This window comes from Centrocercus urophasianus, unplaced genomic scaffold (genome assembly GCF_019232065.1).
Source record: "Centrocercus urophasianus isolate 14NV4802_14NV808 unplaced genomic scaffold, USGS_Curo_1.0 seq_36, whole genome shotgun sequence".
Classification (NCBI taxonomy): Eukaryota; Metazoa; Chordata; class Aves; order Galliformes; family Phasianidae; genus Centrocercus; species Centrocercus urophasianus.
The window spans coordinates 4,821,932-4,884,048 of NW_024884933.1; the positions used below are offsets into that span (position 1 = coordinate 4,821,932).

Sequence of the window (62,117 nt, forward strand, 5' to 3'; positions counted from 1 at the left end):
CAGGGAAAGGTGCCATTTCCAGGCTTTGCTTTTAAGGAGATAATTCTCAGCCAGTCTTTCTGCATGCAAATTCAGATATTAAGCATGCAAAATAGGCAGAACATGGCTGCTGAGGAAAGCGTCCTACATATGACCTGAAGACACATCTTGCACAGCCTGTTTTCCCCCCAACAGTGTATATTTTGTTCCAAAATCCTGTTCAATCATCTTCAGAAAACATCTCTAGATTTCTGCTGCTGGAATTGCCATCGTGTGGGCAAGGCATGGCCCAAGACTCACATCACAGGCTCACATGCACGTCAGCGAGCTGCAAAACGTGGAGTTATATCCTAATAAAGGCTCGTTAACAGGGTTGAATCCATGCAGCTTGGCTGGCCTTGCATGCCTGTAAGGTGAGGTGCCTGGGGCAGAAGCCTGCAGCCTGCGACTCTTTCTGTGTAACAGCGGCATCCAGTGGGCAAAAAGAGATACCCTGCAACACGATTGGAAAATCATTCATGAGAAGTTTGGCTTTGGGCAGGTCTTTATAATGGCAGCAGCTGGGATGCTGTGGATTTTCCCTCAGATTTTTGGTCTTTTTGGTCTTTATAAGTTGTAAGCAGTGCCTGTTGTGCAGAGCCCTTTGGAGCTGCAGGGCTCTGGGTAGCATTCACGGGTGAGCAGGAAAAGGAATGGTGCTTTATGGTCATGCTGCCCTATTCCTGAGTGCACGCCGTTATCAACAAACTGATGAGTGTCAGTGTGAGAGAGCGTTTCTGCTCCAGGATCAGGAGATCCACGAGAGCACCTGCAGTGATCTTGCAGGAAAAGCCGTTCTGAGCACCTGCAGAGCCAATAGCACGCCAATGGTGGCGCCGAGTCCCCACATCACCCTTAAAGCGAGCTAACTCGCCCTAAAATCTAACACTCAATCGTTTAAACAAACGCAGCTTGGAGCAAATGCTGACACTCACCACAGAGCAAAGCGCGTTCCCGCCCCGCGCAGTTCACCTCAGGCGAGGCGTTGGCGCGCACCCCGAGGCTTGGCGGGCCCGGCCCATGCCGCGGGGCTCCGCGCGCGCTGCCTGACGGGATTTGTAGTCAGCGGCGCTTCCCTGTCGCGGAGCAGCGCTCTCGGAGAACTACATATCCCAGCGTGCCCCGCGGCTGTCAGCGCGGCGGGAGAGGCCTGGGCGGGGCGCGCTGGGGGCCCCGGGGGAGCGGGGTAGAAGAGAGCCACCGCTGCAGCACCCGCGGGGCCGGCCTGGCTCTTCGGCCTGGTAAGAGGGGCGCTGGGAGGGAGCTGCCAGACTCGCGGGGGAGTTCCCTCAGCCGCTCCGCCTCCGGGCTTCGGGTTACCTCAGCGAGGTGTGCGGCTACCTCGCGGCCTGGGCGGCGCCGCGGCCCTGAGGAGCGGCGGAGGGGCTGTGCGGGGCCCGGGGCTGCGGGCGCCTGGCTCGGGGAGCGGGCACGGAGCGCCGCGGGGCTTCCAGGCTGCCGGGGAGGCTTGCGGCCCTATGGGAACCGGCAGCGGGTGCCGCGGATGTGGGGCCGGGGTCGGTGCCCGTCCTGGGCTGCCCTCAGGGTGTGCTGCTGCCTCCTGAGCTCCCGTTTTCTTCTCTTCCCAGGCCGGCGGAGCGGTTCGGCGTCCAGCTCCTGCACCGAGAATGAATGCGGGAAGGGGGCACGAACGCGGCCGTCGATTAGGGACAGCGGCTGTCTGAAGGGCTCTCTGCATTTTGCTGTCTCTCCTCTCTGCCAGGTTTATGCCCGTTAATTTTTTTCCTTTTTCTTGCACTGGGTTGGGGGTAGGTCAGCTCTCAGTGGCTGCTTTTCTTTCTGCTGCGTTCAGCTACGGCTGAGCCTGTCGTGGGATGGCTCTGCCTGCTCCTGCTGATTTTCTGCTGCTTTTCCTCTGGGTGACCAGTGCTAGCTGCCCCACTAATGTCCCAGGCTGTGGACGTGGCTGTTCCCTACTCTGAAGCAGGTACTGCAGCCGTGTCCTCACTTGCTACAGAGAAAAATGACTGAAACGTTGCAACTGATTCCTGCTGGGCATTTTCTATCGCTGGGCCATATGCTGTGTTATGAATATAGCTCAGAACTGAAGCACATGTGGCTTTTTTTTTTTTACCCTTTGCATGTTTCTATGATATTTGTCATCTTTTCTGAACTGACAAAGACCAGTGACAGCAGAGGACAAACTTAAGGAGATGCTTCAGCTGTATTGTAAGCAGTGTGTGCATTTGGTCTGATTTTCTTGCTGACACTCAACTCTAGAATTTGCTTTCTTGAGTAAGAATTAAATGAGGGCCTCGTTTACTGTAAATAATGCACATCTGTGTCATATTGATTGCAGAAATCTAAAAAAAAAAAAGCTTCAATAGCAATGGCAGAGCTAGCGAGCTGCATGCCTTTATGGGATTTGCTTTGTGCTCTGAGTTACAGCTGTCTGCTTTTGTGTCTAGTGCAGCTAACTCCTGCTGGGCCAATGACATTTCCCTTCATGAAGTTCTTCCTGAAGGTGGCCAATTAATATGGCAGTAGATGGCATATCAGGTGACTCGCGTTGTAGTCCCATAGCTCCTGTTGTTGTGTATTTGGAGTGTAAAGGAACTGCTCTGCCTGTTTTATTGTTTTGATTCTTATCAAAATTATTGCTCCATTAGTACTGGAGAACTCTTCTGCTGCAGAAGGGGCTGGGTGTGTGTTTGTACTTCAGACAGGTAAATAACCAAGGCTGGAATGGGAAGAGGCATGTATCTGCTCAAAAGTGGGCAGATTCTGTTCCTTGGGAAACTTACGGAATTTAAATGTTTTTGTTCCCTCCGTAATGAGAGCTGTAGTTTTGTTTGAAATTTCCCGGAGTAGAGAGTGAGTCTCCTAGCCTTTAGACCAGCTGTACGTGGGAAGAAGCAGCAGTGGAGTTGTATCTGTGCTATCAGGACGGTAAATAGCTTGATCTTGGACCTTGATCCACATTCTTCCTTATTTTTTTCTTTATTTGTTTTAATATTTTTTTTGCTTGTGTGACTAATATGGGCCAGATTCTGGAGAACAGAATGAGGATATATGTTCTATTGGCTCTGTCACCAATTCCATCCATAACCGTGGCTCCAGTTTCCATTTGTAAAGCTATCCTGAGCTGAAAGATAACATCTGTGCTCTTAAAATGTGCAGAATTGTAAGGGAATTGGTGTATGTACTGACCCGCAAACCTTTATTGAGTACCAGGAAGGAAAGTAACAGCTTACTAGTCAATTCGTTCTGCTCCTACGCAGCTGATGTCTCTCTAGCCAAAGGCATGTCAGGATAGATTAGACTTAAACCTTTTGATCTGCTTCCAGTGCACAGAAAGGGCGAGTTGTAGGCTGGAAAATAGCAGGAGTGCAATGTTGACTGTTCTAAAAGCCTGAAGGGGAATCTGGAGGTTGGTAGGATGAGATATCAAGGCTCAGCAGAGGTTCAGATGGCTTTATGCTGCAGCTTGCTCTATGCAGGAAGGTTCTTTTCATTTTAAAATGTTGGAGGAAGTTTTGTTCTTAGGTGGTTTGTGATCCTGTTGAATCACCACTGAGGGCTCCTGAATCTAAAAAACCTACAAATAATTATATCACAGAATCATAACAATGTGTTTTCTCCAAGTCACTGCTCAGCCCACTATTCAGCTCCATCAACTTGAGCTCAGTGCTTCCTCCTCCTCTTGATTCTTACTCATGCAGTAATGGCAGTGTTCTGGTTGTTAATGACTTTTTAAGGAGAATAACTGCCATTCTGGACGGATGAGGCAGTTGTGTAAGAAGATGAGAGGACTCTGAATTTTTAAGTTATTGAATCCTTGCTTTCATGGTAAAATAGGATTTGGCAGCTGGTGTGAAGGACATACAAACCTAACTGCTCAGCACCACCAGCTCTGGGCCGGATACTCTTGCCTCTGAGAAATATATCAGACCAATGACTGAGTGAGAGCACAAACAAGATGGGAAGAAAGGAGCGATTTCTGGACTTTGGGATATGTTTTTGTGCGGTTCTGCATTTTGAGGTGGTTGAAAATAGGGCTGGGAAGGAGTTTCATGAGGTGACTGAGCCCATGCTTTGCTACAAGGCACGGTTACATCTGAGCCATTCCTAATAGACGAGTTGAGCTTGTTCTGTAAGTAGCGGAGATTTTTCAGTTTCCCTGGATGAGTTGTATTTGGTTTTATGAAATATGCTATTGAGGAAAAAGCGGATTTTGCTCAGCTACTGAGCTTTTCAAGGCTTTAGGCAGCAATCTGCAAGCTGTCAGGTCCAATTAAAGCAAGTGGCTGGAGCTGATATGTTTTTCTCCCTCCTGGAGAGAGCACAGTTCATCAAAAGCCAGAAGGAAATTTCATCAGGCTCATGAGCAATTATCTTATGGGATGTAATAAGAGATGCACTAGATGCCCAGTGTGAACTTTCACTTATAATCACTCCTAATTCTCCAATGAGCAGATGAGCACTGATCCTACCAATTTGAAGCCTGAAGTTTTTGTGCTCAGTGGAGAGAAATTGTTTTGTAGAATTTAGCTGATGGTGACACACAGCTCTGAATGTCAGGCACGCCTGACTTGACAGAAGGTCTTCCACCTCTCTGTGGTACACTGCAGCACCTACTGTGGGAAGCTAGTGACAGCTGTTGATTTTTGGTTGACCTGTGGTGTCTCCTGGAGATTCTTTTCTCATTTGTAGGGGCTAAAGTAAATATTGACCTACTTGCAACTCTTGTTTCCATCAGTGTAGTATGAATTGTATTCCATCAGTGTAGTATGTTAGTCAACGTTGAGCTGATTCATTAAAAATACTGCTGTATATCTGCTGCTGGTGATAGGTGGTGTGGCTCACACTGTCACTTTCTTTTTCACTCATTATTTCGCACTAAGGAAATTGGGTCCTTTTGGATTGAGGTGATGCAGATGAGTGCTTAGTTTTCAAGGCAAGGAGTCAAGCTTCTTAGAAGGATTTGCACAAAATTACTATTATTGAACAAAACATTAACAAAGCTGCTGCTGCTTTTAAGCCAGTATCCTTTATCAGGCTGGAAGAATAAATAATAAATTGGCATGATGACCACAGAGAGCATTGCTCTTAGAGCAGTGAAAGGAAAGGCAACGTTCTCATCTCACCATCACAGCTAGAATACAATCAGTATGAACTGAATGCAGAGTTCAGCTTAGACAAGAAGGATCACCAGGCTGGTGTCTGTAAAGGACAAGTGTGGATTGCAGAGGTGAAATGCAGTCAGTGGGACTGTCCTTAAGCACAGTGCCTAGCAAGTTATTTTTGGTGTTTCCTCGCCCTGTGTCCCAGTATTTCAGGATGCACGCTTGCTCTTCCACAAAACAATTACAGTGAAGTTGAAATGACAAGATGTTAATCCTTGAGCAAAGGCATATTAATGACCTGCTTTGTTCTGTTTATGTAATACAGTTAAATATACTTTGGGAGCAGGTGAGGCATGAGGTATGGAAATGGTTTGACCTCACTCGGGCTTTTTCATGGTTGATAGGTTTTAAAAAGCAGCTACCCTATTTTTAATTTTTCTTTCTGCTGAGAATAGCCTTTCAGTAAGGATGGCTTCATTTAGCTGATAGTGATACTTTACCCACGGAAGCATCATCTGCTCTTCTCTTCTGCTCTGTGCCAGCGATGCCATTTTGCAAAACTTGGATTAAGCAGCAATGCTGTCAGCGCAAGGAAGAATATCCTGATCTGTGGTGAGCTGTGAAATGAGGTGCTGTCGAGGCCTTGTGGCTTAGCAGTGCGGTATTAAACTGTGTGCTTCAGCCAGTTCTGCAAACCCTTTTGGTGGGCTAAGGAGGAATTTGATGAATTTAGTCTAGTTCCTGCTGGTTAAATTTGCTATGTAGCAGCTGAGATGGTGCCACGGTTCTAATCCGGAAGATCTGGTGGTGCTGGGGCAGCTCGCAGCTTGTGGCTCCTGAGCTGTGGTCAGGCACTGTGATATTTCTTGGCTCTCTCTGCCCTCTTTGTCTGAGCCACTGAAGATCAGGACTTGGAAACTGCCTTCTCAAAGTGGGGCTGCATTACACTTCAGTAACATACAGAGCAGTGTTGGGTGAGAGAGATGCAGCGTTCACTGCCTTCACCTCCAGCGTTGCCTCTGTTGCCTTAAGCTTTCTTTCATCTCCCAGGATATAAACAAAGCCAAATCCTTTACAAACTGTATTTCAATTGGAGTGTGCTCACTGTCTTGGCCATCTGTTCACTGCCCTTACCAGTAGGGCTTGAAAAGTAGAAGAACCACTCTGTTACAGTGCAGGAATAATATGCCCCGTGCTTTCTGTTGGTTCCTGGTAAGATGAGTGTGGTTTCAGCCTGTTCCATTGAAATTCTACTTAGGTACCAATTTATGCTAGAGCATGGTTGTTCTGACATCAGCCTATAGCAAAATTAAGCTGAATCAGATGGCTGACTTAAAGAGAAGCGTTGCTATCAGGATTGAACCCATCCCTGTTTTTCTTTAGTCTGCTATCACTGATGTTTTTTTCATGACTTGGAAGTGGTTGGCTTTGATCTACTGTACTTTTTCTGTGATCTGCAAAATGTGCTTCCTGCAAACAGGGCAGTTCAACTCCTGCTTGCCTAACTTTGCAGCTCCGCCCCATCCTTTAGTCTCAGTGGATAAACAAGACCTGATCTGACAGTGCTGCTCTTTGTGTGAGTGTGAGCTGTGGAATGAGATCTGGAAAACAATAAACAATGAAATGAGGCTGGCTGAGTGCTTTTCCACATCAAGAAGAGGGCCTGGTGCTGTGTTATAAGGCAGTGTTACAGCCCAGTGTTTGGAAATTAATAAGGCATTGTAACAGCCATTCTGAAAGCAAAACATCTTTCTAATGTATTACAATTTAGCATTAGCCATTATACCAGAGATACACTTGTGGGTTATTAGGGTTTATGTGACCCTGTCAGTAGTAGTATGGAAGCTGGTTGGAAACAAGAGACTGAGCTGAGATAGTAAATGTGGCTCTGAAGAAATGGGAGAGAATTAGAACATATATTTCCATATGGGGCTCAGTATGAACAGACTGTGTAAGAGCAGAACTTCACAGAAGGTAAAAAGAGAAGACCCAAAGAGAGTGACTTGCAAGTGGTAGAGCTGGGTATCGAACTGGTGTGAATTGAGGTTGTGTCAAATGAAATACCCTGGAAGAATCCAAAGTCTCTGACCAGAGATGGGAGCTGGAGAGCAGGGAGGTGAGGAGCCGGGGGCCAGGGCAGTCATTGCACAGTGCAGCACACCTGGGGCACTGCCACGGCTGCAGCAATGGCCTGTTGTTGAGTTGTCTCCTGAAGAATGGTCAGCACCATTTGGGTTACTTGCTTGTGCTGCAGTACAGTTACCTGGGATTGCTGCTGATGCAGGCAGTGTTGATGTGCTCTGTTCCAGGCTGTCTGTATTACATGTCTGTAAACATTTGATGAGGTTTGCCCAGTCTGCACTGAGATGACGAAGGATAAAGCAAGTGACTTTTGTCTTGTCATCACAAAAATAACTGCAAGCCACTGAGACCTGTCATGTGAACAGCATCTTTTCTTCCTGAGGGAGATGAGTTGAGGACCAAAAAGCAAAACACAAACTAAGCATTTGCTAATAAAACTCCCAGCTGGAATCTTGCTGGGACACTTTTGTTCCGCTGGTTAAGGCCTTATCAGCACTGACCCAAAAGGGTCATTGTCCTGTCAGTGCTCTGTAAATGTTTGCATATCTTTTCTCTGATTGCTGCCACTTGCAGCTATTGATTGTTATGGCTCTGTTACACCTGTAATCATTTCAACTCTTTCTGATGCTTTTCAGTGGAGCAGCCCATCAGCATGAACTCACTGTGCTGCTGAGGCTCCTTCTGCTTGCTCTGTTTCACAGAGAGTGAAAGGCCATGGAGACAGCTGAGACACAAGTTCACTTCCAGTTGCTGCAAGCCGATTTGATAAACTCAAGCCCATGGTTAGTGGTTTTTGTTGCTGCTGCTTCACTCTTCTATGAGAACAGAACTCATGGTGCTGTTACGGGCTTCAAAGCAGGATGTAAAACTCCTTGGATCCGCTTCTAATTAAAATAAGCTTCTTTACCCACCTCTTAGTTGTGCTGAGGATGCAGAAGCTTAAGTTTTCTTACACATTGCATGGTAAAAGGTTATGGGGAAGAGTGGGTCTGTGGCTATGTGGCACAGTGGCTCCATGAGCACAGTGCAAACACGAGGTACTGAGCAAACAGATAGCGAGCTTTGGGCGGTGCTGATGTGCCTGGTTTTGTCAGGCAGAGGACAGACTGTTTTCTCCTGGTTATGTTATTTTATGGTATTTGATGTCCCTGACTGGATGAAATTTCTGGATGAAACCTTGGCTCCTGCAGGAGCTGCCCAGGCCCCTGGGGTTCACCAAGGGGAGGATTTCACCCTCAACTGCTGAGCTCTGTGCCTTCTGTTCCCACATACCGTTGGAGCCCTCGTTTGGATGAAATAGGAAATGTTTGTCTTTTTTACCTTTTTTGTTTATCTCAGGTCTGAAGGAAGAAGAGATGGTACAAATCTCATGAGGCTTTAGCTTCATAAAAGCGATGAATACTGGTGCGCCTCAAACTCAGCAATATTGCATCCACCTCCACAAAGGGATTGGAGATGAAAGTGCTGCCCGAGGCATCTGTTTGTAATGATTAGAACTGAAGATGCCACGAAGTTCACAAGGACATCTGCTTTTGGTGCTGCTTGCGTGAGAGGTGTTGGGATGTCACAGCCATGTGCAGCAGAAAAAGCCTGAAGCTAGAGAGATGCTATGGCTGAACAGAAATCAGGCTCTCTGCATGTTAGAAACTCAATTTTTGCATCAAATTACTCCTCCATACATTTAAAAGGGGATGTTTGGCTGGAGGAAGAGTTTATTTTTAGGCCTCAGTGGTTTCGCTTGTTTTATTGGTAGGCGGTAGTGTTAACTGCATGTCACATGGCACAGAGCTGCAGCTGTGTCTGAGTACATGTCCCAGCAGCTCATCAGCTGCTTGTCAGCCCGGGCTGAGCTGTCTCTGTGCTGTGGCACTTGCTGAGATTGGCTGCACGTTTGGAAGTGGCAAAGTTTGGCTCTTGGCACTCTGTGCTTCTGTTGCTTGCGAGTTTTGATTTTGTCGTTTGCTTTTTTTCATATTTCAGGAAATTGGGGATGTTACACATGTCTTTGGGTCTTCCTCTCGAGCTAAAAGGTTGTTAGAGCAGATTGTTCCAGAAGTCTGAGCAGCAGCTCTGGCCTTCAATCTTGAAAGCTGTATTCTTCTGTTTTCTTCTAGTAAAGAGATCTGTGAAGCTATAAGCTGGGCTTTGACAATCCATTTGATTGACTTGAAAGTTGTGGATGTGCTGCATCCATGTGCTGTTCACCTCATTTACTGATTGTCATGGCAACAGTAGGAAAGGCTGTCCTGAGCTGCTACTGATCCCCGTCTGCATTGCACATCTGCTGCCCCCCCTCTTGTTCCTGCTATGGGTAGTGCTGGTAAATGGCAGCACAGGTGCTCATACCCCTCACACCCAGTGCTCTGCAATGAATCTTCGGGCTTTTTATGCAGATGACTCTGTGCCTGAATGGTCTGGGTAGTTTACACATCCTTCCCATGTGTGTTAAAGCTGCAAGGTGCCTGTTAAAATAAAATGCAGATTTTTCTATTCAGCAGGTCAGACCTATTCTGGAGCCTGGGTAATTTGTGGGGCTGGGGGGGAGAATTTCTTGCATTTATGTATTGAATTACTTTTGCAGGGTTGGTGTTAAGTTTACCCTAATACTATGAAGAAGCATGACTTCTGATTTGCTCACCAAATGCAGCTGTCATTTTAAAATCACCAGCTGAACTGCAGTTAATATAAATGGAAGGTAGTCAGATGTATCTCAGTAATGTCATTTCTTTACTCTGCGTTTCTTTTGATGGTGATTACAGCAGGGTGGGGTGGATACTTCAAGGTGGGATTGGAGTTCTTTGCATTTAGGAAGTGGAATCTAGAAAAATCTCCTGGCCTGCTAATTGAACTGCTAATGAGTTTGTGTACCGAGGGTAAGACCTGGAATAGCATCTGCTTGCCTTGGTACAGAAGTTGTTGCTGTGATGCATTGGATGATGTCACTTAATTTTATGTTGTCTTTGTAGGTGTGCTAAAAATGCAGCAGATGATGCTGGGTGTGTTGCTGTTGATGCTGTCCATCTCCAAGGCCCCTTCCATGAAGGAGTTCTGAGCGTTGTTGTGCAGAGCAATGGACTTGGACCCCTATGCCAGCATGCAGGTTGGGATGCGGGTAGTTCGTGGAGTGGACTGGAAGTGGGGCAGCCAGGACAGCGGTGAAGGGAACGTTGGGACTGTGGTTGAGATCGGTCGGACAGGCAGCCCCACCACCCCAGATAAGACTGTGGTCGTGCAGTGGGATCAAGGCAACAGAACCAACTATCGCACTGGGTTTCAAGGAGCTTACGACCTTCTTCTGTATGATAACGCACAAATAGGTAAGTGTGGCACAGAAACGAGCACAAACTCTAGTGCTGTAAAGCCATCTGTAGCAGGTGTGTCACTTGCCTCATGTGCTAGCTGGCATGTGAGCTTTTTGCCACTGTTTGTGGACTGATGTTGAGCAGCAGTGAGATACAGAGCTTTTTTCCCCCTTAAAATATGCTCCTATGGTTCTAACAGCCCTTGTCAGCCTGGTTCCTGTGAAGTTCATGTCGAGTTACATTCCTTTATTTCTGTGTGCTAGGCGTCCGCCATCCCAACATCATCTGTGACTGCTGCAAGAAGCATGGCATCCGAGGGATGCGCTGGAAGTGCAAGATGTGCTTCGACTATGACCTGTGCACACAGTGTTACATGAACAACAAGCACGATCTGTCGCATGCCTTTGAGCGCTATGAGACGGCGCACTCGCAGCCGTAAGTGATGCTTTAGGGGGAGGCCCAGTGGCTGGGTGGTGTGCTGTCTCAGGAGATAGTCTCTGAGCTTTAAGGCTTCTGTTTATCCACCAGATTAGGCCGTTTCCTGAGCTTGTGTTAATATCACAATCCAGGCAGATCCTATTGTGAAATGAGCGTCATGATTTCCACTGTGTGTTTAGTGGAAATATGAGTATATTTTTGACTCAGTATTATAGCTAACTCTAGGTGGTTGCACAGGGGTGTCTGTTTGCTTCTGCTGTTTGAGTTCTAGACTCAAGAAAATCTGTGAGGTGCTGCAACTTTGGGCTGAACAGTGTTTAGGGATGAACACCTCAGTGTACTGTTGTAATTTAAAAAAAATTTTTTTAGAGAGGGAAATTGCTGGGCAAGTTTGCTAGGTGATTTTTTTTTTTTCTCAGAACTCATCCTTTGCTGAAATTATTTCATTTTCTGAGTAACTTGGATGGCAAAAGATGTAAATAAAACTTGAAAAGAAAATTTGCTTTGTATCTGACCTTATCCAGGATGCTGTTTAAATTAGGTAGTGTGCTGCTTGCTGTCAGTGTGAGAAGAGAGTGTGGAAGGCTGCCAGTAAACTTGCCAGACCTAGTATTGTCCTGTGTGACTTGTCTGACTTTGCCAGTACACTGCAGCACCACTCTGGAATATTGGCTGTGAAACATCTAAGCACTGCTGGGCTCTCTGGTGGTGGTTTTTCACTAAAACATTGCTGTATGTTAGCAGGAACTATCAGGCAACTAATAAAAATAATTAAGAAAACAATCCCCAAAGCTACAGAACACATGGGGGCACAGTGTGAGCCTGTCAGATGCCAGAATGGGTTCTGGGAGACTTGGTGAAGGGGAGAGTAAAAAGCAGAGGTGGGTGTAACTGTGTTAGGTGACATCTTTCCTGACTTTCTAAGTGGCAGGTGTTGAGTGTAGCTGTGCTGGGGGGCAGAAATGAGAAATCCATGATGAGGAAGCTTCTGTTTATGGAAAGCTGCAGTTTCAAAGATGAGTGAAAGGTGCAGGTTGTTATTCTTGGCAGTCACTAAGCTTTTGGAGAAACTGTTTGGGCAGAAGTGCTCTTTGTTACACATATTTGACTGAGCTGGATGGTGGAACACTGCACTATAACTGCAATGCGTGTGGGCTTTGTGCAGGAGCTTTCATACAGGGAGCTCCTCCTAAACCAGTTTTACTCAGAAATTACTCTGTGTGGAAGCAGGAAGGAAGAACACCTTTGTTTTAATGCAGAAACAATTCTGTGATTTGTTGGTCAGGTGTTCATAGATTGCATTAGGAATTGAATGTTCTGGCTTAAAAAAATACGTATATACATGAAACGAACAGCAGTGCTGGTAGGGATGATCACACTTGAGCAATGCTGTGAGGTCTGAGCTGCAAAGACACATTGCCCTAGGCAGTGCAGCATCCTTTTCGAAGAACAAAAATTGCTTGCTTATGAATCACTGAGGCCTCAGTGTTGTGGAGAGACTATTGCTTAGATCATTCATCTCTCTTGGGTTTTTTTGCTCAATAAAGTAGAAGTGAGAACCTTTGGCAGCTCCCCAAGGGCTTAAAAAAAAAAAAGCTGCATATTTAAAAGCAAGGTAACTGCTGTATGGGTTTGGCTTTTCTTGTGGTGTTCTTGTCACCTGCAGTTGTTTGAATGACTCTGAAATACAGCACTGAGATCTCTTAGATCTCGTGGCCCTCACCTCCTTTTTCCAGCGGAGAATGGCAATCTTATGGTTACTGAAATGAGGACATGAACAACCTCAAGCACAGTGATAGGAAGGCAAGAACTTTGGCAGAACAGCTGCAGGGATGACAGTGTGATGGCCTGGTGCACTGAGCTGCTGCCACCTGCACTGTCACTGCCATCCCTACCACATGACACCTGTGCAGCTAAACATAGGCATGACCAACAAGTACCTGTTTGTAGCAGCTCACTAATCCCAGGATGTTAAGAGGCCTTAAGTCCAGACAGATACTGCAGAGCATTGCCAATTAGTTTTCTAAAGAGGTTTTGAAGACACTTTTACCTGAAAGCTGTTTTGGGTCTTAAATGACCTACTTTGAACTGCTGGTGGCAGGAATTGGTTTTGTAGATTTTGCCATTTGAATTTCTTTTCCTGACGTCTGCCAATTGCTGGCATTCTTTATTGATCTTATTTGATTTGCAACTTATGACTGTTAATTCTGAGAGTGGCTCTCTTTCTTAATTTAAATGGCTGGATAACTCAATTTCACTGCTTTTTTTTAAAATGATCTTTTATCCACTTGCTGAATTTTATATGCTTAATAATTGGAAGGTAAGTCAGGCTCTGTAAGCAAGATAGCAAAGCAAAACTCACCAGGTTTTGTCCTGTCTAGCTCACCACTTGGACTGCTAACTCAGACCCATTAAAAGAGCAAGTGTGTGCACTGAAGGCAGCTTTAGCAGCCCACTCTTCATTCCTTCTATGTTCATTTATAATGAAAGCCTGAGCTAATACTGGAGCTGAGTGACAGCTGTTGGGTATTTCATTACTAGACAGTCAAGGGGATGCATATTTGTTTACTGTGGCAGCCTCTTCAAGATGTGTTATTTATGCTGTGTCAGAGAGGACAAGAAACTTTGGTGTGTAACATTGAGCTGAATCTGACCATTGCTTGATCTGTTTGTTTCCTAATCTGTTTTTTAATGTTTAAGTATGATTTTATTTATATGAATTTATTTATAGTCTTATTAATGAATGAGTAGAATTTTAGCTTTAAAAAGAACATGATTTAGCAGATAAACAGGGGCCTCAGACTTGCAGCTAGTTTTGTGCAGACTGTGCCTTGAGGTGGCAATAGGATTGGAAATGGAAAATGGAAATTCTTGGTGAAGACAGTTCTTGAAATAGGTTTGTGTGATCCTGATCCCTCAGACAGCATCCTTGTCTTAGCCTGATTCATGCAGGAGCAGTCGGCACCCGTTTGCCATCTGTCAGAGCATCCTTTATCCTTTGCTGGAAGTGCTTCAGGAAAGCTCTGTTAGGGAGGATTAGAGAATCTGCAATTTCTTATGCTGGTGTCAGTTTTACCTGTTGGTTCTGCAGGATCTTTATGCTTTTTTTATACAGTCTAGAGGAAGTGTGGGTGTGCACCCTCGCTTTCTCTAAAGATATGGGATGGTCCAATTAACACAGTACTGATGGCCTGCTGCCTCACAAAATAACCATAAGCTGAGCCTGGTTGTAAGCAGCTACTACTTCTGCAGGGTCTTAAATTGCTACTGCAGATTGAAAGCAGCCTGTTTAAATTTCTGTAAGTGAGTTGTTTAGGTCTTAAACTTCTATCTGTAAAGCCTGGATGATGCCATTTTCCTAGCATAGCTCTCAGTGATGTGGGAGGCTGTGTAAACACCTCAGTGGAAATTGAGCACAGGCAGAGTATCAGCAGAGGGTGGTTCCCAGCGAGCTGAAGAGATGAATAGCTTCATTCTGTACAGAGCACGTTCCCAAGTGTCTTCTGGACTCCACAGTAATTTAATATCATTGGAATTTGTAGGACAGAAATGACTGCAGACTTTGAATGGCTGTAATAATTAAAATTGTTATTAAAGGCAATATTGCAGTCATTAAATTTTGTCCCTTGGGTATTTCTGCAATGTGCTAATAACTTTGGCTCTTGTCCAGCATTTGGAGGAAAACATGCTGAATTTAATTAAAACTTAAGATGTGTTGGCTCAGGGCATCTGGACCTTGTATCATTCTTCTGAGCTGCTGGTCAGCAGCGTGGTTCAAGACACGGTCAGCATTGTAGTGGGACCAGGGGAGGCAGCAGTTATGGTGAGTTGCCTCTAACATTTATGTGGAATTGGGAGTGGAGCTTCTTACGTGGAGATGGTGTTGCCCTGCTGTCATTTGTTTTAGAGAGCTTCAGGGTAGCTGGGTTAAAGCTGGGGATCTCTTAGCACAAAAGATAGGCCCTGCTCAGGCAAGCTGAGTAGAAGCAGAGAAAATGGAAGAGTTCTTGTCCCTGTTTCAGGACAGGGATGTAGAGGTATGGCATGATGTGGTCAAAGCTGGTGGCAGAACAGGAACTGCATTTAGCCCTTGTGCAATGGTATTTTCTCTCTTGCTTCCTACTGTCATCATTTCAAGGCAGTGAAAACAGCATGTTGTACCTCAGCTGTTTCAGTCGTAATACACAAATCCATGCTGGTTTTGAAACCAGTCTGTAGCAATTTATCCTTTCTTAAGGCGCAGACCTGACACAACCATTCAAAAAAATGGTCTTTATCTTCCCCATGTAGAGCTACAGTCTGGACAATGTAAAATAAATTACTGGAAGAACATGTGGATATAATCTCCCTCTTTTTAATTACACTAGGATGCAAAGGGTTGTAAAGCACAGGTAGGAGATATGTTAGCAAGTTAAGAAAGGTAAAAGACTTAGGCTTTTGATGGATAAGTAAACAACGAGTTCAAGCATAAGCTTTTTATCCTTCTGAGTCTCCACCTTCTCTCTGGAGGCATTAGATGGGAAATGAACACAGTATTCTGAGGCCAGCCCTATTCCTGGTAGGCTCCCCCCCTTGCCCTGCAGAGCAGCTGCTGTGGCTGGGAGTTGCTGGGAGCCTGTCAGGACGAGATGGAGAGTGAAGGGTATGGATTGCAGCACCTCTGCAGTCACCTAGAAAAGCAGATTGTATCCTAGGAGACCGAAACAAGCAGGTCTGTGAGAGCTTTAGTGACTTGGTATCGTACAAAAAGCTTTCTGCTAAGGAACAGAAACTAGAACAGCACGCAGAAAGACCAGCAGAGGAGTTGCTGTAACACTATGGGAATTGGAAGCTGCTTTAACAGGACGTCAGACCCCCTGTTTACTATCACGTAGGTAGTTCTGTTTTTTTCCTTAAGATCAGTGTGTATGCTTGAGATGCAGACTGCTGGGTAGATAAAGGTCTTTGTTATCCTGGAAACAAAACAGTCTAGCCATAACACTAATCTGCTCTGCTTTTCAGAAAGTGAATTGGGCTGTGCAGTCTGCAGCTTAAGTTATGAAATGTGCTGAAGTCCTTGCAACTGAGCTAAGAGACTGCTTGAGCCATTAAAGCTTTCATGCAGTGTACACTCTAGTAACACCCATAGACATTGCCCTAAAGTCACAGTGGGGTTTCAGGCTGCTGAACTCAGTTTATTACTCACTGGTTGTCTTTCTGCTATTGATGCAACAGTACCTAAGAGTTCTGACCTTCCTGGTGAGACCAACTTGTAGCATCAAAGTCTCCTTTATTTTTTTTTAATTGCTTTCTTTCACGCTTTACATGTTTTTCAGAACTCAAGCTTTGTTGTAAGCATGGAACAGATCTTGATGAAGTCTAAGTAGTGATAATAAACTTGCTTTGTCTTATTTTGTTTTTCAGAGTCCTAGTGAGTCCTCGACAGAATCTGACTCGCATCACGTTAAAAGGGACTTTCCAGGGGGCTAAAGTAGTCCGTGGCCCAGACTGGGAATGGGGTAACCAGGATGGTAAGCTGCTTTTGAGATGTCCTATAAAAAGACTGTTAGACTTTTTTCCCCTTCTCTTTGTTTGTGCCATATTGCTAATTGAAAAAGCGTGTGCTGAGCAGTAGCTCTTAGGGGAACTGTTCAGATGATGCAGGCCTCTGTTCTTTAGTAAATTAAATATTATTTATTGTATTTGTTTAGAAGTGCATCTGTGACATAGACTCTATGCATTCACGCAGGGTGTGGGAGGGAAGTTTTGCTGTTCCCATGTTATAGATGTGAATACTCATGGGAGCCATCCTGGAAGATCTTATATAGAACTGTAAATGTACACCATGTTGCAAAGAAATAAAGACCTATCCTCTCCTGAAAAAGCTTCCACTCAGTGGGAATTAGGGTTTGTCTGACTTTGTGTATGGTGTTCCCTTTTCCCTTGGAAGGCTCTGGAATATTCTTATTTGGACACTACAGACTGTCACTGTTCTTAAGTGTGATGTGGAGCACTAATGAAGAATTTCTGCTGTTGTTGCTGGAGAATGGTTCATTTTTTTGTGTGTGAACTGTAGCTTTGGGCAGAAAATGCTTGCTATAATGACTGTAACTCACTGATAGCAATTTCTGTGTAGTGCTTTAAGATTATGACAGTTGTACTGTGTGTTTCTGCTCTGAGTTTTGTACATACTGTCCTGTTGACAGCTTCCTTTTTCTCTTGATAATGAAGTTGTAAGTCCAAAGGCCCCGCTATTTATTGCAGCTCTGTGGTTCAGTGGAGGATGTGATTACTTGTGGAGTCTGAGAGCAAAAGAGGCTTATGCTCAGTCCAGCTTATCCATCATTTTGAGATCAGATCAACATTTACATGTCTGAGACTTGTGTTGGTTGCGATGGTCATGACCTGAAAGCAGTGCTGCGTGCAAAACACGTGAGAGGAAATAGAAGGCCAGGTGCTCAGCTGTTCTCCATTGATGCTGCCTCTTCTTTGACCTGTCCCCATCCACATGCTGTTTGCTGTTCAGAACTTAGCTTCCTGATAGCAGAGCAGCTCTGTTTCCATTTAAGGAAGGAACATATAAGCAGTGATAATACGTGGCCTTGTAAACTCTAACACAGGGTCCTGCTAAGCATTTGTATTAATTGCCATGGCCTTGTGTGTCTGTGCTAAAAACAGTAGCGTCTAGTTGAGGACTCTGAATGAATGATCTTTTATTTGAATGTGGCTTTTAAATAATTCTGTTGCCTGAAGTTGATTGCAGAAATTAGTGTTGACTGCAAAACTTGCCAAATGATGAGAATTTTTGCTCAGCTCTTCTCAAAGTGGACATTTGTAACTCTTCAGTCATTTCAACCTTTTCCTTGCTGCCATCTGAATCCTAGCATCATGGAAATGGACACTAGTGCTCTTAAGAAACAGCTGTACAGGGGAAGGGGAGATCACAGTAAAGCCCATGAGTTTGTCTGTATTACCCTCTTTAGATCAGTGTGCAGTTAGATGGGGAAGGCAGCTCCTTCGAGTTGAATTTGCAGACAATTAGAGGCAATTAGAACCTCACTGTCAACCCAGTGAGACATACAGATGTTGCTGACCCCATTTGGGGGACAGCACTGGACAAGTGCTGGGACTTGCCCAAGTTCATGCAATGCCTTGGCAGCAGAATGAGGATGTGAATCTGCAAGTTTTGATTGCCTGTCACTAGATTTGGTGTTGCTAACAAGTTGTCCCTCCTGGTTGAGGGAATGGCCATGTGCCTGGACAGATTTATTCTCTCACTTACCTATCTTCATGTTCTGAACTATTTCAGTGGTATTCTTCTCTGCTGTGCAGGTGAAGAGAAGCACCAGAACAAACTTCCTCCAACTCACAAGTGCTTCAGAAGGATTAAAGTTTTTGGGCAGATCTTAGAGCATTGTGTTGTTGTTCTGCCACAGTGTGGTGCCATGATTCTGTGCTCCTTAGCTAGGCAGTGTTTCTGTAGGCCAAGAGAACAACATACACTTCTACAGGATTCAGCTTTTCCGTATTTGTATTCAAGAGCAAATGGCTGGCTGGCTTTCAGTGAGCTTCACGCGGAGATTCTCTCAGTTGGTCAAATTGAGTAGGTCGAGTTCCTTAATTAAGAAGGTGTGCCTTCTGCAGATCAAGGTGGGACACACCAGGTATGAGGAAGGTGTGTGAGCTGCTGAACGAGTTCTTCTTGGTTGGTTGTCTTGTGAAGAACACTTGGTTGGAGGGCGCTGCTTCAGGCTGCAGGATGCTGCTGCTGATGCAGATCTGTGTGCTTCAGTTCATCATGCAGAACAGGTCAGTGGCAGTGCCCTACAGAAATCCTTCCTGGCAGCAACATCTGTCAGAATTTCATCCTCCCCAGCTACTGACTTTAGGCTTTGGGCTACTGCTCCATGGTGAGAAGTTAAAGAATGGACAGGTTTTCACCTTGCTGTTTTCTTAGGAGAAATGTAATTAAATGTTATCTCAGGAAGCATCTCAGAGTCAGGTGTCTTTTGGTCTCTGGGAAAATTCAAGCTGGACACTTTTTTTCTCTTCTTCCCACCAGGTGGTGAAGGTAAAACTGGACGTGTGGTTGATATTCGTGGCTGGGATGTGGAGACTGGACGTAGTGTGGCCAGTGTCACATGGTCTGATGGTACCACAAATGTCTACCGAGTTGGACACAAGGGAAAAGTGGACCTGAAATGCACTGTGGAGGCATCCGGTGGCTTTTACTACAAAGAGCATCTCCCAAAACTAGGTGTGTGGGTGCAGGTCTTCTGTTGAGAAATTGTTACTTGCACTGCCATTTCCTGACAGTAAAGCCCTTTTTGCTTGGAAAACAGGACGTGAGCATGTGGTTTTAGGAAACTTCTGCATAGTGTGTGCTTTAGAAAATATGCATTTGTTTTACTTCAGGGTGGTTAGCAAAGTTGTTTGTCCTCTCTATGGTAAGGTCACATAAGACCATCAGATGCCCAGGGCTGTATCCCACAGGGGAGCCCCAAAGGTCTTCTGTCAAGGCAGAGTCATGATAGTAAAGATTCATGAAATTCCTATGGGGATGTCAGCATCTGAGAGCAAAGAATTCGATTCAAATGTCAGCTTTTTCAATTCAAAGAGAACAGAACTCATTTTGAGCACTGTGTGAGTGCCCACTGAATAACAGTTTGGGTGACTGCGTTGCTGAGGACAGCCACTGATGTTTAACACAACAGGACAGGCATCATTCAAACGCATTCTCTTCTGGGAAGGGAATAAATTGTCTTCTTAGAAGTACCTCATGTTTAATTCATACCATTATCAAGGAAGAACAAAGTCTTTGATCTGTCTACATCGTGCTGCCCCATAGAGTGTACAGTGTGCTCCACAAGTGGAGAAAGGGTTTTACATTACCTTACACCCATTAGACCTTATGTTAATGTGCAAACCATGTTACAAAGGCAGAGTTTATGACTGCATCTACACGTATGTGGGTGGTGTCATTCTCTTTAGGAAAACCAGCTGAACTGCAGAGGAAAGAAAGCACAGACAGGCATCCATTCCAGCATGGGGACAAAGTGAAATGCCTGCTGGACATCGACATCTTGCGGGAGATGCAGGAGGGCCATGGGGGCTGGAATCCTAAAATGGCTGAGGTATGCTACAGCTTGCTTTTATTTTCTCAGCACGTTATCAGTCACTGTCTCAGATTGCAGAAGTAACTGCTTGCTAGGAAGCAAGCAGAATATACAAAGTCCCATGGTTCACAAATAGGAATTCTGTAGTGATAGGACACTGGAATCACTGTTAGATGTGAGCTTACATTCAAACAAAATGATAACAGCTTATTGAATAAATTTGCCAGTTACATTAATGGAGTATGCCTTGCTGGTGTCATACTGCACCATAGCAATCTTTCCCACCTTTATCACTTGTGGAGATGAGGGTAGTTTGTGCTGTATTCTGAAGCGTTTTTACCCTTTGCATTCTTACTGTCCTGCCTGCTTTCCTCGCTGTTAAGCACTGCAGTTTATGTAGGGATTTCCCTCTGTTTTTTTCCCCTCCAAAGTTCATTGGCCAGACAGGGACTGTGCACAGAATCACGGACAGAGGAGATGTGAGGGTCCAGTTCAACAGTGAAACCCGCTGGACTTTCCATCCTGGAGCTCTGACGAAGGTACGTACTGCTAGGTGAGCTTGGCCAGAGTTAAATACTGCAGGGAACAGCTGTCAGCTTGTCCTGCTGTGTTTGGACACAGTGCATCTCAAGTGTCAAAGAAATATTCTGCTGTAATTTCCTTTGGTGAGAGTGGTAACAATTGATTTATGATAATTCAGCTTTCTGTAGCTACCTTTTTCGTCTGAGATGAGCCTTTGTCCACTTCATTTCTATTTGATTTTTTTTTTCCCTTATATCTTCAGGTTGTTCTATTTTTTCCATCTTTTTTCTCTTGCCTCTCTCTAATTGTTCTGGATGACCTGAGTCTTTTAATCTATCTCTTCTAATTTTGTATCTGCATTTCTAAAGCTGATAGGCCTGGCCTTCCCTGAGGGGAATGAGAGTTTGCTATGTGGACTGTTAGAAGCAGGGCTAATAAGTATGAAGGGAGCTTCTGGAAGAATACAAAATTGTGAAAGTCCTGAATGAGGTCACAGTACAAAAAAACTAACAAACATCAAGCAAAAAGCTGTGCTGATAGAACATCCCATGTTGGACAGTTTCTGCAGAATTAGTCTGTGAGTTCTGACAGTGGTCCCTTCTTAGTGAGCAGAGGCAGTATCTGGGAAAGGATTGCTACAGAAAAGAGACACCAGAGATTTTCTGTTTTAAACAACAGGTTGAACTTCTGTATTAAAGTCTCCTGTTGTGTCAGGTATGGTGAGGAACGGACCAAGGAAAGTTCCAAGTACTTCATTCCATTATTATTTATAAATGCTTTGAAGAAGAGAATTGTTCTGTCCCAGAATATTTCCCTACTTAAATGTGCACTTGGCTTAAAACAGAAATGCTCAAGCCCTTGGACTGTGTTTATTTTGCAGTGATTACAGATTTCTTGGTAGCTGTACTGAGGTTTTGAGATGCCTTATTTTGAAGTGGATGGACTTATTGTTCAGTAGGGATTTCTGGGAGTGGGGGCTGGTATATGTATCATATATATGTATACATATATTTTTTTTGTTTAATCTCCCTTAAGTTTGACTTTTTTCTTGCAGCTCAACACCTTTTGGGTTGGTGATGTTGTCCGAGTGATTGATGACATGGAAACAGTGAAGCGATTCCAGCCTGGTCATGGGGAGTGGACAGACGAAATGGCACCTGTGAGTACACAGCACTTCCAGGACAGTCCAGCAACTGCCTCAGTTTTTCTCAGCAGTTAGTAATGGTGACTGGGCTTATGCTGCCCTGCAGTATTCCTGACCTTTCTGGGACAGAAATATTGCTATTGACTATTGGCAATATAATCCTATCAAAAAGCCCAAAGCGGAGTGGGTAGATGGGGAATCTGACAAATGGTTTGGCTATCAATAAGTCAAATAAGAAGTTTCTTCAACTGTAATCCTGCTGAGCCCTTCCTGATTCTTGGGAATGAAGCAGTGCTTGAGTGTGGAAAATTGGTCAGAGCAGACCAGTATGGCTAAAGAACATGGATGTCCTCCAGGAGTAGTTAAAGGCACAGAGGAAACCTTTTCCTAATCCCAGTTTTATCAGTTCTTGGTTTGTTGTTTCATCAGCTTTTCCCAAACATTTGTAACGTGTCTGGGAAACCCTGTTCAGTTACAGAGAAACTGCTGAGAACCTTGTGGTATCCTTGAAGTGGGAGCTGTCTGTGAGTGTTTGTTTAGTGTTTCTTTTCACACTGCAGGGGTGCTGCCTGCAAAACCTCTCTTAGAAGCATTGCATTGGTTCTGAGATAAAAAGCATGCTGCATCTTTCCTTTTAAAAATCATTACTCTTTCAATTGCAGACCCTAGGGCACATTGGCAAAGTGATCAAAGTGTATGGGGATGGAGATCTGCGAGTGTCAGTTGGAGACCAGTCCTGGACGTTTAACCCAGCTTGCCTGACAGCCTATCAGAGAGATGAGGAAGCAAATCTCATGACAACAGAGAATGCAAAGGAATCAAAAAGTGAGACAATGAGAATGGAGATGTCTGGATTGTCAGGGGTTGAGAAATGCAACATGAATATCCACACATACTCTTTGGTGCTGTTAAGCTGTGGCTGTTTCTTATTCCTACCCAGGCACTTTGATTACTGTGCTGGAGAAACTGTTGTCTCAGAAGACAGAATCAGACCATGCAGGGTGTTTGGTTATTTGGGCAGCACTCAACAATGCAGCCAAAGTTCGGGAGCTCCTTCAGAAGTACCCAGACAAGGCAAGTTTTGGAGGCATCCTGAATGTTTACTTTCTGATGTGCTTTAAAATGAGATCATAAAAATTTTGTATTTGTGTGAGGGGAGGAGCAGGAGAAAAATGATAGATTTCTCAGACCTTGTATTAAATTATTCAATACAGTGCTGCAATTTAGGATTAAAAATGTGCATGTTGTATGATGCCAGAGTGTGGTATTAAAGCAGAACTGGAGCTACATCCTTATAACATATTCTCAGGTGTCCTGTATGGATACTGCAGCTGTAGAATTAGTGCTTCATAAATATATATATGGAGACAATAGCAAGATGTCCAGGAATCTGACTCCTGTCTGAGAAGAAAGCAGCAGGTTGTGTGTGACTGAATGCATCTGTCCTTACATGACCTTGCTAAATAGAACTGTTGGAAACAGGAAAGAAAAGCTGCCCAGATTCTGATGCTGTGCATGTCTGTGCAGTGTCCTTATCTGGTGTCTGACTGGAGAAGGGAACTGGACTTGACTTGCTGGAACAATTCATATGCTTGCAGTGTGCCAAACTGTTAGGATCCATCTACTTACACAGCTGCTTTTCCAAGCTGTCTATTGGGAGGTTCCATCTCCATCCTTATTTTTGAGGTTAATGGGAGTTCTGGAGATAGGAGTAGCTGAACACCTGTGATTGTTTTCAGATAAGAAAGTGCCAAGAGTCAGGAATATTTTGTTAATTTCTGTTAAATTTCTATTTTATGTTCTATTTCTATTCTGATATTAATGTATTGTTATTTGTGTAAGAGACACGCAACAAGGAAAGGCTCACTGCATAGTGCAAGTTAGAATTGCTTGCCTAGGGCTTTCCAGTTTCAGCATTGTCTTTCTTGTGTAAATGTAAGAATAACACAGTGGTCTCTAAAGCCTCCTTGTGGAGCAACTCACCCATAGTCACGAGTGAATCAAGGGGAGCCTAGCCTGTCCTGCTCTCCTGATTGCTGCATAGAACCAGCTGCAAGGAAAAAGAAAGCTGTTCTGCTTGCCAGTCAGCTGAGGTTCTGCCAGATCCTTCATCTCTTCTCTTTAGCCTCCTGCTGATCTCAGTAGCTCCCTTTCCTTTTTTTTGTCTTGCCTTTCATACAGCCTCTTTTTATTCTTCAGTCCCTTTAATTTTTGAGAAATCTCATTGCAGCACCTCAACACTGATTTACCCTCCAGCACAGTGCCCACTAAAGTACCTGGAGTAACATTAAGCAATGGGGACTTGGCATTTTCAAAGCCAATTTGATCTCCTCATGCATTTTCCAATTAGAAAAGGAATAGTTGGCTGCAATGTCAAGAAGTATTCCGCTTGCAGGCATAGAGGGATTTGGCATCGGTGCTGCAATCAGAGCCCTGGCTTCCAGCTCTGTTTGCTTATTTCTCCCTTCTTGACTAAATGTGCTATCCTTTTCTCCTTTAAGAATAGTTAGGGAGAAAGTCAGCCTTGTAGTTGATTACATAAAGCAGAGCCACCAGGACACAGATTCTGCTGAGTATTTGAGCACACCACTGTTCTGCAGTGACTGAACTCAAGGCAAGGTCTTTCCTTGCTGTTTGCTATGTCTCTGTCTTTCCTGCAGGTCGACAACAAGAATCAGGGCAGAACTGCACTCCAGATTGCCTCCTATCAGGGGCATCTGGATGTTGTGAAGATTTTGCTGCAGGCACATGCCACTGTCAATCTGAGGGATGAAGAAGGGGATACAGCACTGCACTATGCAGCTTTTGGGTAGGAGATCTTTTCTTGCCCTCTTTGATACAAGACTGAAAGGGCTAAAAAAAGGAAGCTTGTAGATAAATGTGAACCATCTGTGTGCAGTGTGTGAGAGAAGGTAAAGAGGGAGACTTCTTTACGTCATTAGAAATTGGCACACGAGCTTCAGGACCACAGACACGCTAATTCAATCCACAGCTAAGTCAGTTTCTGTGCTACCAAACTTGTGAGGAATCAAAACAAGTGATAAGGAGCTTTCAGTGATGTTTTCTGGGGTGTGAGGAAAAGTTGGTTGGGATTAGTTTGGTTTGCCTGTTGTAAGCCAAGAATTTACTATTGAGAGGGGGAGATACCAGTTGATTTAAATCAGAGTGATTTAAGAGGAGATGGAGTGCGATTAAGAGGATGCAAATGCCAAGAAGGTTTGGCTTGCAAGAAGGGAGGATGTATGTTTGCACAGCATTGACTGTTTTACTCATTGCCTTTAAATCAGAAACCAAGCTGATGTTGCCCGTGTGCTTATTGCTAAAGGAGCTGGTGCAGACCTGTTAAACAATGCCAAGTGCACAGCTTTGTATGTTGCTGTCAGTCAAGGCTTCACAGAAGTGGTGCAGGCCCTCTGTGAACTCAACTGTGATGTCAACCTCCCAGTAAGTTTCGGGTTCCTTTTGGTGTTCCTTGTGTGATGATGTTTTTTGTTTTGGGGGGAGAAATTGCTGCTTTTCTCTTTCATCATTTGTTGCTTAGAATTTGAAGACAGTTCTCTTTATAATACATTACTGTGTGCTGCACTGGGGAAGCATGCTTCTAAATTCACTGCTCAGAAATTCCAATTTTGGGTCTACATCTTTGTCATTTTAAATCTGCTTAGCTCAGACCAGTAGTACTCTCTGCTGTGCTCGCTTCCAGTGAGAGCTCATCTGCTCCTAATGTGTGATGTTGTGACTGTCCTGTTCCCAGGACTGATGAGGTTGTTAGAACAAACGCTGAGGAACTTGAAGGACAGTGGTGGTGAGTTGGATTCAGCCTGTTTTTTAGGGCTTGTTTCTATGCTCTTAGAACTGGACAGTGCTGGATCAGTCCCTCAAAGCCAGGAATATGAACATTTGTCTGCTGAGCTGCTGATATCAAGCTCTGAGAAACTGAGTTCACAAGAACTCTGAAACTGCTCAGCATGACAGTGCTTTTTGGTCTGGAGTTGATGTGACCTGGAAGACTGCATATGTTCCTGTCTTGCACAGTGTGCTTAATTGAACACTTCTAGGTAACCTATATTCTGTTTTGGTATTCTTTTATAGGATTCTCATGGAGACACCCCCCTGCATTATGCTATCACTGCAGATTACAAAGTCATCATTGAGATTCTCACTGAGGTACCCAACATCGATTTCACTGTCCAGAACTGTCAAGGCTTCAATCTGCTCCACTATTCTGCTCTAAAAGGCAACAAGCTGTAAGTGAATGAACAATGGCATGCGTTCCTGGGAAAAACACACAGATTGGTTAGGCACTCTGAGATGAGATGGTGATAAAATCTTGCCAAATGCTTATTGAGACAGCTGTGAACCCTAGCTGGGCAGCACCTAATTGAGGTGGAGGAATTGACTGCCTATCAGGGACTTCATGTAGTGAATTCTTTGATGTAGCAGTAATTCTTTGGTGGATGTAAGCAGAGGCTGTGTGCGTGTGGTGCCTGTGGTGGGGGGCAGGTGCCAATTTTTGTGTACTCTGCCTGCTTTTGCAAAAAAAAGAATGATCACCCAAGAACCTGAGACTTCTCCTTTTCCTCCCTTCTTTACTTTGTAGTTGTTCTGGTAATATGTTAATTCTCTGCAGAAATGGTTCTTGGCAAAGAAGGGAAAGGCTGAGATCATCTTACTTGCTGCACCCAACCAGAGATATTTTAATTGATACAAGTGCAGTATTCTGTCCATTAAATTCCAGCTTCCTGCACTCCTCTGTTGTGTTTCTTGAAGCTAACTCTGCATGGAGCCTTATAGATATTAAAGGCACATGAAACCAGAAACAGACTTAATGTTTCAAAAGAGTCAGACAAGAAATGAGCATTCCTCACTATTATCAGCATTGAAAGAAGATAACAGCAAGGTGTTTTGTTCTCTGCCCTCTGTGTAATGAGTAAGCTGTATCTCTAAACAGTGAAAAGCAACCCATGTAACTACACAGTTTTTGGCAGACCTCAGAAGAACTGGAAGATCTGTGCAGGTATCTGCAGCTTGGTTTTCTGGCAGTGGCAAACAGTCCAGACAGGCAGTGCCACTTCAATGCAGCAAGCTTCCTGACAGTGTGTGCAACATCTGAAGGCAGCTGAGAAACCTAATGCTCTGCCTCATTAAAGCTGCTAGCAAAGACCTGTTATAAATAATCATCCAATACCTAAGAAAGACAAAGGCAGAATTTGCCCTGAAAATACGTGCAGGTGTAGCAGCACTGGAAAGGAGTGTGGTTCTCTGTGGTGATTGTGCTGACAAAAATGATCAATATACATATGTATTGTTTTATTCTTGTAACTGTCTGCAACATAGCAGGAGCATTCTGCATCGCATCTGCTGGCGCAGTTTTAACAAGCACAGTGCAGCTCATTTAAATTTAAAGAACATTCATAACTGCTGATCAGAAGAGGCAGGCCTGTTTCTTCTGCATTGTTTTCCTTCTTGATAAAGTACCTTCCGTCTCTGGTTTACCTCCAACACTGCAGAGCCATAAAGAAGATTCTAGCAAGAGCTCGACAGTTGGTTGACTCCAAAAAAGAAGATGGCTTCACTGCCTTGCACCTTGCTGCTCTCAATAATCACAAAGAAGTGGCAGAAATTCTCATCAAAGAGGTAAGAAGCAAAACAAAACTGCCAACAAATTCTCTAGCTTTTCCACCCTCAAAATCCCATACTTTCTCCTAAGCAGTGCTGAGTTAATGCTGTGTGTGGTGTGGAGGTGTGTTGGTCATACGGCCAAGGTGCAGGGGCTGATTCACACAGCATTCTCTTGGAGTGCTTACATTTCTGTCCTGAAGATGGAGTTGAGAGTTGGGGCGTCAGCAAGCACAGCTGCAGCACTCTTCTTCAGTCAAACTCAGCAGCAGCAACAACTCCTCTTGTTTGATGCAATTCTTCTCTTCAAGGGTCGCTGTGATGTCAACGTCAAGAACAGCCGGAACCAAACACCTCTGCACCTCGCTATCATCCAGGGACATGTAGGGCTGGTGCAGCTGCTGGTCAGTGAAGGCAGCGATGTAAATGCTGAAGATGAGGATGGGGACACAGCCATGCACATTGCCTTGGAACGGCAGCAGCTGATGTCAGTCCTGATGGAGAAGCGTGAAGGGGAGATGGGGTCGTCCCTCTTCTCCAAGGTGAGCTGGGAATAGGAGAAATTCCAGCACCGAGGGCAGGAGAACGCTTGATTGTGGAATGGACACTAAATGGGGGAAGGAAGGCAGTGAAATAGTGCAAAGTCTGTTCTGTTAAGGAGCATGGAAGCAAACAGTCTTACTTATAGGAGAATAAATCTGTTGAGAGTATGCTCAGATTTGAAGCATGCAGCTTCCCATAGTCATGCACCAATTTTTCCTGTAACATGTTTTTGCTAGCATAGCGTGCTTCTTTCTTTGACATGGGAAAGGTCATGAATCTGCTCACAGAGCCAAGAGTCTTTGGGTTTAATTCGTGCCCCAAACCACAGAAATTCATTTCTGTCTGATGGCATGGAAAATGAGAGGCTAGCTAACCACAAGCACCCAGTTGCTGCTCTTCATCTGCAGATACGCAAAAGATGAGACACACCAATATATGATGAAAGCTGTGTTGTTGTAAAGCCTGAACTGGACTTAATTGCACCATATTCACGGATATATGAGGAATACTAGGCCATGTCCTTCATGTCAGCAGAAAATGGTTTTTGACTTCAGATGAGTTTGGATTGTGTGCACACAAGGTGTGTTTAAATAGCTACCACTTCAGGTTCCGTATGCCAGCTGTCCATCAGCTGATTTGTGCTGTTCTTTCAGTATACACTCTAATTCTTGTCCGCTGACTGAAGAAGTGAATACCCCTTACCATGGTTAGTAATGATTAATGCCATTTAGGACCAGTTTTATGCCTGCTTGTTCCTGGAACACAAGGTTTGAATCTGCTGTTTATACACTGAAGGATCATCTTGCATTTTGTGAATGCAAAAATGTGCTCTCAGATTGTCAGTGTGATGATTACAGTTTTAAATCTGATACAGCTACGTAACAGACTCCTCCTATTAACAGAGTGTTTCTCAATGCATTTTAGCTGCAGGCTTCTGGCTTTCTTGGAAACATAGAGCTGAATGTTGGAACTGCAATTGCATGTTACTTAGCACAGGAAGGAGCAGATATTAATTATGCAAACCATCGGGGAAAGTCTCCTTTAGACCTTATTACAGATGGAAGGATTGTCCAAATCATCAAAGACTTCTCACAGAAATTCAGGTAAACCATGCCCTCTGGAATAGCCACGGTGTCTAGATACACTGCTGTGGTATCACTGCATGAAGCTGCCATTCCAGGAAGGATGAAGCATCCCTAAAACACTGGCATTAGATGTCAATCTGAGCACTTCTCGTTTCCCCTGGGTTAGTTGCTGGCACTGTAAATGTTAGTCATGCCTGCCTTCTCCATTTCTTTGTAGAAAGATCAGTGCTAATCCCAACAGGATTAGCCAACACTGAGTTGGTCTCGTTAGTGCAATGAAGATTGACAACTTTGTGCTACCTGAGCATCTGCATCTTTGTCCTCACATGGAATGTTTGCCAGGGATCAATACGATTTTATCAGGTCACTGAAGAAGGGCCTGGAGTATATGGCTCAAATTTGATTACGTGTTTTTGGTTGCAGGGAACAGCAGGTTTCTTCAGACTGCTCAGCCATCACCTGCAGCCTTCGCCGCGTGCATACCACTCCCAATACGATAACCAATCTTAGTGTCTCAAGTGTGGCAGTCCCCACAGAGTGCCTGGTCTGCTCAGAGCTGGCCTTGCTCATCCATTTCTTCCCATGCCAGCACAGTATTGTTTGTGAGGGTAAGTCTGTTCTGCTTTCCTTTTCTGTTCTGCCACATAGCCTCCCTGTCTGGACTCATAAATCAAGGTCTGTTGGGATGCAAAGCTGTATGTGACCTGGAACAATCCCAGTGTGACTTCAGCACTGTCACTGTAGATGGAGTGTCCAAGCTTTCTGTGGTAGGTTTGGAGTGATCTGAGCAGCTGCTGATAGGCAGCCCAGGCATGAGCTTACAGATGCTGTATGTAATTCAGAAGGCAGGTCAGATGTTTCAGTGGTAACTGGTGGTGCTTTCTCCATCAAAACTTCCTGAGAAAGATTTCCCCTTCTCTGGCTGTTGTGACCAATTTGTGTTTCAGATGTTTTAATGGCAGCTTGCTCAAACATAACAGCAAGCTAGTTACCTTGTTAAGGTGCCTTCATTCTGATCACGAGGAGTTTGATAAGAACTGTATAAGGACTGCATCCTTCCAAAGAACAAAGAGCTGCACTGCACCCATAGCTCAGCAGTTCTGGCAGCACAGAGCATTGGGAAGTTGTGTTGTGTTTGCTACTGCATAGGAAAGACTGAAGCAGTGATAAGGGTGTAGCTCAAAAAAAGAAGGCAGTGTCCACATTTCCATTTCTTAACCATCCAGGGAGTTCTCAGGCCATTTAAAAGCTGATGTTCTCAAGTCTATTTTCTCCCTATTGTTCTTGCACCACTGGGCTTAATTGTAATCACTCCTTCTATCGTTTTGGTAGAATGCTCCAGAAGAATGAAGAAGTGCATCAAATGTCAAGTGACAATAACCAAAAAACTCAAGCAAGGTATGTTTGTTGTGCCTACTGTTCAGTGCAGTGAATTGGGAAAGGTGCTTCACAGCATTTGTTCAGCAGCAGTCAGTGGTTCTCGGTGGGGGGGAAAAAAGCCAAAAACATAAGAAATAGGGGTAACTTTTTTTTGCAGGAAGAGTGAGGGAGAAAAGGGGATATGGTACCCATAGCATCATTGCAGAGTGGTGAGGAAAGGGACAACTAAATTGAAATGTTGAGCTATCTAATCAAAGAGTAAGGAGCAGAAGATTCAACAGCAGCTATGTTAAGCTGAAACTGGAAGGAGTGCTTCCCAAAGCTGGCAGTTGTTCAGTATCTGGGGTTCTTTCACTTCATCTGGTTAAGAGCCGAGGATCTCTGTAAGGTTCACAGAATTGTGTATGTTGTGTTGACTCTGGGACTCTGCTTTGTGTAGCTGTTGATGTAAGTGATGTCAGATGGTTTCTTGTTTTATACCCTGTGTGTCCTGAAAGACTTAAGAAATCCAAAGTGTAATCAAGGAGATTGAAAGAACATAGTACTGATAGCACAGTGAGGATTCCCAGACTGTATGGCAGAACATCACAACCAGCTTTGAAAGCTTCTGCTTAAAGGTAACACCAACATATTGCAAAGCAGCAAGGCAGGAAGTATCAGGCAGCATGGTTTCTTCTTAGAAAAGAAACATGCAGACTGAAAGAGGGGAAAAAAAAACAAAACAAATAACAGTTGAGCAACAGAACAGAGGAAAGCACCACTGGCCAGTTCATAAAAAGCATCGTCTTGGGCTTTGTGTCTGCAGAATCTCTGGATAAGGCCCACTGAAGTGACTTTAATCTGAACAAATTTCTGCTCTTTGAGTGACAGTCTGGTTAAGGAGACACTGTGTGAGACAGAGCACAATAGCAACTGACTCTTCCTGCTCTCCCTCCCCTGCAGACAGCACCGAGGTGGAGTGCAGCCCAAGCTCTGAGTCCACAGATCAGAGGAAGCTGATGGAGGAGCTGCAGAACCGCTACCGGCAGATGGAGGAGCGCATCACCTGCCCTATTTGCATCGATGACCAAATCAAACTGGTCTTCCAGTGCGGACATGGCTCTTGCCCAGACTGCAGCACAGCTCTTACTGTGTGCCCCATCTGCCGGCAGGCTATCCGGGAGAGGATTCAGATCTTTGTCTAAGGAAACACTTGCTTCCCTTCCCGTTCCCACCTCCTTTACATCCTTTTTGTTTGCATTACAGATGAAAAGCGCTGCTCGGTCTGGCTTCCTGCAAAGCCAGTGTGAAAGAGGGGGGAAACGTGACTTGGGTGAAGGTGGAGGGGAGGGAGCGTCCTCCGTTGCAGCGTCATAAGGGTGAGGAGCAGTGCTGGAGGGCAGCCACCACCTTGTGCTGCCTGTCCATTGGAAAGACACAAAGAACACTGAACTGTCTGAAGGCAGAAGAGGCTTTCAGACCAGAGACTTCCATGTGCAGATGTTTGCAGAGGCCTCCTGCTCCAGTGACTGCATCGTGTCTGCTGCCCTGCACTGTCAGATTTGCAGCCTTGCGATGCTGTAGAAGGATATATGTGGTACCTCAGCAGGCACAGCAAATGCTTGCACTTTGTGCAAGGAGATACCAGAGGAGATCAGTCGTGGCCATCAGTCCTTGGTGCCTGCCAGTGGTAGGGAGGTAATGTCCTAAGACAGCATGCTCTCTGAACTGGTGCTTCAAGGCTCAACGAGATTTGGACTGACAGACAAATCTGGATGTGATGAGATCCTAGAGACAGTGTGTGTGTGCCTTAGAGATAAAGTAGTGAACACTGATCGGAGAAAACACGTTGTTACAACAAAAACTTCTCTAAGTGACATTCTCCCATATTTTATTTTTTGCACAACTGTGTTCAGAGACTCCTGAGCTTTCTAACCATAACGCCAAAGGCAGGTGTTAAATGCTCCAATCGAAGTGTAAACAAAATAGAGTAATAATTAAGAAATGAGAAGGATTTCATTTTTCTTTGTTTTGCAGCAGAACTTAATAAAATAAAATTATATTTTCCTGAGCATTAAAATGAATGTACAAACAGTAGCTGAAATATGGATCTGGCTGTACTGTGTTTTCCAACTGTGTGACTGAAGAAATATTATCTGGTGAATCTGTCCTGTAAAGTAACTTGGCAGAAGTGGCATCCTGTAGGGCTAGTGTGCCGTGTGTGTATGTATACATATGTCTGTGTGTGTGGTGTATATCCTTAATGACACAATTATACACAAGTGATGCTGTTTGTTATACCTTGCAAGCACTATTTAAGAAAAAAAAACCAACACCAATACTGTGTTCCTCTGCTATCTTTTTTCACTCATAAAGAGATGGCAAATATTGGAATGAATGAATGAAATCTTTGTGCAATATATGGTAGCTACAGACATGTCTGTTACTTCATCATGATTTCTTGGTGCTGTGAGAAAGCTTTGTCTCATTGTCTCTGGTTCATATGCTCTTTCTCCAAATACTCATTTATAAGGTGTTGTCATTCATAGTGTTTCTGACATAGAGCTACAAAAATGGGTCACATTTAGCCCTAAGTTGGGCAGTGTTTAACACCCAAATAAGCTGGAGCTGAATTTCACAATCAGCTTTGGTGAAGTTTTGGTAAAGATCAGAGTTACAGCTGCTCACTGACTTCCTGCCTGGAAGTTGGTGTTGGAGTAACTTCCCCACGATTAAACAAGACCTGAAGTCTTTGCTGTGCTGTGATGGGGTATCAAGGGAAGAGGAGGGTACCAATGCTGTTTGCTGCAAGTATGAGACTGAACCATCACTGTAACATAAGAGCTTTGCCACTGTTTGCTACAGATGAATAATTTTCCAGAATGTGTATTGCGCACCACGTGCCAAGTATTTTCTGAAATACAGTTCTTTTATAAGCCTCTACTCCACGTCCAAATGTGATTTAATGAAGGTGAAACCAACTGATGCTTTATTGTGTATGTTAAATGCATGCGTGTGTTCTGGCACTTCAGGAGGAGGGCACAGAGGTGGACGCTGTTCAGTGCTTGTTGTGTTATTCTCATCTATTACACTTCAGCTTATTCAGGAAAAAGCAGCAGGGAACACTTCCTTGGGTTTGTTTTTTTTGTTACTTCTTTGGAAAGCTGATGGAGTGTTTATTCCCCTTAAAAGAAAACTATCTTAGGATGGTTCCCCTGTTTGACCACCCTCAGGATAACAAAGCTTTTCCTAATGTGCAGTTTGAGCCTCCTCTGGCACAGCTCTGTAGGAAGACTGCAGATTCTTCCTAAGTTGCACAGCTGCTGCAGTAAATTGAGTTGCTTTCTGAGTCTCTGTATTGCTAAATAAGAGTTTTGCAAAGCACGCTATGCCTGCTGAAAGAATACAGAAATTGTTTGTAAACATAACTTCGAGGTTAGGATTATATTCTTTTACTTTCCTGTTTTTGCTGTGATTGCTTTTGGTGCCCAAGGAGCAGAAGTTGAGCTGTTAAGCAACATTTTGACCCTTCCCTCCTTCTCACTAGGAAGATGAAATTGCTGCACCGCAACAGAGAAAAAGCAAGATAGGCAGCGGATTTGCAGCAGCAAGAGAGAAGCAGAAGGCAAACAGGTGCCTCCACGTGCCAGGTATGTGTTTTGTAATGGCAGGATCAGCCTGTGGGAGGCTGAGGGTCTGGAGGGCAGGAGGGGATGCTGCTGCTTTGTCTTTCCTTGTAAGCCTGGCTGTGTGTAGGGCCAGGATCAAAGTGATGTGTGGCCAGCTGAGTGCCAAGCTGGGAGAAATGGTTACTGGATTTATTGCTAATTTGTGTAATCTGTACCGTAATCCTGGTCTGCAGAATAGTTCTGCTTCAGCACAGGCTTAAATCTGAGGCACAAGAGGAGAGATGTGTAGCAGGCAAGAAAGGAGCCAAGAATCTAGGCTGAGATGATGACAGAAGAGGGAAAAGGGCAAGATGGGAGAAGGCACTGCTGCCTTTTAGCCTCTTGCTACCAGTTGGTGTTGTTACTGGATGCAGGACAGCAGTGGGTTGGGAAGAGGTGCGGAGATGGCACAGCAGTAGGTAAATGCTCCTTTAAAAAGTAAAAGGCAAGTAGAGCTATCAGCTATTCAGCACGGATGGCAAATAATTGTGTGTGATGTTTCTTATTAATTGGTCTCTCACAAATAAGACTGAAAGGTCTTTGGGAAATCAGATGTGGAGCTCCATGTTTCCCGTGGGTCTTGTGCCACCTCCCAAAATGCAGCTCTGTTCCTCGCAGCAGGGCTGCTTTTGAAAGGGAAAGATTTTGCTTCTTTCTGGGATAAAACTTTAAACACGGGGCAGCAGCTGAGACAGGTTTATGCTAAAACTAATGGGCTTTATGTAATCCTCCTAACTGAAATGTCAGCTCGCATTTCTCAACTGACCTACAAAAGCAGGAGATGGTTTTTCTTTCCATTAAATGGGCTCTTCTGGTTGCAGTTTTTCTGCAGTATTTATGGTTGCTGTGAATGCTTCTCATGACACTGAAACTGGTAACAGTATTCCTAGGATTACTTGAATCCATTGCAGCATTTGCTGACCAGTTCTGAGAGCTCTGGCTGTGAAAATTACCAAATTTACAAAACGTTCTCTCACTTTGGGCAGTAGGGGAAAACTGTATGTTATAGTCCAGTATTTCTGACTGTCTCAGAGCAAGGCGTAATGAACGGATGCCCAAGGTTTTCCATCGCAGTGCTGCAGCAGACTGTGCTCAGTGTCTTTTTGCTTTGACTCGGACTCCTGGTGTGGACGCTTTATAGAAAATGTCTACTGGCTTATGCAGTCTTGGCCATCGTTTTTAAATGGACACAGTTTATTTCTTTGCTCTGGTCAGCCTCTAAATGAAGATGCTCTTTCTCAGTCAGTCTCCTATTATAGAGGAATTTATTTGCTTCCTTTACAATACAAAGGAGTTGATGTGCTTCTCTGCCTGTTTATTCCCTTTTAGCAAAGCCTCAGGAAACACTTTGTAACAAATTTAACCACTTTTACTTTGTTAGTTTTTTATGCATGCTGCCACTTAATTTTTTCCTGGCAGGTAGTGTGCTAATCCAGCTGGGAGACTGGTATTTGAGTTGGCAGCTGGTCTCATGAGCAGGCTTTTCATGCAGTTGGATTTTCATGGAAAATTGATTCTGTAAACCTGCCATTATTCTGGGCAAAGTAAGGACACGAGCTTGCAGGGAGCAGAAGCCCTTTACCCATTCTTAGGCCTTCTATAATCTGGAGGTTCTGCCCCATTTATCATCACTGCCGTGATACAGCCAAGCAGAGCTGTATTTGCAGCATTTCCTTAGGCATGGGTTTAGTGTGTTCTGAGTGAATACAAACAGCCACTGGGGACAGCTTCCATCTGAGCAGACAGAAGATTTATTCAGTGCAACTGGGTGACTTGGCTAAAACTGGAGCGAACTCTTAGTGCAGCCAGTGCTGGGGAACGCTTCCCATTTCATAAGTATTTTAATATCACCTTATTTTTGCAGTTAAAGGAAGATAGATGTATCCTTGCCATCCCTGAAATGAATTGCCCCTGGGTTATCCTGTCAAGCAGAACAACGAGGTTTGCAATTGCTGCAGAAAAGAGCTCTGTTGTCCCTCAGAGGCTCCTTGCTGTGGCTGCGGTGGGCGTTAGGATGCCATGGAGGTGCTCTGCACTGCGTAAGGAATTCCACACCCCTCCCAGGGAGCTTCACAGAATGGAAAACTCACGGCATGGTCAGAAGGCTCCTTCTCTGGAAACGTCGTTAATATCTGCAGCACAATGTGAAGCACTGCATCTGAGCCTGGAAGACTGGATTCTCAGGCCTGTCTACATAAGGAAAATTCCTTGCAGTAGAGCAAGGTTCTCTTTTTGGTCTTCAGTGTTTGTTAGCCTTCCCTTTGCAAAGTCTTCCTTTACCCATGAAATAACACTGCTTTATTTCTTTTTTTCTGGTACAGATGCTCTTTCCTCTTCTTAATGTCAAAACCAAACTCGGTTCTGTGGATTTGTAGCCGTTTGGTTTTCTCAAGGCTGTTCGTTTTTAATTTACTTTTCCAATATGCTTTTCAGTCTTTGAGTGTCATTTTCACCCCCATCCAGGTTTTCATAGTATGCCTAGAGCTTTTTCCTCTGTTCCCTTCCCTGTACTGCTTCAGTACTGCAGTGCAGAAGTATCTCTTTCAGACAGAGTTTCTAAAGCACATCCTTTGGAAGCATGGCCAAAACTCCACATTTTACAGACAGCATGAGACTGTGGGAGTGGAGAGAGCTTGTCTAAAGTCAAGAAAATAATCCATCACTCCTTTGATTTTCTTCCCACTAGTCTGTTCTGTTCCCATGTCTTGAGGAAGATGGGTTCATCCACAAATGGATTACAACTGATGAACATAGCCTAGCAAAGGGCAACAAGAGAAATACCCCAGAACCCAGGGAAGTGATTCTTATTCCTTTATGGACGTATGCTATTATCTGTACATCAAAAAAAAATTCTCCTTCATTTCCTTCTTGAAGTCCTGTTCACTGCCTGGCCAGGCGTGGGATGCTGAGCTCCTAGCTGGGGTCAGGACCACATCTCTTTGGTAACACGGGGTCAGGCCAGCAGAGGCAATTCTGTGAGCTGCAGCTTCAGATTGACACTTGAGCAAAGTATTCCATTTCCTTTGCCAGCTGGAGCAAGCCCTTGTTTTCAGCTCTTTTGCTATTCAGCAGACCATGGATTTTTCTAGGAATATCAGCTGATTGCAAGGGGCTGCACGATAGGAACAGGGTGAATATCTGGGGACTAGAAGGGCATTCTCATTCTCCTCCCTGGGGAGCGTTGCTTCCTGGTGCAGCAGTCACAGCTCTTTCTAGCGTGTGACCTACTGAAAAAGTACAACTTCTAACTGCCATTCCCACAGGAACCACGCAGGAATTTCTTTTTCCGAGTTGTGAGATGAAGGGATAAATATTTAAGTTCTTTTTAAAATAAGAGCTATACGAGGATTTGCTAATTCTTTTCACATGGGCCACCAAGGAGCCAATATGTGGTAAATCACATTCAGCTGTGTGCATTCCCCCTCCCCTGCCTGTGGCCTGAGTTTGGACCCGTGCCCTGGAGATGAAACACTGCAGCTCTCAGTCCAAGTCACCAGACATGATAAGGTCCTTCTTTCTGTCTTCCCCACCCCTGTGTAGGAGCTCTCTGTTTAGGATGGGGGAAGCTGGTGGGAGCAGTTTGTTCCAATGCTGAATAATATGCACTATCGCAGGAATTAAGATTGAAAAGAGCAAACTGAGACTGCGGTGCCTTAACAAGGGAAGTGTGGTGTGTTGTGCAAATTATCTGCTCCTTTATGTTCCCTAGGGTCTCCAGCTGACTGCTGTGGGTTTCGTGCAGCATTTGTTCCCTTCTGACAGCCATTTAGAAATATCTTTTTAGTGTGACATTCATTGCATGCAGAGATCTCAAGATAAGTCATCCCTGACTGCATAGAAAATCCCAGCTCTAAAAATGATATCCAGGTCCTTCTCACTGCTTCTGACAGCATGAAGATAAACCAAAGCCAGTTCTGCCCCTTGCCTTCCTCTCTTGTTCCCCATTACACCATATGGATTTCCTCAAGCTGTAATGTGTTCCACTGCATTTAGACACTGTGCAGAAAATAAAGCCAGGAATGTTTTTTCTGACCAAATATAGTCAGGCTGACAGTTCTTGCCTGTAGTCCAAACCAAATATCCACATTTGAGGACCTGGGACTAGCAAAATTCAGGAGAACTCTGAAGTCACAGCAGAGCTTTTCTGCTCTTGAACAAAAGCAGTCGTTTTGGGGGTCAGGCAGCCTGATAAAATCGCAGAGTATTTTCAGCTATTGGAAGAGCCAAAGGTAAAGCTGCAGTTTGGACTGCCCTTTGTGTGGAGCAGCAGTGGCTCCTAGGAAGCATCTGAAAGAGGCTTCAGAAACGGGACTCAAGAATGCACATCTATTACAGTTCTAGCTCCTAACTTCTGGGGGAGATCCAAACTGAGGCATCTACCTTTAAAAAATTCTGCTTCCTTTACAGTGAGACAAAGGAAATTCTTCGGTCCCTCAGGGCACTTGGTTGTGTGAGTTCTCAGTCTGGGTTTTAATCCCCAGGTGTGCCAGTGGTGTTCAGAAGCAGTAAGGCACTGACTGGGTGCTTGAGAGACCTGGCTTCGCATTCCAGCTCTGCAAGATTCCATGCTTGAACTCAGGGAAGTCATCTTTCCTACACTGTGCTATGGTCTTAAAACCATAAGATGCAGATAATAGCAGTATATAATAATAGCAGCATAATAATAATCTGCCCCCACTTCAAGGCAGATGTGAGGCAAAATGCTTGGACACTGGTGAGAGGAGAGGGCATATGGAACAGAACATAAGGTGAGATCACTTTCAATCAGCACTGACTCTTGCTAACCTTATGGAAGGCAGAGGCACTCACTGCGTGCTTCTGCAAGGGTGTCTGGGGTGCTGTAGATCCCCCAGATCAGCGTGATTCTGAAACGTGTGTCTGTTTCAGCATCATAACCCCTCGTTAGGTAGCTCCCAGGTACACAGGGAATTTGCAGGAGTCAACTGCCAAGTTCCATGGATGGGGGAGTTGATGGTTGCTTTTATCTGAGTTTGTAAACTCCATGACCAAAATTTCCTGACTGCAGAAAGCATGCCTGCTCTTGCACAGCATCTCATTTTTCATTCTGCTGAGGACAGCCTCTGACAAATGACAGCTCCTCTACCATGAAGCATCCCTGATCAGGCATTCCACGGGCGTGATGCTGGCTTCTGGATTCCTTTCTCTGTCCCCCTCCCCCAATTTTTTCATTACATAAAGCTGACAACTGCAGATTTGTCCTCTGTTGATTATACAGTCAGTTAAAAAGGAGAGTTCATGGCCATCCCAGCTTGTTTCACTTTGCTGCTTTTCCTCTGCCAGCCCAACTTTCAGCTGCAGTAATCTGATACGGTTTGGCAGAGGCCGAGAGAATCTTTGGCACATTGGAAAGGAGCTTAATGTAAAGTCTGCTTTCTTTTTTTTTTTTTTCTTCCCCCCCTTTTTTTTTTTTTGAGAGAGAGAGCGAGAGCTTTTTGAAACCAGTGATTCTGCACAGCTTTGGCAGTGATTGCAGGACTCCTCAGAAATGCTCCAGATGCATCTGTGAGCAAAAGGATTACCAATGCATTCTGCGAAGGGAATGTCCGAGAATCTGTCTCCTCTCCTCTAGAGAGTGTTAAAGAACAACATGGATCAAATAGAACAACTTGCTGCTGACAGAAAGAAGAGCTTTCTCTCAGAGGACAATAAAAAGAGCAATGGCTATAGAACCGTTGTGGGATTCCTATGCATATTCCCATTGGTGGCTTTGCTGGCTATTGCAGGAGATCCAGCTGGAGCTGCAGTTCAGGAAAGTCAGGTAGGGAAAGGATCTGATTCTCAGGACAGCTTGGGAGGGGAGTGGGGATATCAAATGTGTGTGCATGTGTTCTTTTTACAAGAGTGGTAAATTCAGGAAGCAATCTAATCAATATGTAAGTAACTGTTAAGGCAACCAGATACGTTTGTGTATGTTTGAGTCCATTTTTGCAAGGGATCCTAAGGGGTTCTGATTCATCTAAGTAAAATTGGATGTGCACACAGCTTGCAGGCAGCCAAGCTGTAGCTCCATCAGAGCCACAGCTATCCTGAGTACCTCTGCTTTCCCAGCTTGCTGTGATGTGGCATGCATAGATTCTGCTTTCTGTGGCAGCTGAGATTCCTAGGAACTCCATATGCTGGGCTTGTGGTGTAAGATCTAACCTGGGAGTTAATGCTGGACTTACAGAAACTGTTAGATGGCTGTGACTTTCGTTAAGATATACTGGGACAGACTGGAATTCAGGTTGGAACTGGGATGCTTGGAAGCTGATCTTAATTTTCACTTTATCTTCATTTTAGCTTTCAATTTTATAAAAAGAAAAAATATTCTTTTAAATGCTTTCACCCCTTCCTGCTGTTTGTGTTTACGGTGATCCTGGCAAGCAGCATCCCTCGCTTGTATCACATATTCAGGGCTCTGTAAGTTGGTGCTAAGTCACAAAGTTACACTTCTGTTTAGTTTTGGAGGGGAACTGCATCAGAGAGAGAGAGAGAATTACATTTATTACAGTCAATGAAGTAAATTAATGGAGGCCTGACTGCACATGGTGAGTAGTTCAGAAGAGGGTTGCTGACTGTATCTGCCTGTGTGTGTCGGTGCTGTTGCAACTGTACAGCTCAGACGTGAGCAGAGGAGACTGGTTTCCTGTTGGAGTCTCCTGTTGGGATGCAGTCCCTCAGCCCTCTACCAGTCAGGACTGCAGTCATGGAGCACTTTGAGCAGCATCTGGCAGCTGTTGCTTCTTCTCCTTGCCATTGGTTTGCTGGGATGCTATTTTGCCTCTCAAAGCTTCAGCTGTTCCATCTGTGAAATGAAGACAACTTGCCTTCTGTAGAATATGCTGTGAGGCTGAGCTAACTCAGACTGGTGTTGCTTTTGTAACACTGCCACTGTACATCCTGCTTCGTGCTTGCCACGGTGCCTCTGGAGCAAAGATGAGCCAGAGATGGTCAGTGTTTTATTGCTGAAAGGGGGAAGCAGAATAGGTAAACTTCCAGAGGACTTTATTGGGTCCCATTCTTTTACCTCTGCTACTCAGGACTAACAGACTGGTATAGTTTGAGTCAGGCGTGTCACCAAATGTGATGGCTTTAAACACACTCCAGGGTTTCCAGAGCTCCAGTTTACTTTGAAGGCATTTCAGATTCACAGTCCAGCTCCATAAAGTGCTCTCAGCACAAAGAGTTGCCTGTTTGACGCATTTGTTCAGTATTTCATTTCTTCTGTGGTTAAGCTGGAGAGCAATAGCAAAGTGAAAAGGAAATGAGAGCTTTTCAGGAAGAGCTGCAGCTCTCGCTGTGGCCAGAAGCTGCCGAGCTCTCATTTCTGCTCTGCCTGCGCTGCGCTCCAGGAGGAGAGGAGTGGCAGCAGTGCCCCATGCTGGAGTTATGCAACAGCTCCAGGGAACCCACAGGCTGATCGCTGATCCAGCACTCAGCAATGCCCCAGGAGCTGCTCACAGTACTGCCCTGCTTTTGCTCCGTCTTGATTTTGTTCAGCACACTCAGAGCAGGCATGCTTTGCGAAGTCTTCTGTCCTGGACGTCTCTGAGGGAGGACTGGTTGTCCTGCCCCCAAATGCCCCATATTGGTTGGTTTGACTGCTACATTCTTCAGTCCTGCAGTCTCCCCCACCGTTTTCAACCTCTTCTTTTTCTTTTAAGGAAGATACCACATCACCTGGCCTCCGTGAAGTGAGTGCCTCTGCTTTGCACAGCCCAGCCTTTCCACCTCGGCCTCCAGCACGGAGAAAGCGATACACGATCACACCTGGACACTTGAAATGGGACCACTTCAACCTGACCTACAAGTATGGACTTGCATTGACTTTTTTTTGTTTTGTTGAGGGCATGGATATCAATCATGATACTGCCAATCCTTTTGTCAGTGACTGGGTAGCTCCTAAAACCATTTTACAGCAGGTGATAGTCTAATAAAGCCTAGAGAGCATCAAATGATGTTGGGGCAGGGACAGCATTTCCCTGATGTTATTGTGTGTTATTACAGAATCCTGTCCTTCCCAAGAAACCTCATAAATGCCAGGGACACACGCAGGGGACTGGCAGCTGCGTTCCGAATGTGGAGTGAAGTTTCACCATTCAGCTTCAGAGAAGTGCCACGCCACGTACCCAGTGATCTGAAAATAGGTGAGGCTGCACAGCCTGCTGCACTGCAGGACTGCTGTGTGTGCTAGCTGGCTCCCTTCTGCTGGGTGGCTCAAGCACTGCCTTTTCTCCTCCTCTTCCTTTTGCCCTCCCCCATGAATGTACAGTAGTTACCTCCTGACTTTCTCAAGCCTAGAAATATGTTAGTGCTGAGGTCTTATCTGCTCCGTCTCAAACCCAGATGTAAATTCTTCCTGGGATTTATGGCCTATGTGCAATAATTATTTCTTGTGCAGATGGCCACAATATTGAAATAACGAGCAGATTTTCCATTGTTTCGCAATTTGCTCTTCAGTCTGCTGCTTTCAAGCACATGATGTGCCGTCAGGGGCTTCTCCTGCGGCCACTTGTGAGCTCCAGGTGGCCCCATTCCAGTGGCCGCAGTGTGAAGCTGTTGTGATGCTAGCAGAAGGACAGCAAGCAGCTGCAATTCTGTTGCTCTCCGTTTATTTGTGTTTAAAATTGATTGCATTCTGGGGTTATCATCTCACTGTCCGATGATTATGCTCTGAGGTTATCATCTCAGGGTCCAACTTCACTCCAAAAACACCCCAAAGTTTCCTTGTGATGTTGCAAGAAGTGCTCAGCGTTCCTTTCTGCAAAGTAGATTAGTTTGTGTGCATTGAAGACAGCTCCAAATCTGAGGTCTTTGCAGAGTTGGCTCCAGTTTGCATCACAACCCTTGTTCCATACAATTGCTTTGCACTGATTTTTCCTGTTGTGTGTGTAACTTGGAAAACATTTGGGATACAGCAAGAGATGTGTTAGTAAACCACAAGTTTACAGATGTCTGTCCTGCTAGATAGACTAAATCTGCTTCTCTTTTTGCAGGCTTCTACTCCATCAATCACACAGACTGTCTGGAGTCTCTCATTCACCACTGCTTTGATGGAACAACAGGGGAACTTGCCCATGCCTTCTTCCCACCCAATGGGGAAATCCACTTTGATGACCATGAGTACTGGATATTAGGAAATACTCGGTTCAGCTGGAAGAAAGGTAAGACATGTCTCAGAGGGAACAATAATAACGCCAGCAGCATTTACATCTTAGTCCCACGTGCCAGTTCTACCACAGATTCTTTCTTCATGGCAGCGTAACTCCATTCATTTACATGGAAATAGTTATGCAGTTGATTTGCATACAGTTCAGCCACCTCTGTAAAGCAGCAATAGCACTTCTGCCTTCAAAAGGCAGGTGAATGTAAGGCTGACTATTAATGCTTGTTAATAATGACTGCTTCTCTTCCCAAAGCTGAACTAGCTCAGCTATTGGCTTAAAGAAATTTGGAAACGAAGTAGAACGGAAGTACTGTTCTTCCAAGTCACGTCAGTGAGGTTCAGCAGGAGTCTGCAAGAGCCAAAAAAAATCCACCAAGGATTCCTATTTAATGTACTGATAAATTAAGCATGTATGCAAGCCACCCCCTTCAGATGCTTTCTTCCCATACGCAGTTGGATTTAACACAGGCATTGCGCAGTATTCCTATGGCCTAGAGTTGTGCAAGGTATCAGGGTAGGTGTCAGTAACAGCTCCTCTTGTGAGTCATCCTTCAGTTAAAACCCAGCTCTGCTGGAAGCAGGCTTCAGGGCGCTGCTGACAAACGTCAGTTCAACCCTGTAAGCAAAAGTCAATCAGAGGCTTTTTCAGACTGGAGCATTCTAGCAATCTCACTCCCTGTCGTTTCCAGTCCCAGCTCAGGGCTGTGGGAACAAAGCAGCAGCAAGCTGCCCAGAGTGGGCATATTGCTCCATATTTCAATCACTGGTCTTTTGGAGCAGTCTTCTGAGTCTGGCAAGAGCTGCTGTTTGGAATTAGAAGCACGGATAAATAATTTCTTGACCGTTTACACCCAAATAGCTACAGGGAAGTTAAAACTGGCAACCTTTGATAAGACCACACCTTCCAAGTGCTAAAATTCTTCTTCTGGCTTTACACTGGGATTAGCAAACGTACTTCACTGCAGTTAGCTTTTTTCCATTTTTCTTCCAGGTGTTTGGCTTACAGATCTGGTGCACGTAGCAGCTCACGAAATAGGGCATGCCTTAGGACTCATGCACTCCCAAAACCCAAATGCTCTCATGCACATCAATGCTACTTTGACTGGGAAAAAGACCATCTCTCAAGATGAAGTCTGGGGAATTCACAGACTTTACGGTAAGGAAATGAGGGCTGTGCTCTGGGCTCCTCTTGATAAGGAACATTTGCCTGAAGTGCCAGTCAAATCCCACGGAGCTCTTTGTTAGGTACTCAGCATTTGCTGAGATGAGAGCTTGATGCCAGTGAGCCACACTCAGGAGGAATCTTATTCCTTTCTATGCAGGATATAAAGGTGCTCCTGCATGGAAGTAGCACAGTATGTAGCTCCCTGTTCTTCTAGTAATGGCATCCTATTATACTTCCAGTCCTAGGTTCCTTCTTGTCTTCGCACTACCGTTTATGTTGAACAATCTCAACTGGGTGAAATGTCAGTTTGTTTCTCAGAGGATTGTCTCCTTCTGTTTCAGGATGCAAGGACAGACTGTTTATGTGCCCCCTGTGGGCCCGGAAAGGTTTCTGTGAGAAACGTGAGAAGCTGATGAAAAAGCACTGTCCGTTCACCTGTGACTTCTGCTACGGTACCCAACTTTTCTTCTGGGATGTTGGTGGGTCTTGCAGGAGGGAGGAGGTAAAGCTAAGCAGCCTTTGCTGCAGGGATAGGCAGGATCTTAACTCTACACTAGAGGCCAGAGGCTGCAAGTGACTGGCTGCACCCAGTTCTAAGGAGAAGTGTAGCACAGATATCCTCCTGTACATCTCAGCCAAATCAAAGGCCTGGCAGTGCAGTACCTGATGCAGTGATGGGACAAGAACTAGCCAAATGAAATCTCAGGCACAGCTGGACTCGAGCTGCTCCAAGAAAAGGAGGGATACAGTATGTTAAACACCTTACCTAGCCTCAGTTTTATGCATTCAGGTAAGGGACTGATGCATTATCACCTCAGATTACTGCAGCTGTGGAATTAAGCTTCAGATAAATGCCTGCTGTCCTGATGCACCATGTAACTAGTACTTCCCTCTCCAGAACAGAGGTATTTTTACAAAAATTTGCAGCTACATGTACAGTTATTGCAGGAGAATGTTCATAAACTGAACTGTTCCTCCATGCACGTGAAGTGTGTTTATATGCAAATAGAACAGTGTTAAATGTGCATCCCAGAGCTGTTCAATTAGAGTCATTTTTTAACAAATAACCTTAAGATTACTTAGATTATAACATAATTCTGTGGAAGTGTTTTGGGATGACTCAAGCTTGATAATGAGATATGTTAACTATTGCACTTTCTTTTTCTGGTGGACAGAATTCCCATTTCCAACAGTTCCTCCTACTCTGCCACCTCCAAGGACAAAAACCAAGACTGTTTCTGAAGGCAGGAATGTCACCTTCCGCTGTGGACAGAAGATCATCCATAAAAAAGGCAAAGTTTAGTAAGTGCTCTGTCATTTATTCCAGTCTTTCAGAATACTCTGCAGCATAAATACCCCCAAGGAGAAAGAATAAGGAAGTATGGCAAAACAAAGTACATGAGAGTGCAGTTCAGCTTTTGGAACATGTGGCTGTCTTTGATTTGGCACTCTTGAGTAGAAGGAGGGGTGGCAGACTAACTGTGGGAAGGGAATGTGCAAATACTGTTTATAACACTGTGAAGCATTTATTTCAGAAGCAGATCTATCAGATGTAAGCTCAGCAGAAGAAAGATAAAATCCAATACACATATATAGCATAAGGATAATTCTTACCTCTGTCAAAGTCCCTGGGCTGTATTCTGAAAAAAACCTACTGTCTTTACTAAGAATTAACCATGAATTGAATGGATAAAGTTATGAGCACGTTACTTCTAGATGCATTTAAACTTGAGAGAAATATGTCCAAGTCCAGGGGTTAGTTTAGACTCAGGAACCAAATTCTTACTTGTTTTCAGTAAGATTCAGGATAGGACACCATGTTATTACTGCCACCATCCAGGTGAAATCAATGACAATGAGGTTAAATCTTACTGTGCAAGTCCATCCGTGCTGCAGTGCCTGCCTCAAGCACAGCTTAACAGCAAAGAGAAGGACAATGCACATGCTGCATGTACTGAATATTTTATAGTTTAATTTCTATTATTTTTCTTATGACAGCTGGTATAAAGATAAGGAGCTTCTGGAATACTCATATCCAGGTTACTTATCCTTAAATGAGGATCACATGAGCATCATTGCAAATGCAATTAATGAAGGAACTTACACTTGTATAGTAAAGAAAAAAGAAAGAATCTTGACCACTTATTCCTGGAGGATCAGACTGAGACATTAACAAGAGCTCTGGCATGAGAACTTCTCTATTTCAGATTCACAATCTGGCTTAAGCATTTTGTATTTAAACGCCAGTAGTGCAAATGAACTCCTAAATCAGCTGCTTCAGTACCTCGAGCAAGAGAGACTCTGGGACTTTGTTACTGGATAAAACAACTCTTCCAAATTAGTTTTAAAGGTAAAGAATTCATCAAGCATGTGTTGTACAGAGAATTAAAAAAGAAATTAAAAAAAAATCAAGTGTAAGATTTTGCAGTTAACCTGGATCAGTGGACTGCTGAAAAACGAGAACATAACCCTTCAGCAAACACATGGATGAACAGACTGATGGCTCAGCTATGTTGCAATGGAATCAGAGGTATTGTGGAAAGAGAATGACCAGTAAATGCGCTGTAAGTGGTTTTTTATCTTTTTTATATCACGACATGTAGGTCTATAAGAACGTTAAAAAAAGAATTACTTTTCCTTCTAGTGGGCAGAAGGAAAATCTAGGGTCACAACAAAGCCAAATTACTCCATTTCACACTTTGACATACTCAGTTCAGCTATGCACAGAATATCTCCCTTCCACCCCCCAACTACTTTCCTGTGGTGTGTATTTATTGTCTGTGTAATCTTAGCCCAGCATACCATCTACTTCCATCTGCAGCTCCTCATAACTCATCCTTTTGGTGTCTGATCAATAAGCTTCTTGACCCCTTCAACAGAGGTAAGATCATTTCCATCATCACACCCAGTCATTAACAGGTGAGGTGGATGCGCCACATCCAGAAGAGAAGCAGCATTTTTTTCCTGGGCGAAGCCCAGTGCACTCAAACATCTATCAGTTGGCAATTCAGATGTGCAGTTACAAACCCTGACAGTCATTGTATTTAATGGGTACCTGAAAGATCCTTATCCAGTATTAAGGCAGCCTACATCATTCTCTGCTTAGGTTCGTCCATTTTTAGTTGCTGTCTTAAACTCTTCAAACACGTTTCTTCCTACCTTAAGCATCTCATGTATTGCAGAATAGGTCAGCATTCTAGGAAGAGCTCTGTACCAGGACAGCAAAAGCACAAGGGAAAAGTAAGAAACTAATAAGAACAGTTTGGTACAATTGCAATAACAGTAATTTTACTGGCAGATATCTAGCATGAACTTAGCACATCTCCATTTAACAGAGCAGTGCAACACCACATGGATCCAAGCATCTTAAAACAGCTCTGTCTTTTGGATTTGGAGAAACGAAACAAGAACAGGGAGCTGATCAGCACAGCCTTCAACAGCTCTCACAAGGGGATGTCAGCACTTCAATTGCAAGGATGCTTAATCCTAGGGCAGATCCAAAGTTCTTCATTTCACAACTTAACAGTTTTGTACACATACCATTTATGATAACTGACTTTTGTGCTGTTTCTCCAAATCCTGTTTACCTCCACCTGCCCTGTGCTTCTGGCAGGCACTGTCCTTGCTGGAGTTGCAGCTAAGGACCTGCTTTGCCCCACGAATGTCCTGTAAGAAGTCACCTTCCAAAACTGAGCTGACCTCAAGGCCAGTGGAAAAAGAAACCAAGGAAAAAAGTCACAGTTTAAGACAGCAGGCCATGAGACAGCTCTGCACTGCACCCAGTGTTCCATGACACAGATGGCATGGCCCAGCACTGCTGTGCACATCTGTTCTGGCTGCAATTTCAAACCAACATCATCTTCAAGGAACTCAGGAAAAAAAAAAGAAAGAGGAATTTCTGTAAAGAAGCCAACCAAAAAAAACCTCTCCATCTCCTGCCCAGGACCACGGCATGACAGCTTCCATTTGCTGGAAATTAGTATGGAAAACACCTGACAGATATGGTGATACCCTCAAGGTAAGCAACAAAACTCACTTTCTCTTGGCATACACTTTCATTTTATAAAAATAAAAATTGCAATAAGCCAACAACAAAATAAATCCCTAACCTACAACAAGGCTGTGATTACCACACTCTTATGCACTGGAACCTCCATGTTTTTTAAAAGATGAATCTTTGCAGATTTTCCCTGGTTGAAATCAGTTATTTGAGATGACACAATTTCAAAGTAATTGAGTTCCATAGCTCTGTTCCTGGTGAAACAGTCCTGGAAATGTTTTCACTTTACTTGCCTTTGCCTAACTTGTTGTTTGATTAAAAACAAATAACTCCTATTAGATTCAGAGGTCCAGATTTGTTAGCCCAGGTTGGAACAAATGCTTTCCAACGGGCAATGATGCACCTGTTCCAGTAAATATCTATCATTAGTATTTCAGCTTTTTTGTCCACTTTTCACTTCTCACATCCTTCAGTACAAATAAATAAGCTTCTGCTCTTCACCTCTACCCAAACTTTGCTAAAACCATGCGTTGCTACAGTTAGTAAACTAGCAGAAAAACTGTTTCTCCATCAGAGCACCACAATCAGGCCTAATGAGAAAACAGTGCTTCATCAACACACACACAAAAAAAACAGCTTTGAAAATGTACAATTCTGGTAGCTCCCAAGAGCAGGTCCAAGGCCTTCACTCAATGAAAACAAAACCAGCACCACCAAAACAAGTCTCTTCCAATGCACTGGATGCTCATCACTACGCCTGTTGGTGGGACTGGTGCCCAGTTCTGACTGCATGAACACCCCAGTATTTTCCAAATCTTCCTGTTCCCAGAAAAGGATGATAGCATTGTAAATCAGAGACTCAGAAGACACTTATGAGGAAAGACTGGAATAGGGCAATATACAACCAGTAAAATGAAATGTTGTTATTTTTGTGGAAAAAGGACATTTTTAAAAGAAGGTTCTCTAGAAAATAAAGCTTCAATATTAATTTTTTTTGAATTATAAAACAATATAGTACACTTTTTGCTCCAGTGCCATTGTAAATACATTTATACAACACATCAACCCAGTAGTTCACTCAAAAATGTCAGTGGGTGTTGAGCCCAACCCAGCTTAGCTTTCTCCAAGGTACACAACAGGAGAGAAGCAACTTAAACATTATGATTTCTTGACCAAGCAACTACACTCAGACACAAAGAACTTACTTTAAAAAAAAAAGGAAAGTTCTTTTGCTGGACTGACAGCAACTACAACAACATCAGCACAGATGGGGGGAGGAAAGAGAAATTAAAAAAAAAAATAAATCCTCACATTTCCACTCTAGAAGACTTAATGCCACCAACATCCACGTTTGCTGCATGTGAGGAAATGACATCCTTCACGCTGTTAAACAATCAAAAATGCATTTTAATTCTACAAATTTACAAGGAGAAAAGAACAAGAACCAAAAAAAAGAAAAAAAGGGGATCAAGGATTGTACTTCAAGTTTTCCTCTGTCAAATTTTATAACGATCCTTGGCTTTTCCTGTTAATTCCAGTCCTCTAATGGAATGCAGCAGTTAAACTCCACACCCAGCAAAAGTCTTTGAATCTGGGATGACATCTGACTTTACCCCGCTGAAAACCATCTAGTTTCCCTGACGTGAAGAACAGAACTGGGGCACTCAGAAATCCACTCACGTGAACGGTTCTCTTTTTTTCCCCCTCTTCTCACTGAGTTTAAAACTTGAGGCTGAATCCGGGCCCAGCAGCAGATGCTCCTTGATTCGTGGTGGTCAGATGAAAACCGGTGTCTTTCAGATCATCGTCGCCCTGTGGAAAACATACACAGTTTATTTGTCAGTGCCTGTGCACACATCACCTCTGCAACACAGAAATCATGCCTAAAACTGATTTAAAAAAGATAGAAACAAAGAACAAAACAAAAGCTGAAGGAGCTGTAGGAGATGGTAAGTAAATACTTGATTTAGTGGCACTGTAGCTGAGTTCAGTGCAGACTGTTATTCGTGCTCTTTCTGTTGGTACTGCAGCAGGCACAATAGCTGTGCAGTGTCAATTCACCTATGCTGAGACATGGAACTGTCAATAAAGAGCTGATAATAATTAAGGCTCTTGAGATTGTACCACGTCCTACTTCTAAGCAGCTGTTTTTTGGCCAGCTTTTTCTTCAAAACTGGCAGTCCAATTCCCACACAGGAAAGAACACCAGCCTTGTATGTGACAGATTCTTTTCCAAACACTGGAAAAGGAGCAGGTTTGGCTTTGTTTTAGGACAGGGGAAGTCAGTGATGCTCACCAACTGACTGTACCCAAGGCCTCCCTCGGGCGGGCGGGGGCTGGTGCCACGTTTCACCCTTTGTTGTTCACTTTTGGCCGGCCATGTAGGAAACATGGAGGGGTCAATAGGAAGGGGAGTCTCACGGAAATACTCGTGCTTCAAACCATCCTCAGCAGTAATTCTTCTGGCCGGGTAGTACGTCAAAAAGCTGAAAAGAATTCAGGCAGACAATGAATTAGAGGGAAGATAAGAGAGACGGCCGTGCAGAAAGAAGAAAAACGTTAGCCTAAAAGATATAAAACCTTCAGAAATCAGTCATGTTTTACAACAAGTGTAACAAACAACACAATTTCCCAAGGACTGCAGAAGCTGGCACTTACTTGTTCATCAGATCAAAGCCCTGATCAGAGAGGAGTGCTCCGAATCTCTTGCGTAGATTGTTGTAGGGATATTCTGTGAACGTCATCTTCTTTACAGCTGGCAGCTCATTGTAACCAGGCCAGATTTTTTCACTTGGAGTACCCAGATCCTATAGATTAAAATGTCTCCTTAAAAAACCCATTCTAGAGTGCAGCCCTTCTGCTTATTCATTATTTAGCTACAGCAATTGATAAAAATCCAGAGAAAACAGACAACATACAAAACATTATTTTAGCCTATCATTGATAATGTAAAACAGAAAATCAAAGTAGTGAGCCTTTTATTAAGGTTGAATCTCTATCAAAGAGTAACAAGCATTTCTATTTTCTTACTGCTCTAATTTAACTGCCTCTAAAACCAGCCAGTTAGAATGGAAAGGTTTCATAAATGTTACCTTAAAAACTTTGTTAATCTGATCAATTTCCGACTTCCCTGGAAACAGCGGTTTCTGAGTTAAGAGTTCTCCAAAGATGCACCCCACTGACCACATGTCTATCGCTGTTGAATATTCCTGCAAAGAAAGAATATAAAGCCAGTGAAATAATTTAATGAGGTATTGTAGCGATAGTGCAATGTTTTGGGGTTTTTTTTGTGTGGTTCTTGGCAATGGAGCTCCCAGAGGCCCAGTGATTTCAGTGACAGAACAGGTAACCAGAAGGGAACATTGCCAGAATGTTCACAGTCCTCTGTTCTGCTCTTTTTGTCAGAAATTTTAGACCCACCCATCCATCCTCTGAGGAAGACGAAACCTTTTTAGATTTGTTATTGGGAAAACTAAAATTGAAGTTTCAGAATTTCCACTGCTAAATCAGCATAAAGAATCAAGCACACTTCTATAAATTGTTCATGAATTATAGGATGAAGTTAGTCTGAAAAGTCAATCCCTTAGCTCCCAGAAGAATAGAGAGGCATACCTTGGCTCCAAGCAACAACTCCGGAGCCCTGTACCAAAGTGTCACCACCACTGGTGTGTAAGGCTTCAGAGGAGATCCATATTCTCGGGCCAATCCAAAATCTCCAACCTGGATGAAAATCAGTTATCAGTAATGTTATCAGCATTGAGCATACCTATGGACAGCACCAGTACATGCTGGCCATTCTGGCTACTGCTGGCATTCAAAAAACAGCCACACGGACTTTGATACAGACAAGGTTAATGGCACTGTCATGCATCAGTAGGAAGAGAACACCGTTCTGCCTTCCAATTGTGCCATAAGGAATTCAGCACTCACATACCATGCTTATTAGTCACATTCTAGTATAAATCTCAAGAGCTGTGGCAAGGCAGTCTCCATCTATTACAACGTTCACTGTCTTATGACTGTATGTTTGAGGAACTTCATACACTTCAAGATTAATGCAGAACATTCTGCCCAGCTCTTAACATCACTGTCATGCAGTGTAACTCTGCAATACTAAATTTCTCATAAGCGTGCTGTGTGTCACATAGTTCTTACTTTCAAAATTCCTGAATGACTGAGCAGCAGGTTGGAAGTTTTCAAGTCCCGGTGAAGAATCCAGTTGTCATGAAGATGCTTGACTCCTCGTAGTAACTGGATCATCAAGGTTTTCACTTCACCTGAAGTGATTAAAAAAAAAGCCAAATACATTTAAAGTAAGAAATCTGCCTTCAGCTGTTGTTATTTCTAATTAGAGAACAAGGACGGAACTGGGGGGGAAAGAATGAGATGTCAAGTTAAAAACACACTAAGGAGTATGGTGTAAAAATGTGTCACAGAACAAAAACAGATCCAAAGAGCTGCCAGCATAGTAAAATGAATCTGGATAGCTAGAATGCACCCAAATAACGCTCAGAAATTAATGCTTCTCAACATAGGAACTGGCCAAAAATAAAATGCAGTGTTCACAGGGAAAACTCCCCTCTCCATTTCACCTCTGAACCTCAGTCTCACCCTGAGCATGCCAGCTGGATTCATCAGCCTATCATCACTGTACCTACCAGCACTGCCAGCTGACCTTCCTCTCTTAACCTCTATCAGTAGAATCAAATTGGACAGTGAGAAAGCAGTAGTCTCCCTTCCAAAGAACACTCAGAGGACATTCCAAGGCAATGCACGTCATCATACAAGCCAGTCCACTGATGTCAGTGCAGCCCAAAGGGAATGGGGTCTTTCTAGGTCAGTTTTCCATTTCAGACAAGTAGGGGAGACTGTGGCAAACAGTACCTGGTAGAAATGGTTGCTTCATTGTTTCCATCAGACTCTTGAGATCATGTTCTACGTAGTTCATAACAATATAGATTTTATCCATATTACTACCTACAACGATTTCCTAAAACACAAAAACAAGTGATCAAAACACAGCTTATTTTTGCAAAACATCCAATTTTTAAAGTAGAGACAAACACCGCCTATTTATTTTATGGGTGGTATATTAACAAGCTCTGCTAGGAATGCTGATGTTTATACAAGGCATTTTAAAAGCCAAGAGGCAACATTTCAGGAACAAAAATCTTTGGAAATGGAAGGTTGCTGGTCTTACTCTGACAGTGACGATATTTAGGTGCTGTGCTTTCAGAATAGTATTTATTTCTCTGAGAGAAGTAATGGGGAAGCCTTCCTTTTCCTTCTCCATCTTCAGTCGCTTCAGAGCCACGATTTCATCTGCAAGGAAAAGAGAATTTTTAGCCCATCACACAGCTAATAAAATACATGCCAAGAGGTGTCCCAGTGTACTCCTACTATTTTGATATATCTGAATGAAAACCATTACTTGAGACATCAGCAGAATCAGTCTGCATTAACAGAGTGAAAACCAAAGCAGACCAAAGAAATATTGCCAAGTTTAAGGAAAGATAAGAAAACCCACAGTAACAATTCAAAACCTGCATCAGGGGATTTAGTGTATCCTAACATAACTCACCTGGAAAGACATTACAAATAAAGCTTATTCGACACTGATTTCCTCCCCTGAGTTTGGGAGATGGGATGGAAATGTCTCACACACACCTTTCCTTAAAGACCCAACTGAAACCCCAAGTGCTACTCAAAGCATTACCCAAGCCAGTTATTTCAATGCATCTGCTTCTGCATGTTACTGTAATGGCCATATCAGCCTCAGGGCGGGCCTCAAGGAAGATGCAGAAGAGAAAAAGGAGCTGATGGCAGTTATCCAGTAAGTGAGTGATGTCAGAAAAACCACCCCAGAGGAGATCAAAAGGTCACGTAATTCTAAAACAAACAGAAACAGAGAGAACCAGAATTTAACCCCACTGCCAACATCACAGCTTGTCAGCTGGACCTGAGAATAACCACTGTTACTGTCCAAGCCTGCTCTGGAACACAGTTCTTGTCACAGGCTCTCCTCACCATCTGCCACCTCTATTTAAAATTGCAGATATTTAATTTACTGTGCCTTCACTCCCTGTCGCAGCGACCAGCCTGCTGGACTGTAACATATCGCCAGTGATGGCAACACTGGGGGGGAAACTGAGGTCACAGCCAAAGGAACAGACTGTATCTCACATTATTTTTTTCCAAGGGACCAGGAAAGCTGCATTACTGTCACCATTTCTGCTACAGCATCCAACCAAGTATTTCTTCCACTTGAGCATGGACAACGAGAGACCCGCTGTTGGCTCCTGCACTCCTAGGAAATGCAGTCACTTCCACAAGACACGTATCATTACAGCCCAGATAAAAATATGAATCCACTTGTGTATATGACATTTCTTCCACAGCAATGTAGTGCTGCATGCCCTCATGGCACACAAACACTGCTTCTATGAATTCTCTCACCAGTGGCCATGCTTAGAGGGGCACCTAGTGGCACACACTTCAAACCAACCGACCAATCCACGTTAGCTGCAGCAAAGCACAAACCAGAAATAATTGCCTAATGGACCAGCAACTGAAATCAAGTTAAGCAGTTCTACAGTGTCATGACCAATACAGAAATTAATTCTGAACTCAAACAGCTGCGAGCAAAACGCTTCTGTCAAAATCCATATCCTATTAAAAAGCAGACATTATTCCTGAAAAGGAACAAAGCATTTTAGAGATTCTGTCCATTAATGTGAGATGCAGAACCACAATTTGCATACAACTGCAGATCTGAACCTATACACATGACAAAAGCAGAAACTGGCTAGAAGAAAAATTATTTCAGCTTTCCCCTTTGTTAAGGCAGAAGGCTGATACAGAACGGACATCAGTTTTGTGCTTAAAATGCAACCTGTGTGACGAGAACCCCAATCTGTACTTCTCACTCTACCCCAGACCTCCTTCTGCATTTCCTGTGAAGTTACTAAGACGTTTGTTGGAATTTGTAAAGCAACAGAATAGTCTGCAGAAGTGCACAACACACCAGATGCCACATGCATGCACACCACCTGAACATCACTGCTTCCACACAGCAAAATAATTAGGGCAGTACTGCAGAAGGCTGATTCTGCCGTTTCCAGAACATGCAAATAAGGTAAGTTTTCCAAATCACAGCTTCCAAAATCCAACCAATCCCCATGAGCAACAATAGCTGTCACAGTAACACAGATCCTCAGCGAGACGTTTCTCACACTAGATGCCATTTAGGACATAATACTTATTTAATGCCATGCAGATAATACGAACCAGTCTTTTTGTCTTTTGCTCTGTACACCACGCCGTATGTTCCCTCTTCAATCCTGTTCAAACACTGAAACTCCTCCACACTGCGACACCCCTGAGAAAACAGTGAGAACATTCACTCCTCAATGTCTGCAGGAGCACTGCAATCATTTGTTTAACAAGACTTAAGAAAAACCTACTTCACAGGTTTAGTTACAACTAACCAAGAGAAGTACATATTTCACACACAAATGTGAGCAATAATGAGTCAACAAGACACATTCAGCCCATCAACTGACGCATAAATGCTACTGCAAACGTTTCCCATTTTAATGAAACCCATTTGCAGGGAACACTTCCAAGCATCCTTCAAGTGATCCCCTACCTGAAGGGCAGGAAGATATTTAGGAAGCTCCTGTTTCAGTTCAATAGGGGAAGAAGCAGGTGAGTCAGGAACATAGTCTCCTTCCGTCATGGCGTTGGACTGAGGGCTGCCCTCCCCCACCTCCTCTTCCTCAACCTCACTGCCTGCTGAGTCGCGATCAAACCTCGACTCTGTAACTTTAAAAGTCAGAATCAGACATGGAAAGAGGGAGTCCTTTGGAACAGAGTTAAGTTCAGCACTGGACAAATAGGGAAGTGAAAAACATCGCTATGAGATAGAAGATGTGCAACTTGAAGACCAATGAAAAGCCTGATTTCTCCTCTTGGTGGAGATGAAAACCCCTGGTTAATGTCAGGCACACACAATTTTCAGATGAACACAGCATGTCAGAAAAATAAGTCTTCACACTAAGAGAATAAAAAAAGAAGGGACCTAGTAAGTCTCATTAGACTGGGATCTTATTTCTACATACAGACCCTGGAACAGAGTTCTGATTCTGACATAACAGCTCTAAGCTGTGAAATGCACGGTGCCTCACAACCATGGCAAAACTGCACCAACAAATCGATTTTAAACAGATTTAAAATACTTTCAGAACTAGATCTGACTGAAAAACAGAGTCAATTGATATATTCAGTATTTGCATTGTACCAACTGGGATGTGGTTTCCATTCTCTCGTTCTTCCTCTTCACTCATTTCTTCTTCGCTCACCTCTTCTGCAAGACAGAATCAAGTTCAGCTGAATCAACTCAACCCTTCCTTGCAATGCAGACCACTATCCACTTTCCTCATTCATCATGCCTTCTGCACCACTGTCCAGTTCAGTGACATCACATCTGCTGTTTCGTTTGGAAAACAAAAGCTTCTTCAAACTCAACAGCACCAATTGGGAGACCACTGAATGTTTTGTGCTTGGTCATTCTGCTTCATTTTAAAGAAATACACCCAGCCAGAGCAGCCTGTTGTGACTTTTCCTTTACTAAATAATTGTAAGAATGGCTCTGAGAATTTTTAACTAACTCTTTTTTAGAAGTATGATTTGTTCAAATATTTGTAACAAGCGTGATAAAAAAAATCTGGTATTTGCAACTGAAACTATTCAAAATAGCAGAGATATTTGTATTTCACCACCCCCACGCAGAGTGCTCTCTACAGAGTACTTGTTACTGTGCAACACAGGAATATTTAAACTGTTAGTGTTACACTACTTATGAAGACAAACACGGCTTTCAGTTTTCTAATCCGGCGTCTTAGACAAATAATTGGTATTACCTCTATATAAAAGGATAGAATATGACTTGTACTTGTTTTTTTCTTTATAGTTATCTTGACCTGTGAGGTCTCAGCCTATCCTAGACTAGGAGAAAAGGAAAACATTCAAATAAAACAACACAAAATGAGAAATAAAGTAAAGCCAGAAGACCCCACCGGCCCACGCTGGGACCTGTGTTCTGTTACTCACCTGCTGACTGCTCTGACACCTCCTCAGAATTGCTCCCTGTCTCCTCCTCTTCCTCCTCCTCTTCTTCTCCCTCTTCCTCAGATCCTTCACTGCTCGACTCTTCTTCCTCTTCTTCTGAGCCTGACCCAGACTCCGCTGAGGAACAGAAACACATGGAACGAGATCAATGACATCTGCTATCTAATAACAGTGTTTCCTCAACAGACATCTGTACAATCTGTTAAATGCATTGAATTACCTGATGAAGACTCAGCTGAGCTTGTTTTTCTCTCACTGTCACTGATGTCTTGCAAGTCTGAAAGAGGGTCTCTTTCCTCTGGTTTTTCTTCTTTCACTGTTGAGACCATAAGAATCAAAACCAAGGTGCCAACTGAATTTCATTTTTATTTTTAAGCCTGAATGCCCAGATATCTACATTCTCTAGCTATTAAATAGGTGCTGAATGTTCATATACATATATATAGCAACCATAACATTTCACAGTGTGCTCAAAAGCCAAACAGTTTCCCTGAACTGCAGTGGTACCAGATCAACAGCCAAACATGTGCAATGCTGGCTTTTTAATTTAAAACATGACATGTGCCCACACCTCTCTGCAAGAAATGTATTAAAAAAGACAAGTGTAACATGATAACAAACATGACCACAACACAGAGTCCCACTAATGTACACTCACACAGCGCTTGCAATCAGTGTTTCTACTGCAGTCCATCATTGTGAAACAGCATGTGCAAATAAATGTGGATTGATCAGACCATAAGGCCAAAGGATCACTGCCTGCCTCTGCCTGGAATCTCAGCTGATTGCACTGTGCATTACAACAATTTTCACAGCTACACGCTTTAACAAAGCAGACACAGAGCTTTTCTTCTTTAACCAATGACATTTTTATGCCAATTGTGCAGGCTCTCCACCACAGTAGGGACCTTCTCTGTACAGAAAGGACCATTTTCTACCTTAGAAAACAAAACTCACTAATTGGAACACTGCCTTAAGCACTGCTCTTCTTCTACAGTACAGCAATTAGTGACACTTAAACTAGATAGTTCCCTGTAAGGTGGCCCTTAAGGTAACTTATTTCCTAAGAACAAATCCAACTGGAGTTAGTACAAACAATCCCTTTTCAATCTGCAAAGGAATAAAACCAGCAATTGCTTTAGTAACAGTGCATGTGCCACCCTTCTCAACAATTCCAGAATTATGCCACCACAGCTGAAGCGGACAACACTTTCCGTATGGTTCCAGGGATGTAAATGTTTAATACTAAAAATTAAACTCTACCCCAGAACAGCTGCTAGCCCCCAGGCAAAGACACTGAGGTGGCAAATGCTACCTGGTTTCCTGCTATCTGCTTGCTCAGGCTTGTCTCTCTGCTGTCGTAATGGGCTGCGACTCCAGGGTCTCATTTTCACTTTGTCTCCATATTCTTCCCTCACTGTTCTATGGTGTGCAGAAACTAGTGAAAACAAAACCAAAACAAAAATCGTTAAATGTCCCTGCCCTAATTAGAATACTTCAGTCTACCACAACCACCTGCTCTGCATATTTTTTCCTTTTTCCTTACAGAACAAATGGTAATGGGGAGGGGCGAAAGCAGAACCTAACTGCGTCTAGGAGAGCAAAGGACTGTGATTTCCCTCATAGCAATGCTATGTGGGTTTGGACCAAACAGTATGGCAGGAAGGTGCTGCCATACTTAACAAGCAGATGCAAGATGCCCCCTGTGCTACACACAGCACACAACCCAAACCTACAGTGTTAAGGCAAGAGAGAAGTGGACAAACCAGGGAGATGCACAAAGAAGTAAAAACAGCTAAGGGTTAGAAGAAGCTGACAGAACATTCAGAGCAATAAAGAGCTAAAACAGAAGGCTAGATTAATTGAGACCAAAACCAGTGTAAATATCAAGCACAAAAAGGAGCAGTTCAGCATAACTAGAACTAGAAAGAACAGCAACAAGTACAATGACTTCTGCTACCCTCGAGCAATCTTTGTAATTGAGCACAGATGCTGGGTCTGATTTTTACCTCTGACAGCCAGGACAAACAGAAGTCCTTTAAACAACAATGATCTGAACCCAGATGGCAAGAGATCGGCCTTATCCACAGCTGGAGGACTCACACCATCTATCCCCATCCCCATGCCACTTATTTCCCAGAACTTTACTACGCTTATGTTGAGACTTCAGTCTCTACCAGACTGGCTCAGACTCAGCCAAGGAGTGCAACTGCATTCATGACACACATACACACACAAGGACTACAGCGACGACACAGATCTTGTTTCTGAAGGAAGCCAGGCAAACAAAGACTTACCGACCAGCCCAAAAGCCAGCACACTCCCGGCATCCGATGTTGTTTTATTTCCCTGTGTAGAACTTCAAAGATTTCTTTCCCAGATAGACATCCCACCAGATTTTATTATTTTTATAAGTTCTGGCACTGACCTAAGTGAAAGCTTTCTCTACCCCCAATTCCACCACCGCAGCAGATGGCAAATCCAAACATCTTTTAGACACCAATAATCACCTTCTCTTCTGGCTTCCCGCTCCTTACGCCTTTCTTCAGCTCTCCTTTCACGCTCTTTTTGCTCCCTTTGTTCTTTCTGCTGCTCTCTGATTTTTCTCTCTCGTTCTCTCTCAAGTTGCTCCAGGCGATCTCTAGAAAATAATTGGTTATTTTTTGTTAAGCTGCAGTTCAGTACAAACTTAACTTACAAAGTAGAAGAGAACTGTTTTTCTGTAGCCGAGTACAGGGCAATTCAATTTCGTTGCAGAGAACGATGTACCTCTCCCTCCTGGAATGCTCCCTCGCCATTTCTCTCCGCTTCTGCCTTTCCCACTCTCGTCGGGCCTTATCCTGCTCTTCTCTATGCCTCTTCCTACGCTCGTGCTCCCGTTCTTTCTCCTTCACTCTGGCATGTTTCCCTGAACAGGCAAAAATGAATTCTGCAGAGTTACCATTCAAAATATTTTGCACTCCTATTTTCAAATAAGTAGAAAGGACAACACCTATGACAGCATATTCCTATGCTCTCTGTTCTTTCCTTGATGGAAACATCCTGATCTGAAAGGGCATTAAATAAGCAATTGTAAGAGCTCAAACACTTGTGTTAAATCAGAAATAAGATTGCAAGTAACAGGAAGACAAAGCGGATGTTTCTAAACTTTGTGCTCTCTTAGTTACATGGAAATGGTATTTGTTCTTTTCCGTTCAGCTACAAATACCACAGCTCATCTCCCTGACTCTGTGAGGCTGCAGTGAAGCATCACAGAGTTGCAAGAGTAAAAGCAAACTCTGTGTCCCTGTCCCAGAGTGGCTGCCGTCCTCTCAAGCACAGACGTGCATCTATCGCTCTTAAAGGGGCACTGGACACAATTAAAGAGGAAAAAAAAAGAAAGCAAATTTCACTTATTTTATCATATCCATCTGACAGGTTTTCTCTGGTCTGCAATTCTTATTTCCTCTATACAGTGCCCATTCAGTGCAACCTTGAGAAGCTACCAGAAGTGTGAACAAGGTGTAACACCACCTTCTGCTGAATGACTGCGGTGTCTCCGTTTCTCTTTCCTCTTCTCATCTTTTCTATGGTGGGTTTTTTCTTTCCGTGACATTTGCTGTGGTGGTTTTATAGCCAAGGAATCATCTTCTTCTCCTCTACAATAAAGACACAAACTGATAAGCTCAGGGAGGTTCAATGCACCGGCCTCTTCTCCCAGGCAACAAACAGGACCCGAGGAAACGGCCGTAAGTTGAACTAGAGGAGGTTTAGATTAGACATAAGGAAGAATGCTTTCTCTCTGAGTGGTCAGGCGCTGGAATGGCTGCACAGGGAGGTGGAGGAGTCACCGTCCCTGGCAGTGTTCAAGAGGAGCCTGGATGAGGAGCTGCAAGATGTGGTTTAGTGCTTGTGGTAGCTGTGCTGATGGGAGGATGGTTTTGCACTAGACGATCTTACAGGTTGCTTCCAACCTTGTGATTCTATGATTTAACAGACTGAACACTACTTTCTCTTTTATCCCTTTTGAAAAAAAAACCAAACCCAACACTCATTTTCCTGTTTTCCACAATACCCCTGAACTAAAGCATTAAGGCTACACTACAAACATCACCGAGTCGAGTGCTAAACCAGTACCTTAACCAAAACATCATGTTACTGTGCAGTGGCCAAAATGGGCTCAGAATGCACTGTTATGCCTGAACCAAGAGCCTCCTGGCACTCGGCACAGCCAGGAGGGAACCTCAAACACCTCAGAAAGTTCTGCTTTCCCCTGCAGTGCTTCAGAGCACTCAGCTCAGGGTTTTTAACCCCCAGGTGCACTCAGGGAGCATCGCACTGCAGGCAGTACCTGTCCTCCATGGAGTCCTCCCTGCGGTATGGTGAATTGCGGATCGTGATCTCCATGCGGTGATCTCTCAGCTCCCCCTCTTCAAGAGAATCCCGCTTTGAATCCCTATCATCCGACTGGGACAGGAACACACAAAGGGCAGGTAAACCAAACCACGCTCGTTCAGGCACGGCAGCACTGAGCAGCGCCGTCCCAGTCGGACACTCACGTTTTTCATGCGCTTTATCTCTGCTTTCTCCTCTTGCTCCTTCCTTCGTTTCTTTTCCTGAAGGATTTCATCCAAGGTTTTCACTTTCCAAGAATCCTTTTCATCACCCATTGGAGTTCCAAAAACCATTAAAAAAAAAAAAAAAAAAAAAAAAAAA

General features: G+C 43.9%; 3 protein-coding genes across 13 annotated transcripts in view; 2 read left to right on the plus strand and 1 right to left on the minus strand.

Annotated features, from left to right (window-relative positions):
• The first annotated feature begins 1,193 nt into the window (after nucleotides 1-1,193).
• MIB2 (MIB E3 ubiquitin protein ligase 2) lies at nucleotides 1,194-33,237 on the plus strand. 4 transcript variants are annotated; one of them, XM_042831622.1, is made up of 20 exons: nucleotides 1,194-1,259; nucleotides 1,608-1,741; nucleotides 10,154-10,504; nucleotides 10,753-10,924; nucleotides 16,331-16,437; nucleotides 18,969-19,163; nucleotides 19,898-20,040; nucleotides 20,454-20,561; nucleotides 21,599-21,703; nucleotides 22,351-22,513; nucleotides 22,629-22,762; nucleotides 24,349-24,497; nucleotides 24,976-25,132; nucleotides 25,781-25,935; nucleotides 27,199-27,325; nucleotides 27,619-27,849; nucleotides 28,775-28,953; nucleotides 29,359-29,543; nucleotides 30,268-30,333; nucleotides 31,258-33,237. In XM_042831622.1, the coding sequence occupies exons 3-20, from the start codon at nucleotides 10,258-10,260 to the stop codon at nucleotides 31,497-31,499; spliced, it is 2,865 nt and encodes a 954-aa protein (XP_042687556.1). In that variant the 5' UTR covers nucleotides 1,194-1,259; nucleotides 1,608-1,741; nucleotides 10,154-10,257; the 3' UTR covers nucleotides 31,500-33,237. The 4 variants fall into 4 exon arrangements, with proteins under 4 accessions (XP_042687556.1, XP_042687559.1, XP_042687555.1 ...); XM_042831625.1 differs by lacking the exon at nucleotides 1,194-1,259 and adding an exon at nucleotides 7,889-7,969 and having other exon boundaries at nucleotides 1,550-1,741; XM_042831621.1 differs by lacking the exon at nucleotides 1,194-1,259 and having other exon boundaries at nucleotides 1,550-1,741.
• A 5,629-nt stretch (nucleotides 33,238-38,866) lies between these two features.
• Nucleotides 38,867-50,569, plus strand: MMP23B (matrix metallopeptidase 23B). 3 transcript variants are annotated; one of them, XM_042831632.1, is made up of 8 exons: nucleotides 38,867-39,741; nucleotides 41,627-41,772; nucleotides 41,970-42,109; nucleotides 42,959-43,126; nucleotides 44,120-44,284; nucleotides 44,635-44,745; nucleotides 45,469-45,595; nucleotides 46,292-50,569. In XM_042831632.1, the coding sequence occupies exons 1-8, from the start codon at nucleotides 39,571-39,573 to the stop codon at nucleotides 46,464-46,466; spliced, it is 1,203 nt and encodes a 400-aa protein (XP_042687566.1). In that variant the 5' UTR covers nucleotides 38,867-39,570; the 3' UTR covers nucleotides 46,467-50,569. The 3 variants fall into 3 exon arrangements, with proteins under 3 accessions (XP_042687566.1, XP_042687567.1, XP_042687568.1); XM_042831633.1 differs by having other exon boundaries at nucleotides 39,587-39,741; nucleotides 41,631-41,772; XM_042831634.1 differs by lacking the exon at nucleotides 38,867-39,741 and adding an exon at nucleotides 41,394-41,553 and having other exon boundaries at nucleotides 41,631-41,772.
• LOC122167192 (cyclin-dependent kinase 11B) overlaps nucleotides 45,597-62,117 on the minus strand; it is a 16,873-nt gene continuing 352 nt past the window's right edge. For 2 of the 6 annotated variants that reach the window (XM_042831629.1, XM_042831630.1), the window contains exons 2-20: nucleotides 61,961-62,056; nucleotides 61,753-61,868; nucleotides 60,936-61,060; nucleotides 60,192-60,330; nucleotides 59,933-60,063; nucleotides 58,738-58,860; nucleotides 57,643-57,738; nucleotides 57,405-57,539; nucleotides 56,593-56,658; nucleotides 55,942-56,117; nucleotides 55,581-55,671; nucleotides 53,494-53,615; nucleotides 53,178-53,283; nucleotides 52,449-52,570; nucleotides 51,906-52,013; nucleotides 51,386-51,502; nucleotides 50,952-51,100; nucleotides 50,590-50,779; nucleotides 45,597-50,105 (exon numbers count right to left, since the gene is read on the minus strand). In XM_042831629.1, the coding sequence (XP_042687563.1) occupies nucleotides 50,013-50,105; nucleotides 50,590-50,779; nucleotides 50,952-51,100; nucleotides 51,386-51,502; nucleotides 51,906-52,013; nucleotides 52,449-52,570; nucleotides 53,178-53,283; nucleotides 53,494-53,615; nucleotides 55,581-55,671; nucleotides 55,942-56,117; nucleotides 56,593-56,658; nucleotides 57,405-57,539; nucleotides 57,643-57,738; nucleotides 58,738-58,860; nucleotides 59,933-60,063; nucleotides 60,192-60,330; nucleotides 60,936-61,060; nucleotides 61,753-61,868; nucleotides 61,961-61,969 (2,214 nt within the window). In that variant the 5' untranslated portion in view covers nucleotides 61,970-62,056 and the 3' untranslated portion in view covers nucleotides 45,597-50,012. Of the gene's footprint in view, nucleotides 50,106-50,589; nucleotides 50,780-50,951; nucleotides 51,101-51,385; nucleotides 51,503-51,905; nucleotides 52,014-52,448; nucleotides 52,571-53,177; nucleotides 53,284-53,493; nucleotides 53,616-55,580; nucleotides 55,672-55,941; nucleotides 56,118-56,592; nucleotides 56,659-57,404; nucleotides 57,540-57,642; nucleotides 57,739-58,737; nucleotides 58,861-59,932; nucleotides 60,064-60,191; nucleotides 60,331-60,935; nucleotides 61,061-61,752; nucleotides 61,869-61,960; nucleotides 62,112-62,117 lie in introns of those variants that run through there. The other 4 variants (XM_042831627.1, XM_042831628.1, XM_042831626.1 and 1 more) reach the window with 4 other exon arrangements.

Bases quoted from the DNA above. Each gene is read 5' to 3' on its own strand.
- MIB2 (XM_042831622.1), top strand. From the start codon at position 10,258: ATGGACTTGGACCCCTATGCCAGCATGCAGGTTGGGATGCGGGTAGTT. The intron at 21,704-22,350 runs GTGAGTACACAG...TTTCAATTGCAG, and splicing joins GGACAGACGAAATGGCACCT to ACCCTAGGGCACATTGGCAA. The intron at 28,954-29,358 runs GTAAACCATGCC...TTTTGGTTGCAG, and splicing joins GACTTCTCACAGAAATTCAG to GGAACAGCAGGTTTCTTCAG.
- MMP23B (XM_042831632.1), top strand. From the start codon at position 39,571: ATGGATCAAATAGAACAACTTGCTGCTGACAGAAAGAAGAGCTTTCTC. The intron at 39,742-41,626 runs GTAGGGAAAGGA...TTTTCTTTTAAG, and splicing joins CTGCAGTTCAGGAAAGTCAG to GAAGATACCACATCACCTGG. The intron at 41,773-41,969 runs GTATGGACTTGC...GTGTTATTACAG, and splicing joins CACTTCAACCTGACCTACAA to AATCCTGTCCTTCCCAAGAA.